The sequence below is a fragment of the Arachis hypogaea genome, chromosome 4, assembly GCF_003086295.3.
Source record: "Arachis hypogaea cultivar Tifrunner chromosome 4, arahy.Tifrunner.gnm2.J5K5, whole genome shotgun sequence".
Lineage (NCBI taxonomy): Eukaryota > Viridiplantae > Streptophyta > Magnoliopsida > Fabales > Fabaceae > Arachis > Arachis hypogaea.
The window spans coordinates 23686521-23758609 of record NC_092039.1 but is presented as its reverse complement, the minus strand read 5'-3'; the positions used below and the strand labels follow the sequence as shown (position 1 = coordinate 23758609).

The following is a 72089-nucleotide window of genomic DNA, read 5'->3' as shown; positions in this document are numbered from 1 at the left end:
CCTGAAATCACAGAAAAACACACAAACTCATAGTAAAGTCCAGAAATGTGAATTTAACATAAAAACTAATGAAAACATCCCTAAAAGTAGCTTGAACTTACTAAAAACTACCTAAAAACAATGCCAAAAAGCGTATAAATTATCCGCTCATCACAACACCAAACTTAAATTGTTGCTTGTCCCCAAGAAACTGAAAATTAAATAGGATAAAAAGAAGAGAATATACTATAAATTCCAAAATATCAATGAATACTAATTCTAATTAGATGAGCGGGACTTGTAGCTTTTTGCTTCTGAACAGTTTTGGCATCTCACTTTTTCCTTTGAAGTTTAGAATGATTGGCTTCTCTAGGAACTTAGAATTTCGGATAGTGTTATTGACTTTCCTAGTTAAGTATGTTGATTCTTGAACACAGCTACTTATGAGTCTTGGCCGTGGCCCTAAGCACTTTGTTTTCCAGTATTACCACCGGATACATAAATGCCACAGACACATAACTGGGTGAACCTTTTCAGATTGTGACTCAGCTTTACTAGAGTCCCCAGTTAGTGGTGTCCAGAGCTCTTAAGCACACTCCTTTTGCTTTGGATCACGACTTTAACCACTCAGTCTCAAGCTTTTCACTTGGACCTTCATGACACAAGCACATGGTTAGGGACAGCTTGATTTAGCCGCTTAGGCCTGGATTTTATTTCCTTGGGCCCTCCTATCCATTGATGCTCAAAGTCTTGGATCCTTTGTACCCTTGCCTTTTGGTTTTAAGGGCTATTGGCTTTTTCTGCTTGCTTTTTTCTTTTTCTTTCTATATTTTTTTTGCCACCTCTTTTTTTTTTTTTGCAAGCTTCTTCTTTTTCACTGCTTTTTCTTGCTTCAAGAATCAATTTTATGATTTTTCAATAACATTTCTCTTTGTTCATCATTCTTTCAAGAGCCAACAATTTTAACATTCATAAACAACAAGATCAAAAATATGCACTGTTTAAGCATTCATTCAGAAAACAAAAAGTATTGTCACCACATCAATATAATTAAACTAAATTCAAGGATAAATTCGAAATTCATGTACTTCTTGTTCTTTTGAATTAAAACATATTTCATTTAAGAGAGATGAAGGATTAATGGATTTTATTCATAGCTTTAAGACATGGTTACTACATACTAATGATCATGAAGTAGAGACACAAAACATAGGTAAACATACAACATAAAAAACGAAAAGCAGAAAGAAAGTAAGAACAAGGAATGAATCCACCTTAGTGGCATCTTCTTCTTGAAGGACCAACAATGTCCTTAAGCTCTTCTATGTCCCTTCCTTGCCTTTGTTGCTCCTCCCTCATTGCTATTTTGATCTTCTCTTAGTTCATGGAGAATGATGGAGTGCTCATGATGTTCCACCCTTAATTGTTCCACATTGTGGCTCAAATCTTCTAAGGAAGTGTTGAGTTATTCCCAATAGTTGTTGGAAGGAAAGTGCATCCCTTGGTCCAACCTTTGATTAAAGTTGACCCTTCTAGTGTAGGGGCGTGCATCTCCTTGCATCATGGGCAAGTGGAACGCCAACCTCACATTCTCCGGACTAAAATCTAAGTATTTCCCCCGAACCATTGTGAGATAGTTCTTTGGACTCGGGTTCATACTTTGATCATGGTTCCTAGTGATCCATGCATTGGCATAGAACTCTTGAACCATTAAGATTCCGACTTGTTGAATGGGGTTGGTTAGGACTTCCCAACCTCTTCTTCGGATCTCATGTTGGATCTCCGGATACTCATTTTTCTTGAGCTTGAAAGGGACCTCGGGGATCACCTTCTTCTTTGCCACAACATCATAGAAGTGGTCTTGATGGCTCTTGGAGATGAATCTTTCCATCTCCCATGACTCGGAGGTGGAAGCTTTTGTCTTCCCTTTTTCTTTTCTAGAAGATTCTCCGGCCTTAGGTGCCATTGATGGTAATGGAAAACAAAAAAGATTATGCTTTGACCACACCAAACTTAAAATATTGCTCGTCCTCGAGCAAGAGAAGAAAGAAGAGAAGGAGAGGAAGAAGAAAATATGGAGGAGGGGGGAGAAGGTGTATTCGGCCAAGATGGGAAAGAGAGGGTTATGTTGTGTGAAAATGAAGGAGAATGGAAGGGTATATATAGGGAAAGGGGAGAGGGTAGGTTCGGCCATTTAGGGTGGGAATGGGTGGGAAAGTGTTTTTGAATTTTTGAAGGTAGGTGGGGTTTATGGGGAAGAGTGTAATAGGATTAGGAGGTAAGGTGGGAATATGTTAGGTAGGGATCCTGTGGGATCCACAGATCCTGAGATGATCCTGTGGGGTCCACAGATCCTGAGGTGTCAAGGAATTACATCCCTGCACCAAATAGGCATGTAAAATGCCTTTACACCCCATTCTGGCATTTAAACGCCGAGGTGATGCATGTTCTGGGCGTTCAATGCCCATGTGAAGCATGTTCTGGGCGTTGAACGCCAGTTTCATGCTTGTTTCTGGCGTTCAGCGCCAGATTCATGCTCTGTTCTGGCGTTGAACGCCAGACAGATGCTCCTTACTGGCATTGAATGCCAGTCTATCCTCCCTCCAGGGTGTGATTTTTCTTCTGCTATTTTTGATTCTGTTTTTAATTTTTATGATTTTTTTCGTGACTCCTCATGATCATGTACCTAATAAAACACAAAATAAAAATAAAATAATATAAAATAAAAATTAGATAAATAAAATTGGGTTGCCTCCCAACAAGCGCTTCTTTAATGTCAATAGCTTGACAGTGGGCTCTCATGGAGCTACAAGGTGATCAGGTCAATGTTGTATAGTCCCAACACCAAACTTAGAGTTTGGAGATGGGATCTTAACACCAAACTTAGAGTTTGGTTGTGGCCTCCTAACACCAAACTTAGAGTTTGACTGTGGGGGCTCTTCTTGACTCTGAACTGAGAGAAGCTCTTCATGCTTACTCTCTTTTGTCACAGAGGGATGGCCATGTGCCTTAAACACAAGGTAGTCCCTATTCAATTGAAGGACTAATTCACCTCTGTTGACATCTATCACAGCTCCTGCTGTAGCTAGGAAAGGTCTTCCAAGGATGATGCATTCATCTTCTTCCTTCCTAGTGTCTTAAGATTATGAAATCAGCAGGGATGTAAAGGCCTTCAACCTTTACTAACATGTCCTCTACTATTCCATAAGCTTGTCTCAATGACTTGTCTGCCAATTGTAATGAGAACAAGGCAGGTTGTACCTCAATGATCCCCAGCTTCTCCATTACAGAGAGTGGCATAAGATTTATCCCTGACCCCAGATCACATAGAGCTTTTTCAAAGGTCATGGTGCCTATGGTACAAGGTATTAAGAACTTGCCAGGATCTTATCTCTTTTGAGGTAAAATTTGCTGAATCCAGGTATCTAGTTCATTAATGAGCAAGGGAGGTTCACTTTCCCAAGTCTCATTACCAAACAACTTGGCATTCAGCTTCATGATGGCTCCTAAATATTGAGCAACTTGCTCTCCAGTCACATCTTCATCCTCTTCTGAGGAAGAATAGTCTTCAGAGCTCATGAATGGCAGAAGGAGATTTAATGGAATCTCTATGGTCTCTATATGAGCCTCAGATTCCTTTGGATCCTTAATAGGAAACTCCTTCTTGCTTGAGGGACGTCCTAGGAGGTCTTCCTCACTGGGATTTTCGTCCTCCTCCTCCCTTGTGCATTCGTCCATATTGATTACATCAATGGCCTTGCACTCTCCTTTTGGATTCTCTTCTGTATTGCTTGGGAGAATACTGGGAGGAGTTTCAATGACTTTCTTACTCAGCTGGCCCACTTGTGCCTCCAGATTTCTGATGGAGGATCTAGTTTCACTCATGAAACTGAAAGTGGCTTTTGACAGATCAGAGACTATATTGGCTAAATTAGAAGTGCTTTGTTCAGAATTCTCTGTCTGTTGCTGAGAAGATGATGGAAAAGGCTTGCTATTGCTCAGCCTATTGCGTCCACCATTGTTGAAGCCTTGTTGAGGCTTTTGTTGATCCTTCCATGAGAAATTTGGATGATTTCTCCATGATAAGTTATAGGTGTTTCCATAAGGTTCACCCATGTAATTAACCTCTGCCATTGCAGGGTTTTCAGGATCATAGGCTTCTTCAGAAGCTACCCCTTTAGTACTGTTGGATGCATTTTACCATCCATTCAGACTTTGAGAGATCATGTTGACTTGCTGAGTCAACACTTTGTTCTGAGCCAATATGGCATTCAGAGCATCAATCTCAAGAACTCCCTTCCTCTGAGGCGTTCCATTATTCACGGAATTCCTCTCAGAAGTGTACATGAATTGGTTATTTGCAACCATGTCAATTAGTTCTTGAGCTTCTGCAGGCGTTTTCTTTAGGTGAATGGATCCACCTGCAGAATGGTCCAGTGACATTTTCGAAAATTCAGATAGACCATAATAGAATATATCTAATATGGTCCATTCTGAAAACATGTCAGATGGACACCTTTTGGTCAGCTGCTTGTATCTTTCCCAAGCTTCATAGAGGGATTCACCATCTTTTTATTTGAAAGTTTGAACATCCACTCTCAGCTTGCTCAGCTTTTGAGGAGGAAAGAATTTATCCAAGAAGGCTGTGACCAGCTTATCCCAGGAGTCCAGGCTATCCTTAGGTTATGAATCCAACCATATTCTGGCTCTGTCTCTTACAGCAAAAGGGAAAAGCATGAGTCTGTAGACTTCAGGATCAACTCCATTCATCTTAACAGTCTCACAGATCTGCAAGAACTCAGTTAAAAACTGATAAGGATCTTCAGATGGAAGTCCATAAAACTTGCAGTTTTGTTGCATTAAGGCAACTAGCTGAGGTTTCAGCTCAAAATTATTTGCTCCAATGGCAGGAATGGAGATGCTTCTTCCATCAAATTTGGACGTGGGTTTGGTAAAGTCACCAAGCATCCTTCTTTCTTTATCATTATTGGGTACGGATGCCATCTCCTTCTCTTGCTCGAAAATTTCTAAAAGGTTACTTCTGCATTGTTGTAATTTAGCTTCTCTTAGTTTCCTCTTCAGAGTCCTTTCAGGTTCAGGATCAGCTTCAACAAGAGTGTTCTTGTCCTTGTTCCTGCTCGTATGAAAGAGAAGAAAACAAGAAAAGAAGAGGAATCCTCTATGTCACAGTATAGAGATTCCTTTATGTTAGTAGAAGAAGAAAGGGGAGAAGAGTGAAGAAGAATGGGTTCGGATTATTAGATGAAGAGAGGTGAAGAGAAGTGTTAGTAAATAAATAATTAAATAGAAGAAGAAAAGAGAGAGAGAATTTCGAAAATAATTTTGAAAAAGGGGTTAATAATTTTCGAAAATTAAAGATAAGATATAATTAAAATTAAAATTTGAAACAAAAAGAATTTTTGAAAAAAAGAGATGAGACATTTTTGAAAATTAGAGAGGGAAAAGTAGTTAGTTGGTTTTGAAAAAGATAAGAAACAAACAAAAAGTCAAATAGTTAGTTGAAGAAGATATTAAAGTTAAATTTGAAAAGATAAGAAGATAAGAAGTTAGATAAGATATTTTGAAATCAAATTTTTGAAAAAAGATAAAATTTTGAAAAAGATATGATATAAAAGATAAGATAAAAAGATATTTTGAAAAAGATTTAATTTTTAAAATTAAAATTAATTACTTTACTAACAAGAAATTAAAAGATATGATTCTAGAATTTAAAGATTGAACCTTTCTTAACAAGAAAGTAACAAACTTCAAATTTTTGAATCAATCACATTAATTATTAGTGAATTTTCGAAAATATGATATAAAGATAAGAAAAAGATTTTAAAAATATTTTGAAAAAGATTTTTGAAATTTTTCGAAAAATAGAAAAAAATAAAAAAGATATAATTTTTGAAAAAGATTTTGAAAAGATAAGATTTTTAAAATTGAAAATTTTGACTTGACTTGTAAGAAACAACTAATTTTTAAAAATTTTTGACCAAGTCAACCCAAAATTTCGAAAATTTGGAGAGAAATAAGGAAAATATATTTTTTTGATTTTTGAAATTTTGATAATGAGAGAGAAAAACATAAAAATGACCCAAAACATGAAATTTTTTTATCAAAACACATGATGCATGCAAGAACACTATGAATGTCAAGATGAACACCAAGAACACTTTGAAGATCATGATGAACATCAAGAACATAATTTTAAAAAATTTTTGATGCAAAGAAAACATGCTAGACACCAAACTTAGATATCTTTAATGCATGGACTCTAACAAACAAAAAATGCATATGAAAAACAACAAACAACACAAAACAAGAAATCATCAAGATCAAACAAGAAGACTTGTCAAGAACAACTTGAAGATCATGAAGAACACTATGAATGCATGAATTTTCGAAAAATGCAAAAAAAAATTTTAAAGCATGCAATTGACACCAAACTTAAAAATTGACTCAAGACTCAAACAAGAAACATAAAATTTTTTTGATTTTTATGATTTTATGATTTTTTTGGATTTTTATTAATTTTTTTTCGAAAACAAGGTTGGAAAAAAAACGTAAAAGAAAAGAAAAATTTTGAAAAAGATTTTTGAAAAGAAAATTACCTAATCTGGGCAACAAGATGAACCGTCAGTTGTCCATACTCGAACAATCCCCGGCAACGGCGCCAAAAACTTGGTGGACGAAATTGTGATAAAAGAGTTCCAGGCACTGTTAGAGAAGCTCACAACTCCGTTCAACTTAACCAGCAAGTGTACTAGGTCATCCAAGTAATACCTTACGTAAGTAAGGGTCGATCCCACAGAGATTGTTGGTATGAAGCAAGCTATGGTCACCTTGTAAATCTCAGTTAGGCAAATTAAATGGTTTATGATGAGTTCGAAAATAAATAATAAACATAAAATAAAATAGGATAGAAATACTTATGTAAATCAATAGTGGGAATTTCAGATAGGCGCATGGAGATGCTGTGCTCCTCTTGAATCTCTACTTTCTTATTACATTCATCCAATCCTTCTTACTCCTTTCCATGGCAAGCTGTATGTAGGGCATCACCATCATCAATGGCTACTTTTCTTCCTCTCTGGAAAATGGTCCTATGCGCTGTCACTGCACGGCTAATCGTCTGGAGGCATCACCCTTGTTGATGGCTACATCCCATCCTCTCAGTGAAAATGGTCCAAATGCTCTGTCACAGCACAACTAATCATCTGTCGGTTCTCAATCAGGTTGGAGTAGAATCCATTGATTCTTTTGCGTCTGTCACTAACGCCCAGCCTTCAGGAGTTTGAAGCTCGTCACAGTCATTCAATACCGGAATCCTACTCGGAATACCACAGACAAGGTTAGACTTTCCGAATTCCCGGAATCCTACTCGGAATACCACAGACAAGGTTAGACTTTCCGGATTCCCATGAATGCCGCCATCTATCTAGCTTATACCACGAAGATTCTGTTGGGGAATCTAAGAGATATGCGCCCGGCCTAAAGTAGAACGGAAGTGGTTGTCAGTCACGCGCGTTCATAGGTGAGAATGATGATGAGTGTCACGGATCATCATATTCATCAAGTTGAAGTGCAACGTATATCTTAGAATAAGAATAAAGAGAATTGAATAGAAAGTAATAGTAATTGTATTGAAACTTGAGGTACAGCAGAGCTCCACACCCTTAATCTATGGTGTGTAGAAACTCCACCGTTGAAAATACATAAGTGAAAGGTTCAGGCATGGCCGAATGGCCAGCCCCCATGGTCTAAGACTAAACAGTAAAAGACTCTGAATACAATAGTAAAATGTTCTATTTATACTAAACTAGCTACTAGGGTTTACATGAGTAAGTAATTGATGCATAAATCCACTTTCAGGGCCCACTTGGTGTATGTTTGGCTGAGCTTGATCTATCCACGAGCTGAGGCGTTTATTGGAGTTGAACGCCCAGTTATAGCGTGTTTTGGGCGTTCAACTCCGGGTTGTGATGTGTTTCTGGCATTTAACTCCAGACAACAGCATGTACTTGGCGTTGAGCGCCACTTTACGTCGTCAATTCCCAAATAAAGTATGGATTATTATATATTTCTGGAAAGCTCTGAATGTCTACTTTCCAACGCCGTTGAGAGCGCACCATTTGGAGTTTTGTAGCTTCAGAAAATCCATTTCGAGTGTAGGGAGGTCAGATTCCAAAGTCCTTTTGTCAGCCTTTTTCAGAGTTTTGCTCAAGTCCCTCAATTTTAGCCAGAAATTACCAGAAATCACAGAAAAGCACACAAACTCATAGTAAAGTCCAGAAATGTGAATTTAACATAAAAACTAATGAAAACATCCCTAAAAGTAGCTTGAACTTACTAAAAACTACCTAAAAACAATGCCAAAAAGCGTATAAATTATCCGCTCATCACCTGTAATCAATGCAGACTCTCCAAGCGTTCTGTACTCTGGTTGCTATGAGCTCTCCATGCTCATTCTTCACTATAGTGACTCCAGACTTCTTGGGCACCACTTGTACTGGGCTAACCCATTCACTGTCTGAAATGGGATAAATAATACCTGCTTCCAATAGTCTGGTCACTTCCTTTTTGACAACTTCCAAAATAGTGGGATTCAGTCTTCTTTGGGGTTGGCGGACAGATCTTGCTCCTTTCTCTAAAAATATTCTGTGCTCACATACTTGAGGGTTGATGCCTACTATGTCTGCCAAACTCCACCCAATTGCTTTCTTGTGCTTTCTCAGCACATTAAGTAACTGCTCTTCCTGTTCAGAAGTGAGGTCCTGTGCAATGATAACTGAAAACTTCTGCTCATCTTCAAGATAAGCATATTTGAGATATGGAGGGAGAGGTTTCAACTCTATCTTTTGGTCATGGGCAGGCTCTGGATTGTCTGGAGCTTGTGAAAATGCCGAAGTATCCTTATTGTCAGTTAATAGAGTCCCCACACTTGGACTTTGTTCTGTGTACCTTTCTTCCAACTCTTCCTGGTGAATTTCAGCTACAGTTTCATCTATGATATCACACTGAAAGATAGAATGATCTTCTGGAGGGTTGTTTGTGACTCCATTCAAATTGAAGATTACTATTCGGCCATCTATTTCAAAAGAATACGTTCCTGAAAAAGCATCTAATTTGAATCTTGATGTCTTCAGGAATGGTCTGCCAAGTAGGATTGATGATGGCTTATCTGAGTCATTATTGGGCATCTCCAAGATATAGAAATCAGTGGGAAATGTGAGCCCTTTAATGTTCACCAGAACTTCTTCAGCAACTCCAGCTACTGTAATAATGCTTTTATCTGCCAACACAAAACGAGCTGCCGATCTTTTTAAGGGAGGGAGCCTTAAAACATCATATACAGATAAAGGCATTATGCTAACACATGATCCCAAATCACACATGCAGTCATAAATTACTACACCACCAATAGTACAACTAACTATACAAGGACCTGGGTCACTACATTTTTCAGGTAAATTTCCCATTAAAGCAGATATAGAACTTCCTAAAGGAATAGTTTCTAATTCATTAATTTTGTCTTTATGTATACATAAATCTTTTAGAAACTTTGCATATTTAGGTACCTGTTGAATGACATCAAAAAGGGGAACAGTTACCTCAACCTTTTTGAAGATTTCTACCATTTTGGGATCAGGTTCCAACTGCTTCCTGGGCTTCCTTGCAAGTTGTGGAAATGGAATGGGAGTAGTGTTTTCTGCAATGTCTGCGCCCTTTGGTGCTTCCTCCTGTGGTTGAGCTTCTTCTTTCTCAGCTATGTCCTGTGTGTCCTCTTCTTCTTCAACATCTTCTAATTCTACTACCTCTTCAGCTGAGGCGTGTTTTGGTGGGCTTGGCTCCTCCTGATTTCTCTCCTGCAGTGTGATTCCAGACCTTAGGGTGATGGCATTAATACCACTCTTTGGGTTGGGTAATGGTTGAGAGGGGAGTCCACCAGAGCTTGAGGACTGGTTATTGGAGTTGTTCATTGATCCAATCTTTGAGACAAGAGTTTGTAAAGTAGAGGTCAAAACATTCATAGTTGCATTAATATTATTCTCCATAGCCTGTTGTCTTCGATCAATGGCTTGTAGTAATTCATCATTAGGAGATGAAGAGGGGCAAGTGATCTGAGAAGTTTGCTGAGAGGCTTGAGGTTGTCTTAAATAAGGTACTTTGTAGGACTGAGTCTGATTCTGCTGCCTGAAATTGTTATTTTTATTCCACCTCTGATTTCTATTGTTATCTCTACCTCCTCTGTTAGAATTGTCCCTCCAACCCTGGTTAGAATTGTCTCTCCAACCTTGGTTAGAGTTATCCTGCCATCCTTGGTTATAGTTGCCACCTTGATTGTACCCCTGATTGGGGCGGTCATGAAAGTTATGAGTGGCTGCTACAGTGTTGTCTTCTGGTTGGAGCTGCGGACACTCATCGGTATAGTGACTGTAATCTGCACAGATTCTGCACACTCTTTGTGGAACTAACTGCTGGCTGTGCTGTGGTGGAGAGTGCTGAACTTGCTGAGGTTGTTGCTGATTCAGTTGCATCTGCTTCAGCAAGTTAGTCATTTCACATAGACTCTGGGCTATAGCAGTAGTCTCTGTATTAGTGGATACCTCCACAACAGCTCTTGACCGACTTTGTCTCTGCCTATGATTCCTAGTAGAGTCAGCTAAGTCTCTAATCAATTGCCATGCTTCGTCCGTAGTCTTGTACTTTTTCATAGAACCATTGCAAGCACCTTCCAGTGTGGTCCTATCTTGAGATCTCAAACCTTGTGTAAAGTAACCAAGCAAAACTATCTTGTCAATCATATGATGGGGACATGCGTCTCGAAGAGTATTGAAGCGTTCCAAGTATTCATAGAGGGTCTCAGACTCATCCTGAACGATCATTGACATGTCCTTCTTCAGCTTATCGGCAACTTCAGCTGGGAAAAATTTATCCAGAAATTCTCTCCTAAGTGTATCCCAGTTGGAAACAGTTTCTCGGGGCTGAGTGTAGTACCACTCTCTTGCCTTTCCCTCCAGAGAAAACGGGAAGACTTTCAATAGAATAGAGATTTCATCAGCGCTATCACGCTTAACAGTAGAGCAAGTGGTCTGGAAATCCCTAAGATGCTTGATAGGCTCTTGACCAGGTAAGCCATGAAATTTGGGCATCAAGTTGAGTAGTGAAGACTTTATTTCAAAATCTACAGCTACTGCTGGGTGGTGCGCCTGGAATGGTTGGAGCATAAAATCAGGGGCTCCTTCCTCCTGAATAGTGACTCTTCTGGACGCTGCCATGTCACCTGCACGTAAATGAACTGGATTAGTAGAAAGGGGGTTTGTTTCTTCCTTAGATGACGGTTCAGGTTTGTCCTCAAAGAGGAGTCGCCTACGCCTAGCTCGCCTTATATGTGAAAGAGTTCTTTCAATTTCAGGGTCAAATGCTGGCAAGCTTGGATCAGGAAGCGAACGCGTCATTTAACGAAAGAAATGTACAGTTCATAGTGATAGAATGAAAAGAAAAAAATTGCAATAAAAATAAATACCAATCAATAAATTAACACACTGTTGCAACTCCCCGGCAACGGCGCCAAAAATTGATGAGGCGGAAATTGGTGAATTAAAAATTATTAAAATATATGCGTTGCAAGTATAGTTCTTAACTCACCAGAAATCCACTTATCAATTTATAAAGGTGTCACAGAAATTTAAATTTTAAATACTGGGAGTATGAATCCCAGGTCATCTCCCAACGAGTTGCAGAAAAGTGTGCTATTTTATTAATCAGATATTTTAAAAAAGGTTTGAGTTGAGTAAACAGGGAATTAAATTGGAGAATTTGAATAATGTAAATAAAAGCCTTGACTGGGAGTTGATTAGTTGGAAGCTGGTGCACGAAATTGTGATCATCAATGGTGCCATCAACATGGTACGCTCAATTGCAGTCTCAACTCTTTATCACAACTTCGCACAACTAACCAGCAAGTGCACTGGGTCGTCCAAGTAATAAACATTACGCGAGTAAGGGTCGATCCCACGGAGATTGTTGGTATGAAGCAAGCTATGGTCATCTTGTAAATCTCAGTCAGGTGGATTCAAATGGTTATGGAGAATGAATGATTAAAAGATAAATAAGACATAAAATAAAGATAGAGATACTTATGTAATTCATTGGTGAGAATTTCATATAAGCGTATGGAGGTGCTTTGTCCCTTTCGTCTCTCTGCTTTCCTACTGTCTTCATCCAATCCTTCTTACTCCTTTCCATGGCAAACTGTATGTTGGGCAACACCGTTGTCAATGGCTACAATCCCGTCCTCTCAGTGAAAATTTTCAACGTGCTCTGTCACAGCACGGCTATTCATCTGTCGGTTCTCGATCATGTCCGAATAGAATCCATTGATTCTTTTGCGTCTGTCACTAACGCCCCACAATCGCGAGTTTGAAGCTCGTCACAGTCATTCAATCCCTGAATCCTACTCGGAATACCACAGACAAGGTTTAGACTTTCCGGATTCTCAAGAATGCCGCCATCAATTCTAGCTTATACCACGAAGATTCTGATTAAGGAATCCAAGAGATATCCACTCAAGCCTTGTTTGCATGTAGAACGGAAGTGGTTGTCAGGCACGCGTTCATAAGTGAGAATGATTATGAGCGTCACATAATCATCACATTCATCAAGTTCTTGGGTGCGAATGAATATCTTATAACAAGAATAAGCTGAATTGAATGGAAAATAGTAGTAATTGCATTGATACTCGAGGTACAGCAGAGCTCCACACCTTAATCTATGGTGTGTAGAAACTCCACCATTGAAAATACATAAGAACAAGGTCTAGGCATGGCCGTGAGGCCAGCCCCATGATCTAAGATAGCATAAGACTACTCAAAGATAGCTACCCCGATGAAAATACAATAGTAAAAGGTCCTATTTATAGAGAACTAGTAGTCTAGGGTTTACAGAAATGAGTAAATGACGTATAAATCCACTTCCGGGCCCAGTTGGTGTGTGCTTGGGCTGAGCATTGAAGCATTTTCGTGTAGAGACTTCTCTTGGAGTTAAACGCCAGCTTTTGTGCCAGTTTGGGCGTTTAACTCCCACTTCTGTGCCAGTTCCGGCGTTAAACGCCGGGAATTCTTAAGCTGATTTGGAACGCCAGTTTGGGCCATTAAATCTCGGGCAAAGTATGGACTATTATATATTGCTGGAAAGCCCAGGATGTCTACTTTCTAACGCAATTGAGAGCGCGCCAATTGGGTATCTGTAGCTCCAGAAAATTTACTTCGAGTGCAGGGAGGTCAGAATCCAACAACATCTGCAGTCCTTTTCAGCCTCTGAATCAGATTTTTGCTTAGGTCCCTCAATTTCAGCCAGAAAATACCTGAAATCACAGAAAAACACACAAACTCATAGTAAAGTCTAGAAAAGTGAATTTTAAGTAAAAATTAATAAAAATATAATAAAAACTAACTAAAACATACTAAAAACATACTAAAAACAATGCCAAAAAGAAGAGAATATATAATGAATTCCAAAAATATCTATGAAGATCAGTATTAATTAGATGAGCGGGGCTTTTAGCTTTTTGCCTCTGAACAGCTTTGGCATCTCACTTTATCCTTTGAAGTTCAGAATGATTGGCTTCTATAGGAACTCAGAATCTGGATATTGTTATTGATTCTCTTAGTTAAGTATGATGATTCTTGAACACAGCTACTTTATGAGTCTTGGCCGTGGCCCAAAGCACTCTGTCTTCCAGTATTACCACCGGATACATACATGCCACAGACACATAACTAGGTGAACCTTTTCAGATTGTGACTCAGCTTTGCTAGAGTCCCCAATTAGAGGTGTCCAGGGTTCTTAAGCACACTCTTTTTGCTTTGGATCACAACTTTAACTGCTCAGTCTCAAGTTTTCACTTGACACCTTCACGCCACAAGCACATGGTTAGGGACAGCCTGGTTTAGCCGCTTAGGCCAGGATTTTATTCCTGTGCGCCCTCCTATCCACTGATGCTCAAAGCCTTGGATCCTTTTTATTTTTACCCTTGCCTTTTGGTTTAAAGGGCTATTGGCTTTTTCTGCTTGCTCTTTCTTTTTCTTTCTCTCTTTTTTTTGCATATACTCTTTTTTTTTCTGCAAGCTTTTCACTTCTTTTTCTTGCTTCAAGAATCAATTTGATAATTTTTCAGATCCTCTGTAACATTTCTCCTTTTCCATCATTCTTTCAAGAGCCAACAATTTTAACATTCATGAACAACAAATTCAAAAGACATATGCACTGTTCAAGCATACATTCAGAAAACAAAAGTATTGCCACCACATCAAAATAATTAATCTATTATAAAATTCAAAATTCATGCATTTCTTTTTCTTTTTCAATTAAGAACATTTTTCATTTAAGAAAGGTGATGGATTCATAGGACATTCATAACTTTAAGGCATAGACACTTAGACACTAATGATCATAAGACACAAACATAGATAAACATAAGCATAAAAATTTGAAAAACAGAAAATAAAGAACAAGGAGATTAAAGAACGGGTCCACCTTAGTGATGGCGGCTTGTTCCTCCTCTTGAAGATCTTATAGAGTGCTTGAGCTCCTCAATGTCTCTTCCTTGCCTTTGTTGCTCCCCTCTCATGGTTCTTTGGTCTTCTCTAATTTCATGGAGGAGGATGGAATGTTCTTGGTGCTCCACCCTTAGTTGTCCCATGTTGGAACTTAATTCTCCTACGGAGGTGTTAATTTGCTCCCAATAGTTTTATGGAGGAAAGTGCATCCCTTGAGGCATCTCAGGGATTTCATGATGAGGAATTTCCTCATGCTCATGTCTATGAGTGGGATCTCCTGTTTGCATTGAGCTCCTTCCACACAGATATCCATGAGGACTTGGTCCAACCTTTGATTAAAGTTGACCTTTTTTTGAGTTTGGAAAGGGACCTCGGGGATCACCTTCTTCTTGGCCACAACTTCATAGAAGTGGTCTTGATGCACCCTTGAGATGAATCTCTCCATCTCCCATGACTCGGAGGTGGAGGCTTTTGCCTTTCCTTTCCTCTTTCTAGAGGTTTCTCCGGCCTTAGGTGCCATAAATTGTTATGGAAAAACAAAACACAACGCTTTTACCACACCAAACTTAGAAGGTTTGCTCGTCCTCGAGCAAAAGAAGAAAGAAGGACGGAGAAGAAGAAGAAAATGGACGAGATGGAGAAGTGGGAGTGACTCAGCCAAGGGGGAGAAGTAGTGTGTATGATGTGTGAAAATAAGGGGGTGAAGATGGGTTTATATAGGGGTGGAGAGGGGGGGTATGGTTCGGCCATTATGGGTGGATTTGGGAGGGAAAATGGTTTGAATTTGAATGGTAAGGTAGGTGGGGTTTAATGAAGGATGGTTGTGAGTGGTGAAGAGAATGGTGGGATTTGATAGGTGAGGGGTTTTTGAGGTGATTGGTGAATGGGTGAAGAAGAGAGAGAGTGGTGGGGTAGGTGGGGATCCTGTGGGGTCCACAGATCCTGAGGTGTCAAGGATAGCTCATCCCTGCACCAAATGGCGTGTAAAACGCCCTTTCTGCCAATCCTGGCGTTAAACGCCGGGCTGCTGCCCTTTTCTGGCGTTAAACGCCAGTCTGGTGCCCCTTTCTGGCATTAAACGCCAGTCTGGTGCCTCTTTCTGGCGTTAAACGCCCAGAATGGTGCCAGACTGGGCGTTAAACGCCCATTATGCTGTCTTCACTAGCATTTAAACGCCAGCAAGTTTTCCTCCAGGGTGTGCTATTTTTTTCTATTTTTCATTCTGTTTTTGCTTTTTCAATTGATTTTGTGACTTTACATGATCATCAACCTACAGAAAACATAAAATAACAAAGGAAAATAGATAAATATAACATTGGATTGTCTCCCAACAAGCACTTCTTTAATGTCAATAGCTTGACAGTGGGCTCTCATGGAGCCTCACAGATGTTCAAAGCAATGTTGGAACCTCCCAACACCAAACTTAGAGTTTGAATGTGGGGGTTCAACACCAAACTTAGAATTTGGTTGTGGCCTCCCAACACCAAACTTAGAGTTTGACTGTGGGGGCTCTGTTTGACTCTGTTTTGAGAGAAGCTCTTCATGCTTCCTCTCCATGGTTACAAAGGGATATCCTTGAGCTTTAAACACAAGGGAGTCTTCATTCACTTGAATAATCAGTTCTCCTCTGTCAACATCAATCACAACTTTTGCTATGGCTAGGAAGGGTCTGCCAAGGATGATGGATTCATCCATGCACTTTTCAGTCTCTAGGACTATGAAATCAGCAGGGATGTAGTGGTCTTCAATCTTTACCAAAACATCCTCTATAAATCCATAAGCTTGTTTTCTTGAATTGTCTACCATCTCTAGTGAGATTCTTGCAGCTTGTACCTCAAAGATCCCTAGCTTCTCCATTACAGAGAGAGGCATGATGTTTATGCTTGACCCTAGGTCACACAGAGCCTTCTTAAAGGTCATGGTGCCTATAGTACAAGGTATTGAGAACTTTCCAGGATCCTGTCTCTTTTGAGGTAATCTCTGCCTAGTCAAGTCATCCAGTTCTTTGATGAGCAAAGGGGGTTCATCTTCCCAAGTCTCATTACCAAGTAACTTGTCATTTAGCTTCATGATTGCTCCAAGGTACTTAGCAACTTGCTCTTCAATGATATCTTTGTCCTCTTCAGAGGAAGAATATTCGTCAGAGCTCATGAATGGCAGAAGTAAATCCAATGGAATCTCTATGGTCTCAGTGTGAGCCTCAGATTCCCATGGTTCCTCATTAGGGAACTCATTGGAGGCCAGTGGATGTCCATTGAGGTCTTCCTCAGTGGCGCTCACTGCCTCTTCCTCCTTTCCAAATTCGGCCATGTTGATGGCCTTACACTCTCCTTTTGGATTCTCTTCTGTATTGCTTGGAGGAGTACTAGGAGGGAGTTCAGTAACTTTCTTACTCAGCTGACCCACTTGTGCCTCTAAGTTTCTAATGGAGGACCTTGTTTCAGTCATGAAACTTTGAGTGGTTTTGATTAGATCAGAGACCATGGTTGCTAAGTCAGAGGTGTTCTGCTTAGAACTCTCTGTCTGTTGCTGAGAAGATGATGGAAAAGGCTTGCTATTGCTAAACCTGTTTCTTCCACCATTATTGTTGTTGAAACCTTGTTGAGGTCTCTGTTGATCCTTCCATGAGAGATTTGGATGATTTCTCCATGAAGGATTATAGGTGTTTCCATAGGGTTCTCCCATGTAATTCACCTCTTCCATTGATGGGTTCTCAGGATCATAAGCTTCTTCTTCAGATGAAGCGTCCTTAGTACTGCCTGGTGCAGCTTGCATTCCAGACAGACTTTGAGAAATCATATTGACTTGCTGAATCAATATTTTGTTCTAAGCCAATATGGCATTCAGAGTATCAATCTCAAGAACTCCTTTCTTCTGATTTGTCCCATTATTCACAGGATTCCTTTCAGAAGTGTACATGAATTGGTTATTTGCAACCATTTCAATGAGTTCTTGAACTTCTGCAGGCGTCTTCTTCAAATGAAAAGATCCTCCAGCAGAGCTGTCCAATGACATCTTGGACAGTTCAGACAGACCATCGTAGAAGATACCTATGATGCTTCATTCAGAAAGCATGTCAGAAGGACACTTTCTGATCAATTGTTTATATCTTTCTCAAGCTTCATAGAGGGATTCACCTTCCTTCTGTCTGAAGGTTTGGACTTCCACTCTAAGCTTACTCAATTTTTGAGGTGGAAAGAACTTTGCCAAGAAGGCATTGACTAGCTTTTCCCAAGAGTTCAGGCTTTCTTTAGGTTGTGAGTCCAACCATATCCTAGCTTTGTCTCTTACAGCAAAAGGGAATAGCATAAGTCTATAGACCTCAGGGTCAACCCCATTGGTCTTGACAGTGTCACAGATTTGCAAGAATTCAGCTAAAAACTGATGAGGATCTTCCAATGGAAGTCCATGGAACTTGCAATTCTGTTGCATTAGAGAAACTAATTGAGGCTTAAGCTCAAAGTTGTTTGCTCCAATGGCAGGGATAGAGATACTTCTCCCATAGAAGTCGGGAGTAGGTGCAGTAAAGTCACCCAACACCTTCCTTGCATTGTTGGCATTGTTGTTGTTTTCGGCTGCCATATCTTCTTCTTGTTTGAAGATTTCTGTTAGGTCCTCTACAGAGAGTAGTGCTTTAGCTTCTCTTAGCTTTCGCTTCAAGGTCCTTTTAGGTTCAGGGTCAGCCTCAACAAGAATGCTTTTGTCTTTGCTCCTGCTCATATGAAAGAGAAGAGAACAAGAAAGTATAGAATCCTCTATGTCACAGTATAGAGATTCCTTGAGATGTCAGAGAAAAAGAAGAATAGAAGGAGGAGGTAGAAGAATTCGAACTTATCAAGAGGGATAGAGTTCGAATTGTGCATTGAGGAGGAGTGTTAGTCCATAAATAGAAGGATGTGAGAAGAGGGGAAGAATTTTCGAAAATAAATTAAAAGATTTTGAAGAAATTTTGAAAAATTGAAGAATGATTTTCGAAAATTAAAGTTGGGAAAGAAATAAAGTGATTTTTGAAAAAGATTTTTGAAATTAGAAAGCAAAAAGATATGATTGAAAACTATTTTGAAAAAGATGTGATTAAGAAGATATGATTGAAAAGTTATGATTGAAAAACAATTTAAAAAGATTTGATTTTTAAAATTAATGACTTGGCTAACAAGAAATTTAAAAGATATGATTCAAACATTAAACCTTTCTCAACAGAAAAGGCAACACACTTGAAATGTTGAATCAAATCATTAATTGTTAGCAAGTATTTTTGAAAAATGGAAAGAAATTGATTTTGAAAATATATGATTGAAAAGATATGATTTGAAAAAGATTTGATTTTGAAAAATTATGAAAACTTGAAAAAAAAATTGAATTAAAAACAAAATCTTCCCTCTTGTGCCATCCTGGCTGTTAAACGCCTAGAATGGTATCCACTCTGGCGTTTAACGCCCAAAATGCTACCCTTTTGGGAGTTAAACGCCCAGCCAGTACCCTGGCTGGCGTTTAAACGCCAGTTTTCCTTCTTCACTGGGCGTTTTGAACGCCCAGCTTTTTCTGTGTAATTCCTCTGCTGCATGTTCTGAATCTTCAATTCTCTGTATTATTGACTTGAAAAGACATAAATTAAAATTTTTTTATTTTTTAATGATGAGGAATAATGAAACTAAGATCAAATAAACAATGCATGCAAGACACCAAACTTAGAAGTTTGTATACTACTGACACTAACAAATTGAGAATGCATATGAGAAACTACAAAACACACAAAACAAGAGAATTTAAAGATCAAAGCAAGGAAATCATCAAGAACAACTTGAAGATCAATGAAGAGCATAATGCATGTAATTTTCGAAAATTAGAAGACTAAAGACATGCAATTGACACCCAACTTAAAACTAGACACTAGACTCAAACAAGAAACATAAAATTATTTTTGGTTTTTATGATTTTGTAAATTTTTTTTTTTGGATTTTTCGAAAATTATATGGAAAAGAAAATAAGGATATCAAAATTCTTAATAAGAATTTCCAGGAATCATGCAATGTTAGTCTAAAGCTTTAGTCTAAAGAAATTAGACATGGCTAGCCAAGCTTCAGCAGGACATTACATTCAAGAGCTAAATTGATGAGAATCAATCAGCTTTGGTGATAATGAAAACATCACCTTGAAACTCTAGAATTCATTCTTAAAAATTATGAAGAACAAGATAAAATAAAATTACCTAATCTAAGCAACAAGATGAACCGTCAGTTGTCCAAACTCAAACAATCCCCGGCAATGGCGCCAAAAACTTGGTGTTGTTGCCGGATCAAAACTTGGCACTGTTATTGCAGGGAACAAATGCAAAATTGTAGTTAGGACATTTAATTCCCCGGCAACGGCGCCAAAAACTTGGTGCACGAAATTGTGATCATCAATGGTGCCATCAACATGGTACGCTCAATTGCAATCTCAACTCTTTATCACAACTTCGCACAACTAACCAGCAAGTGCACTGGGTCGTCCAAGTAATAAACCTTACGCGAGTAAGGGTCGATCCCACGGAGATTGTTGGTATGAAGCAAGCTATGGTCATCTTGTAAATCTCAGTCAAGCGAATTCAAATGGTTATGGAGAATGAATGATTAAAAGATAAATAAGACATAAAATAAAGATAGAGATACTTATGTAATTCATTGGTGAGAATTTCAGATAAGCGTATAGAGGTGCTTTGTCCCTTTCGTCTCTCTGCTTTCCTACTGTCTTCATCCAATCCTTCTTACTCCTTTCCATGGCAAGCTGTATGTTGGGCATCACCGTTGTCAATGGCTACAGTCCCGTCCTCTCAGTGAAAATGTTCAACGCGCTCTGTCACGGCATGGCTATTCATCTGTCGGTTCTCGATCATGTCGGAATAGAATCTATTGATTCTTTTGCGTCTGTCACTAACACCCCACAATCGCGAGTTTGAAGCTCGTCACAGTCATTCAATCCCTGAATCCTACTCGGAATATCACAGACAAGGTTTAGACTTTCCGGATTCTCAAGAATGCCGCCATCAATTCTAGCTTATACCACGAAGATTCTGATTAAGGAATCCAAGAGATATCCACTCAAGCCTTGTTTGCATGTAGAATGGAAGTGGTTGTCAGGCACACGTTCATAAGTGAGAATGATGATGAGCGTCACATAATCATCACATTCATCAAGTTCTTGGGTGCGAATGAATATCTTATAACAAGAATAAGCTGAATTGAATGGAAAATACTAGTAATTGCATTGATACTCGAGGTACAGCAGAGCTCCACACCTTAATCTATGATGTGTAGAAACTCCACCGTTGAAAATACATAAGAACAAGGTCTAGGCATGGCCGTGAGGCCAGCCCCATGATCTAAGATAGCATAAGACTACTCAAAGATAGCTACCCCGATGAAAATACAATAGTAAAAGGTCCTATTTATAGAGAACTAGTAGTCTAGGGTTTACAGAAATGAGTAAATGACGTATAAATCCACTTCCGGGCCCAGTTGGTGTGTGCTTGGGCTGAGCATTGAAGCATTTTCGTGTAGAGACTTCTCTTGGAGTTAAACGCCAGCTTTTGTGCCAGTTTGGGCGTTTAACTCCTACTTCTGTGCCAGTTCCGGCGTTAAACGCTGGGAATTCTTGAGCTGATTTGAAACGCCGGTTTAAGCCATCAAATCTCAGGCAAAGTATGGACTATTATATATTGCTGGAAAGCCCAGGATGTCTACTTTCCAACGCAATTAAGAGCGCGCTAATTGGGCTTCTGTAGATCCAGATTTTTTTTCAGGTCCCTCAATTTCAGCCAGAAAATACCTGAAATCACAGAAAAACACACAAACTCATAGTAAAGTCCAGAAAAGTGAATTTTAAGTAAAAATTAATAAAAATATAATAAAAACTAACTAAAACATACCAAAAACATACTAAAAACAATGCCAAAAAGCGTATAAATTATCCGCTCATCAGAAGCCCTATTAATATTGGGGAACTCTCTAGATTAATTGATAATTAAAGTTTATCCTGTTTAGTTATCTCTTACTAGATAAGGGAAAGTCAAACAAATTAGAATGCTATGTCCGTTCACAAGTTGCAATCCACTTAATAAAAAGGGATTGGTATTAGTGAATAGAGGACAAGCCAACAATAAACCCAATTATAATCTTTCCTTTAAGCTTTCCAACTCAAGGGTTCCTTTCAATCAACTCCCCATCAAGTTAGGGAACTACTCGCTCATTGTGAATGTAAAATTCATAACATATGAAAAGGAATTAAAGAAAAACATTGTAAATAAAAATCAAAATAATCAAATAAAAATGAAAGTAATCCTTGTATTAAATAAATCCTAATAATATTCCAATGGTAAAATTAACAAAGCAAAGGACATAGAAGAGCAAAGCCAAGTAAAGAAAACGAACTAGAATGACGAAGTCTTGATGAGGTAATAACTCTTCTCAGTATCCCAATGCAAAAGTGGTAGAAAAATAAAATCCTAAGAACTATCAATGTGTAGAGAGAAAAATCTAGAAGCGAAGTAAAAACTAAATCTAAAACTAAAACTGTGTAGAATGAATGTTGTCCCTGGTTTCTGCATGTTCTCTGGCTCTAGTCTGCTGTTCTGAGCCGAGAACTGGGTCAAAATAGGGCCCAAAATCGCCCCCAGCGGAATCTACAGATTATGCAGATCGCGCACGTCACGCGATCGCGTCGTCCATGCGGACGCGTCATTCGCGTTTTTCCCTGCCACGCGTTTGCGTCGTGCACGCCTCAGCGTCACTTGTGCTTTTTCATTCCGCGCGGTCGCGTGAGCCATGCGGCCGCGTCACTGCGATTTCTCCTCTTTCGCGTGAACGCGTGAGCCATGCGGCCGCGTCACTTCTCGTTGGTTATCTCCTCAATTTCTTATATTCCTTCCATTTTTGCTAGCTTCCTTTCCAATCTCCAACTCATCCATGCCCTATAAAGCCTGAAACACTTAAGACACAGATCACGGTATCGAATGGGATAAAGGAGAACTAAAATGCATAATTAAAAAGTCTCTTGGAAGCAGTTTTCAACCATGTAGTAATTTCAGGAAGGAAATATAAATGCATGCTAAATTAATGAATAAGTGGGTAAGGATCATGATAAAACCACATAATTAAACACAATATAAATCATAAAATAGTAGTTTATCAGGGTCCTTGTATGTATAGGGGTAATCTTAACTAGAGTTCTTGTTTCCATCTGAAGGGGGAAGAGCAGGGGTAAGAACTGGGGAGTTCTTAGTAGGGTCGGGGTGGTTAGTTAAGTCCGTTTTAATACTATACCCAGTCAGTAGCAACAACCAAATCACGCATCAAACACAATAAATAAAGAACATAAAGAGAAAACAAACACAACACATACACAATCACAGAAAATAGAATTCATAGAAGATATGCTCAAACAATCATGATGCATGTCTATCCCTAGTGCAGGTAATGAGCTCATCTGTCAGTTTTGACCCACTCTCGACACAACTCAGAAACCTTTGTCTGAGTTTGGTTTCTAGTGCCATAACCTCTATAAGCAACCTCTGTCTTACAGGTGCGACTCTCTTGAGCCGATGTATGCAAACATAACTTCTGTAAGCAACCTCGGTCTTACAGGTGAGGCTCTCTCTGGCCAATGTATCTATCGATAACCTCTGTAAGAAACCTCTGTCTTACAGGTGCGACCATCCCCTGGATTGGCAGATGTATCTCTGGAAGCAAATCTCAGTGGACTCACCACCATATATCTGCTCGTTTCCAGTAGGTACATAATCATCCCAGCTCGTTCTCAAGGCCAAACAATACTTCTACTTGTCGCCTTTTCGTTTTGTTCTCTCTTTCGTTTCTTTTATTCCTACTCTCTGCTCTCTTGTGGCAGAGGTTCTTTAGATTCTTTTAATCTTTTCTCTCTGCTCTTCTATGGCAGAGATTTCTTTAATATTTTTCTTTTCTTTTCTTCTCTTTCTTCTTTTTCTTTCTTATCGTTCATAATATAAATTATTCTCACATTATTTCCTTGCCTTTCCCTAAGTGTCTTATAGAAAGAGAATCAAAGATTTTTTAAATTATATTTGTCTTTTTAAAACTTTTAGGACAGTTTTCTGCCCATCCATTTATTATGTCTTAAATAAAATAATATCTTTTAAATAAAATACTAATATATTATAATGACACAAATAATGCTAGTTTTAAGAATACAAGAGTGTTATTGTTACTATTTTTTATATCAAAACCTGCTTATTAACGTTCTATTCTTTAAGCTTTTAAATATTTTACTTTTAACCCAGCATTATAAAAATTACTAATTTAATTTCGTATTTCTAAAAATAACCCCGATCTTTTATCAAACTACATCTTCATATTTAAAAAAAATAATATTTAAGTTGGTGACAAAAACTCTTTCAAAACCAAAATATTTTCTTGCGACCTTTCAAAACATATACTTGATTTTAAATCCATTTTTTGAGTCCTTCCGGTTACCGATTTTTTTCACAGCTTTTAATTTAATTCCTCGGCCATTAAACCTCACTCATTTTATTCAAACTAACACAAAGAAAGCCCCAAATCAATCTCATTATCACAGTTTGGGGAGCATAAACATAACCAAATCACAAGCTTAATCACATATAACAATATATCCATAAAATTCAATATAAAGTCAACCAAACTCCATCAATAATCAAATCACAACATTCATTCACTTATCCAACTCAAATTTAGTCAGTGAGAATTTACTGAAACCCTACGTCCATACGAAATTAAAATATTTGAAGTTCCGGGGAAGCTTTCTGACCGAGCTGTCGAAGAAGAAAACGTTCGGAATCGTCTGTGCCTCCTAAAACTTCAGTTGGCCAAACTCAAGGGGTAGGGGAGCTACGTCTGATAAACTGCTATTTTACGGTTTATTTTGTACTGAATTGAGTGGATTTTATCCCTTACTCTCACACTTATTCATAGAATTCGCATGTTTTACATTTTCCTTCCTAATTTTGTGCTATGATTGAAAACATGCTTCTTTGGCCTTAAATTTGCTAATTTTAATCCTCTCTTATTACCATTCGATGCCGTGATATGTGTGTTCAGTGTTTTCAGATTTTATAGGGTATGAATGGCTTAGAGGATGGATAAGAAGCCTACAAAAGTGGAAGGAATACAAGAAATTGAAGGAATTGCTAAACTGGCAATCCTAACCTCTTCGTACTAAATCAATCATAACTTGAGCTACAGAAGTTTGAATGATGTGGTTTCAGTTGCGTTGGAAAGCTAACATCTGGGGCTTCAAAATGATATGAAATTTGCTATAATTTCTTTGCAGTTATGTGACACGCACGCGTGGTATGACGCGTACGCGTGACGGGTGCGGCAAACAAGTGACGCGTACGCGTGACAGAGCGTCACGTGCTGCACATATCAGAAATCGCAATGTGAAAAAGTTAGTTGAGCACATATTCTTGCATTTAATACCTTAATCATATGCATTGAGAAAAATAAAAGATTGGTTGCCTTGGCATTTAACTCCACGGTCTTCCGATCTTCCTCGGTCCAGTTTGCTTCTGGTTTCAGAGAGATTACTCCTTGGGCATTTGTGGTAGTTGGAAATTTAGGACCTTCCAAGATGATCTTCCAAAGTCTGTAATCCATGGCTTGTACAAATATCTTCATCCTTTCCTTCCAATAGGTATAATTTTTTCCATTGAAGATGGGAGGTCTATTGCTTGATTGACCTTCAGCCAGATTGTAGGACAACACACTTGCGCCACTGTTTTCTGCCATGAGGATCTTTACTCCAAGCTGCAAAGCTTGATCTCTTTGAGACCAAGCTCTGATACCAATTGATGGTTTCAGTGGCTAAGAGAAGGGGGGTTGAATCTTAGTCCCCTTTTTCGATGCTAACACTTGCTGACTTTCAGAGAAGACTTTTCTGTTTTTGCTCGTCACTGGACACGAGCAACTTTGTTTTATCTCGTCCCTTGCCACGAGACTTTTTGTTTTGTCTCGTCACTTGGCACGAGATAATTCTAGTTTTTGCTCCTGTGTAGTAGAAAACAGAAATGGAGTAGAAAGAGAAGAAGATTGCACCCAGATATATCCTGGTTCGGCTGCTAAGTGCAGTGCAGCCTACATCCAGTCTCCATCACAAACATGATGGAATTTCACTATAATCAATCTGATTACAACTTGTAAAGTGATAACCCAACTTACAAGGGGATTCCCATAGAATCATGATACACAACATAGATGAACAAAGGAACTCTAAGACATCTATGGCTTTTTCTTTTAATTTTGCACTCTCTGCCTTTTTCCGCTCTATGGCTTTTTCATACAAACCTCACTGTTTGCTTTTTTCCATGAGACTCAAGACATGACAAAATTAAACAGAAAAATACTAAACAGAATACATTGAAGGAGAAGAGAAAACTGTTAGCTCAGGTAGCTCTGAGAACTCTGTGCCTTGCACTCTCAAATTTTCTCCTTGCTTCAAACAGTGGTTGTTCCCCCTTTTTAAAGAAGAGGAAAGCCTCCACACTTGAAGCCAAAACCGAACCAACTTCTTCCTCCTTCAACAAACACAGAACCGGTTCGGCCACACAGAGAGAGAAGAGATAACCATGCATTAACCAACATGCAATTACCTCTAGACCTTTCTTGATCATCACCCTTCATCAATCCGGGCTCTCCATCCTTGGCTTCCTCTCCAAGATGGATTTCTGGCCCTTGATGCCTCATGATGATGATGACTTCATCTGCTTCAATCTCTGCCTTCAACCATCACTTCGCCACTCTAGCTACTCCTTGTGGTGGTTGAGCAGAATCAAAGACAAGCCATGCTTCAAGAATCTCCTCTAGCTGGCTGAATCTTCTTCTTCCATTTTTGAGCATTAAAGGCTCAAGATAGCCTCACCAAATCTAACCGCATTTGGTAAGTATCTTAGCCACAGCTCACTTTTATTTTAGTATGTTTTCTTGCCATCATTAGCTTGATGGTCTTGATGCATGCAGCTTCTTCCTTTTCTTGGTTGAAGAACATTTCTTCCATTGTTTCCTGGACAAGGACCAAAGAAAGAAGAAGAAGAAAGAGATGAGAGAGAATGAAAAGAATCTGAAGAAAAAAGCAATGCAAAGTGGTTAACCAAATTAATTGGAAATAGCTTGCTTTTACTTCCCTAACATAGAGTGGCGTGTTTGACATAATAGCCATCAATCAATTCAGCTGAATTTTCTCTCTCATGTTCCCCATGCATTATTTAACATTGTAATAGATTTTGAAATCCATCACATGGTTAGAGGCTTGGTTCCGTTGGAAGCACTATGCTTTCATTTTTCCTTGGTTTCGGACCAAGAATGGAACCAATTATCACTTAATAGAATTTGGGCTTGTGACATTAAGATCAAAGCTGGCCCATTTGATTAACATTTGCTTTCCTGATAAAATTGATTTCGGATCAAGCATGGAAAGCATGTAACACACTTGGGCTTAGAGCAATAAAACTTATTCTCGGCCCAATATAACTAGCTTTAATCACAAACTCATTTGGACACTCAAAGCTGAACCAATAATGCAACAGTTGGGCTTTGTTACTTTTCTTTTGTTTCGGCCCAAAGTAAAATCTGCACAACAAAATTATTAATTAAGCAAATATGAAGTAAGATCTAATTAATAATTTTGTAATTTATTATTTTAATAATGTTTGTTCATCATCAAATTAAATTAGAGTTTTCCAAACTCATCAATGATCATACTGGAAACTGAGTGTCAGCAACTTGCTTACCCAAAACTTTAACTATTTATTATTAAGCCTATAATCGAATTAGCGCACTATCAAATTTTTTGAAAAACTTTTACTTTATAAAAAGATTTGCGAGGACAGCTAATTAAACATACACAAGCCATAGTAAGAAATCAAGTAAAGCATACACAAGGCCAATATTATATATAAACACAACATATATCATAGATCATACATACATATAAAGGTGCTACCATATATATCATGAATTAGCGTACAATCCTTCATATCTTACTACTATATACATAATTAACGCTCCGGGCCCTGGTTCATATAGGAATCCCCTAAGCTGGTGCCCGAAACTAGCCTAGTCAGTATTTACAGCTCCTAATCTCTCGGTAGATCTATCCAAAAGTGAGAGACTAAACCAAAATTTCTACACTATACTGTAGGTGCCACCCAAAATACGCTACCAACTCTTACTGTCTCTGATCCATCATTGCAGCCAAAAGACGAGATCTCTATCACCTTCATATCCTTCGCTGGGTCCTCGTATGTATAGGGGTAATCTTAACTAAAGTTCCTGTTTTCATCTGAAGGGGGAAGAGCAGGGGTAAGAACTGGGAAGTTCTTAGTAGGGTCGGGGTAGTTAGTTAAGTCTACTTTAATACTATACCCAATCAGTAGCAACAACCAAATCACGCATCAAACACAATAAATAAAGAACATAAAGAGAAAACAAACACAAGATATACACAATCACAGAAAACAGAATTCATAGAAGATATGCTCAAACAATCATGATGCATGTCTATCCCTAGCGCAGGTAATGAGCTCATCTATCGGTTTCGACATGCTCCCGACGCAACTCAGCAACCTTTGTCCAAGTTTAGTTTCCAGTGCCATAACCTCTGTAAGCAACCTCTGTCTTACAGGTGCGACTCTCTTGAGCCGATGTATGCAAACATAACTTCTGTAAGCAACTTCGGTCTTATAGGTGAGGCTCTCTCTGGCCGATGTATGTGTCGATAACCTCTATAAGCAACCTCTGTCTTACAGGTGCGACCATCCCCTGGATTGGCCGATGTATCTCTGGAAGCAAATCTCGGTGGACTCACCACGATATCGCTGCTCATTTCCAACAGGTACATAATCATCTCAGCTCGTTCTTAAGGCCAAACAATACTTCTACTTATCCCCTTTTTGTTTTGTTCTCTCTTTCGTTTCTTTTATTCCTACTCTCTGCTCTCCTGTGGCAGAGGTTCTTTAGATTCTTTTAATCTTTGCTCTCTGCTCTTCTGTGGCAGAGGTTTCTTTAATATTTTTCTTTCCTTTTCTTCTCTTTCTTCTTCTTCTTTCTCCAAGGCTATTGGGACCAATTGCACACTTCTCTAGGAGAATTGAGCTCTAGCATAGATCAACTAAGGATGGGACATCAAGAGCACTCCACCATCCTCCATAACATTAGAGAAGATCAAAGAGCCATGAGAGAAGAACAAATAACCATGAGGGAAGAACAACAGAGGCAGGGGAGTGACATAAAAGAAATAAAGCACTCCACTGGATCCTCCAGAAGGAGTAGCAGCCGCCATCACTAAGGTGGATTCGTTCTCTTTACTCCCATGTTGTTCATGTTATTTTTCTGTTTTCCATGTATGGTGTTTTATTGTCTGTTTCTAGTGCATGATCATTTGTCTTTATGTCTTAAAGTTATAAAATATTCCATGCATCTCTCACCTTGCTTAAAAGAAAAATTATTTTATTGAAAAAGAAAAGTTAGATGCATGAATTTCAAGTTATATATTAAGAATATTTTAATTATTTGATGTGGTGGCATTGCTTTTGTTTTCTGAATGTATGAATAAATAGTGCATGTTTGATGTTGGAGTTAAGAATATTGGCCCTTGAAATAATGATGATAAAAGTGAAATATTATTGGTGATCTGAAAAATCCAAAAATTGATTCTTGAAGCAAGAAAAAGTAATAAAAGAAAAAATAAATATGCGAAAACAAAAATATAGCAAGCAGAAAAAGAAATAAAAAGTAGCAAAAGCTAGTACCTCTTTAAACCAAAAGGCAAGAGCAAGGATCCAAGGCTTTGAGCATCAATAGTTAGGAGGGCCTTAAAGAAATATCTTAGCCAAGCCAGTTCAAATGAGCTGCTTCCCTAACTATATGCTTGTGGTGTGAAGATGTCAAGTGAAAAACTTGAGACTGAGCAGTTAAAGTTGTGGTCCAAAGCAAAGAGTGTGCTCAGGAACTCTGGAGACCACTGGTTGGGGATTCTAGCAAAGCTGAATCACAATTCGAAAGGGTTCACCCAGTTAAGTGTCTGTGGCATTTATGTATCCGGTGGTAATACTGAAAAATAAAGTGCTTAGGGTCACAGCCAAGACTCTATAGTATCATCTGGATTCTAAGTTCCTAAAGATGCCAATCATTTTGAGCTTCAATGGAAAGTGAGATGCCAAAACTATTCAGAAGCAAAAAGCTACTAATTCCGCTCATCTAATTGAAACTGAGCTTCATTGAGAACTCTGAAATTTATTGCATCCTTCTATTTCTTTTTATCCTACTTTGTTTTTGGTTGCTTGGGGACAAGCAACAGTTTAAACTTAGTGTTCTGATGAGCAGATATTTTTATACACTTTTTGGCATCATTTCATATAGTTTTCATTATGTTTTATTTAAGTTTTATTATGTTTTCATAGGTTTTAGTGCAAAATTCACATTTTTGGATTCTACTTTGAGTTTGTGTGTTTTATGGTGATTTCAGGTATTTTCTGGCTGAAATTGAGGAACTTGAGCAAAAGTCTGATTCAGAAGCAGAGAAATGACTGTAGATGCTGTCAAGATCTGACCTCCGTGCACTCGAAGGAGCTTTTCTGGAGTTACAGAAGTCCAAATGGCGCGCTCTCAACGGCTATGGAAAACTAACATCCAGAGTTTCCAGAAATATATAATAGTCTATACTTTGCTTTAGAAATGAAGGCCCAAAACTGGCGTTCAACGCCAGCCACCAGCCATATTCCTGGCGTCTAGTGCCCACAGGAGAGCAGCTGACGTCCAACGCCCAAAAGGGAGCCCAGGGGTGGCGTTCAATGCCCCTAAGGGGTACTAGCTCGTGGATTTCACCTTAGATCAGTCCAAACACTCACCAAGTGGGCCCCAGAAGTAGATTTTTGCACTACAAGACTAGTTTATCTTATTTTCTGTAATCCTTAGTTACTAGACTAGTATATATAGAAAAAAGATCACCCTTGTTAGAGATCTTTTCCCATTCAAACTTTTCATTATTGTTTTCTATACAGTATGAGTCACTAACCTCCTAAAGGTTAAGGTTAGGAGCTCTGTTGAGTTTCATGGATCAATAATATTACTATTCTAATTCAATATGTCTGATTCTATTCTCTTATGCAATCTCATTCTTCATCTTATGAATTGAGGGTAACCTGTGACAATCACCCTTGTTCTACATGGGTTCCGTGCAATTCCTGACCCAGATAGCATTGAACTAAAACTAGAGATTGTATTGCAGATTTCAATAGAGCATCTGAACAACTTTGAATATATGACATGAAATTCCGTTGACTATGGGTGCGTGAGGTTTTTGTGGCATTAAGGCTAGAGTCAGAAAAGCAGCACTTTCTGATCCGGAAGATCTGCCTTGTCTGTGGCACCTTGAGTAGGATCGTGAAGGGGAGTAGATTGCTTAGAGCTTCATCTTCTGCTATAGTGAGAAACCTAGAGGTGGCTTGATGAGAGGATATGAGTCATCTCAATATGGTGGACTGCTGTAGTAGAGGAGGTTAGCTTGATGAGAGGACATGAGTTAATCACTTACGGCTACCATTGAAGGAATCAGAAGGTTATTGAAGTAGACAATAAGAAAAGTTAATCTGGAAAGATAAAGCATCTCCGAAGCCTCAACTGTTCTCATACCAGTGAATTCTTATCTACCTAGTAACGTTCTATTTATCTGTTTTATATATTTTTCATGACAAACTATAATTTATATCTGCCTAACTAAGATCTGCAAGGTGTCCACTGCTTGCTCAAACCAACAATCTCTGTGGGATCGAGCCTTACTCACCCGATGTATTATTTGGACGACCCGGTATACTTGTCAGTCTATCTGTGCAAATTTTGTGGAGCTAGTTTCGTGCACTAAATTCCAAATTTCAAATTGGGTTTCAAGAAGTAGTGAAGCGAGAAATTCCAAGATGAAGAAAAGAAAAACAAATGATACATCAAATAACGTGGCACGATTCATAGTGCATCCGTTGGCACCAACCAGTTAGAAAGGAATACAAAACTCACAAATGATGGTAGCTAAAGTTAACGGTTAATGTTTCCAGAGACTTGTGAATCATTTATTGCACCAGAACAAATCCAGGATCAAGTCAAGGAGTATAGAATTCAGAAAGATGGCTATTAACAGTGATAAGGGTAATTGTCTCATAAGTTTTCAAGTAACAACCAGATACATAACCAAGCAAAGACAATATATGAATGGTAACATAAGGTTGGTAATCAAATCAATCATATTTCATGAAGGAAATAAAGAACAAGGAATTCCAAAGAAATCGATAGACAAGCACCAATAAGGATTATATGCCGAAACGGAACTAACTTCAAGAATTAATTTCAAACGCTCCCAAAACCCGTAAACCGCATCAGCTGTCAATTCTATTTTATCTATGATAACCTACTGACTTTTCTGTAAACATAAACCACCAACATTAAGTTGGCTAGACTTAATATCAGTAGATATGCAACGGTAAGCTAACACCATTAATCAATAGATAGTCATGTGCATAAAGCTCTAATTTTCGTCATTTGGACAAGACCTATAACATGACAAACCCTCAGAGTATGCAATGAAGCATAGTCAATCCATCCTCAAGGCTCTAATTAGGATGAACTGCTCTTATACTATAATGTAACACCCTTACTTTTAGCACCTCATGATCACACTAAAAGTCCAAGCATTACCTACCTCTACTCCTTTAATTTCATATTATAATTATTTAATATTAAACCTTTGCAAATATAAATCGAATCCTTAGTTACAAAATCAAAAAGTCTTCACATAATCCCATAATTATATCCATATAATAATAATTACATAGACTTATTCAAAAAGTTCTCACATACAAGTCCTATCCCTCTAAAACCAAAACTTTAATCATCGAGGGGAAAATCTAATAACTAAACCAAATTCGGAAAGCACAATCACATATAATAAGCTTGTAGATCAGTCGCGACTTCGCGCCAAAGCTTCTTGAACCTGTCACTGAAAAAGAAATCTGTAGGGGAGTGAGAACATCGTCCTCGCTAGTTCTCACTAGAGGGTTAAAGAATTGCTATAATAAGATACGTAAAATAGAACTATTTTCAAAGTACAGTGATCGTTGCTCGTCTTATGTACCTTTTCAAAAACAAAAGGTTTATCATTCAAAATCTAAAATCCTTGTCAAAAGAGAAATCAGTTAACTATCTAAAAACTTAGAAACCTTTTTCCTTTGTTATAAAAATCTTAAAAGTTTTTCCTAGACAGTATGAATGATCAACCTGTTCCAAGCATAGGTTCATTAAGTCTATGCTGAACCAGTCTGATTTTTCATACTTTACTAAACCACAAACACAATCCAATCACGGCCTTTGACCCATCACATAATCAATCATGGTCTTCGACCTATCATATAATCAATCACGGCCTCAGGTCTAAACAACTCAATCAATATACAATTTACCTCAATCCAGCTAATTTCAATCACAAACACAAGTAATGAGATTCAAACACAATCAAGAACAGTTACAATAAGTATAACAATTAGCAGTTAAATAGAATTATTCACATAGGCAAATCAATTACAATATGCACACCCAAACAATGTCACATAAATGTATATGATGAATGCATGTCCTACCTGGCAGTGAGATCTCACTTGTTGGTTATCTTGCCAAACTCGACACATCTCCCAGAGATGACCCTTCCGTTCACGTATGTCATATGCGCTTTGTGGATATAGTGCCCGAATTCACTCTTTTGATACACGAAGGGATGCAAGTAGGATCCCACATCAACTACTCACATCTTAACGTAGGCGGGATACCACATCAACTTGCCCCCACGCCGACGCCGCTACCCGGACAAGCGGGATCCCACATCAACCTGTCTTGCCAAGTGCATAGCGAATTACAAAGGTAGCCCTAACAGCACCATCGGGATCCCACATCAGCCGACTTATCATGTTAGTGTTTCCTCTTAAGTTTATCTATTTTAGGTCTTACAGGCAGTCATGCGTACGCACAACTGAACAGATTTCCAAAACTTCATTTTTTCATGAATTCTCCACTTTTACATGTTTTTTCTTCACTTCTTCAAGCCATCCTTGCCTTCTAAGCCTGAAATCACTCAACAAACATATTAAGGCATCAAATGGAATATAAGTAAATTAAATTTAGCAATTTAAGGGGCTAAAAAGTATATTTTTTTAATCATTAAGCATAATTAGGAGAAATTCACAAAACCATGCCATTTCAATGAATAAATGTGAGTAAGTTGATAAAATTCACTTAATTCAATCCAAAATAAATCAAAAAATTCTGGTTGATCAAGCAGCATCGACAGTTGAAAGAAGACTTAATTGAACACATATGGAAATTTCACAATACTTGTCACCAACTATAGAGCTCCACTATGTTTTTTTTTATATTGCATAATTTTACAAATTAATTTAATCTCGAATTATATATTATGTACTGTTGTTATATATGAAGTTATTAATTTTTTTAATCTTAATATTTATAATAGTGAATTATTTTTGAATTTATAAATTTTAATAATATTATTGTAAAAAAAAGTAACTACATTAATTTAATTGTTTAATTTAATTAATTAAGTGAAGTCATAATAGGAACTAAAGTTAATTCCTCTTAATGGAGAAGACAAAGATATTTTGAGTTTCTATTTATTGTTTATGACGCAAAAACTTATGTGAAACTACTTTTTATGACAAATGGACCATAAATAAAGACTAAGATGTCCTACTAGAGATGGTCTAAAGCCTCGCAAAGTTACAAAGACGAGGTGAGGATCACACCACCATACAACATTAAAACAACACAATTAGCAAGACCGAAACTATCCTTAGAGTGAAAAATAAACAAAAACCAGCAAACCATAACAAAACAGCAGATACTACATACCCAAGGATACAAAATTAATCAACAATTAGATTAATACTCGATTGGTCCGTGAAATTAAGCTTGCATTTCAATTTGATCTCCAAAATTTTGATTTATTTAATTTAGTCTTTTCAATTTAGTTTTTGGGAGTCATATTGGTCTTTGACCTTGTTATTAGCACAAAATCGTTAACACGGTGTTGAGATGAATTGACAGCTAGTACACTAAATTTTTTAATAACTATTTAATGTAACAATTGAAACTTTTTTATCTCAATTTTCTCTACTTAAATCTTTTAAAATTCTAATCCTAATTTCACTTAAGGATTTAAAGACTTTATATAGAGTAAATTGAGGTAAAAATTTTCAATTGTCAATCATATCTTTTGAAGTTATTAAGTCACCAAAAATATCTTTTGAAGTTATTTTTATTAGCACGACATAAAATTTTAGGTAGGATTGTACATAGTTTGGTTAATCCAAAAACCAAACTTGTTTTTGGGTTACCCAAAAATATAATTTGGTTAATTAACTAAATTGGTTTTATAAACTGATTATTAAACATTTAGAAAATTCAAAAACTAGTTTTTAACGGGTTATAAAAATAAAAATCAATATTAAAAAATAACCGATTTAAAAAAATCGGTTTTTACATAAAAAAATTGAATTAAAAAAAAGAATCGATTTTTATCCAATTAAAAACCGATTAAAAATCGATTTTTACAAAAAAAAAAGTTAACCAATTTGAGCACAAAAGACAAAAGTTACATAAAATTTTATTTTAGTTTTAGTTATCCGATTAAAAACTGATTTTTAAAATTTGATTTTGATTAACCACTTTTAATAATATAGATATAATTTTTAAAATTATTTTATTAAATTGATTAATAAAAATCTAATTTTAATTTTTAACTAATTAACCACAATTTAATTATTTTATCTACACTCCTATTTTTAGGTATCACTTTAATAGTTTACTTTCTTTCGGTACCACTTGTATTGATCACCACCACCACAATCACATTTCTCACTAGCTAGCAGCCATCCTTTAGTGACCGACTTCGACAACTCCTCACTAAAAATGCTTTAAAAAAAATAAAGTTAGCTTAAACATTTAAAATTAAAAAAAGAAAAAAATTATTTGTACACTAAAATTAGTCACTAAAATCAGCTACCAATATATTTATGTATAAATACATATGTGGTTTAATTTATTTTCAATGTATATTTATAGTCCAGTTTATATTTTATACTGATAGTTGACTTTGGTAGCTAATTTTAGTATACACATAGCATAATCCTTAAAAAAAATAAACCTAACAAACATTAAAAATCTTTTAAACTATTCAAATAAACATCTAAAGTCTGACAATAGAAGAACATTTAAAACTGTACTATTTAAAAATAAAAAAGTAAGAGATTAATTCATGTTATCTAATTAAATTAATATAAATTTATCCAACATTTTTAAACGCTTTTTTTTTCTTCAAAAATATTAAAAAGCAGAGTATAAAATGACCTTTTAAATATTTTAGTTTTCATATATTTAAATATCATGTGATCCGTGTCGACTAAGAACTAAAGTATCATTTCTGTATAGTTAAAAGAAAAAAGAGTAATTCTCATGTTGATAAGAATATTTTAACTAAAGTTAGGACTTAGGTAAGAGAGCGAGGAACTTAGTGGTTGACTCTATAATAATTTGAGTTGACGACTAATAAGAACAATAATGTACCTTCACTCTTTGTCGGATTTATTATCAATTCACTTGGTGGACGACTCTTGTATATGTTAGCGTAGCAACGCAGCAATCATTATTTATTTATTGAGGTAGAAATTCAAGTGTGGTGAGTTATTATTCCATTCTCAAATCAGACCCGCGGCTGCACAAGCAAAGAATCCAACTACTTTTTCCTTCTCGTTCTTCTTCTTCTTCGCTTATTCTTCCTCTCCCTCTTCAGCTTTGAAGAGTCCACCTGCTCTATACCTCAGCTCGTTCAAGAATTTAACTACTGTTGACATTTTGGGTAAGTTTTCTCAACGATTTACGTGTATACATTATTTCCGGCCACTTAATTAGACACTTTAATATTAGAGTATTGGTGCTATACCACTTTATTTCTCTGCAGATTGACAACTTCATAGGAGGAAACGTGCCGTTCAGACTACTTTACTTTCAGTTTCAGGTATGCATCTTATAACTCGGCTTTTTCTATTTTTATGGCAACTTGTCTGATGGTACAAATATTTTTAAATGAAAAAGATAAACAATATTGCAAAAGTTAACAACCATTGAATCCAATGGCTAGTGTGGGTTCCACCATATTGCAACCACGTTTTTCATTCTGCAACCACGATTAAAAATTCATATAGTGGGTCTTTCTTTTTATTTAAATGGGCCATTATTAAACTTCAAAAGAAAAATGAAAAACTGAAATAAACATTTAAAGGGGCATTAAGCCCAAAAGAACTGGCCTAAGGTCACTTGGACTCCTGGAGACTGATCTAGAAACGTGAAACCAGGTTGGATTTTCAAACTCTTCTTTTCCTTTGACCCAATAATAAATAGATAAATTTATTGAGTATTCATTAATTAAAAAAATTTAATGAATACTCATTAATTAAATCTTTTAATGAGTATTGTTAATTAAAAAATAATAGTAAAATTTTTTAATAAATACTCATTAATTAAAAAAATTTAATAATTTTTTTAATTTTTAGTAATTTATATATATTAAAAAATACTAGAAGATAAATAAAATTTATTATTTTTTGTCATTAATTATTTAATAATATTTAAAAGCATGGACTTAAAATGTGTTATTAGATTATTAGACTAAAAAATTTTATATATATAGTTTATATTTTTGTATCATTGTGAGTCTCACTTTAATAAACACACAATGTTTTAATGGTATTTATATAGTTTATATTCCATAATAAATCAAATTAGATAAATTCGATTTATTAGACATGCATGTAAATTTTGTAGATTTAGGATATTAGTATAATATTAGAAGCCATTTATTTTGCTCATGTGAATTACCTAAATATTATTTAGAATTTATTTCGTTGCTTATTCGTTTATGCTTCTCAAAATATTATCTATAATCGTGATGTTTGTCTAGGTTAATACTTAGCAGCTTTGCAACTTGAAGGGGAAAAAAAAGGAACTTTAGGTTCATGGCTGAAAATTTGATGACTATAGCTAGAGGACAATCTATCTTGGAGCCACCACTTTTTGATGGTAGAAATTACGCTGAATGGAAGGAACATATGGAGACATTTACAAAGTCTTTGGACTTCAAACTTTGGCTTATCATTAAGAATGGACCAAATGTTCCAAAAAAGGTTGTAAATGGAATTGAAGAGGAAAAATCGGAAGATGAATTTGATGATGAAGACATGAAGAGTGTACAACAAGCCTCAGCAGCAAGACACATCTTATTATGTGCTCTAATAAACTCAGATGTTTACAAAGATATCTTGCACTTCAAAACAGCCAAACAAATATGGGACGAGCTTGAAAACAGGTTAACATTGCAATTCTTTCTCCTTTTTCTATATGCTATGAGAGGAAAGGAAATGAGAAAATGAGAATTGTAGCAAGAAAATGACATATATATCCTTATTAAAATATATGCAATATATTGTTTTAATTTTTACAAGGTGGATATATATAATGGTAACTTTAGCAACATTATTATTCAAGCGGCTTCTTGTTTAATTTCCAGGCACATTAGAGAAGAAAACTTTCTGCGGTTTTTCATTTGTTTTTTTTTTTTCATCCCATTTTCTTGCATAACCAAACTGATGAAAAATCAAACTATTTTTTCATCCCATGTTCTCTTTCTCTATTTCTCTTTATCCCATTTTCTATTTCTTGCACAATCAAACTGACTATCAATGATTCATTGTTATGTGTGCTCAGCTCCATAATAGCCCAATTCTATGTTATTGTAAATAGTAGTGTTAGTTGGAATTTTATCAAAGCTTATTCAAAGGTATTAAACATCTCAACATTGTAGTTATAAGATATAAAATAATCTCCACCCGTTAAATTAACTATTTAAGTTGAATTAACGGGGAAAAAGACACACACACACAAAGAATATGTAGTAAATAATTTGTGATTTTTTTTTTTTTGTATTTTACAGGGAGAGAATTAACAATGTGAACCCATCGACTCCGCAAACAAATCACGTGAAGGCCAAGTCTGATCAATATAGTTGTCCCAGCCTTGTTTTCCTAGATGAAACAGGTTTAGAGTATTCTCTCTGCTGCTCAAACTTATAATGACAATAAAAAACATTATATATAATATTTATACTTAAAGTCAGTTACTTATATATATGTATATAAAATATATTATTTCATATATTTTTAATATATTTTTTATATTTTAATTTAATATATTTTGTATTTTAATGTATTATGTAGTATATTATTGATTAAAAATAGGTGTTTCATTCTTTCCTAGCCATTCATCAAACTATCGTCACATTTATCCTTCATTCTTGATACATAATTCAAGTGGATATAACTTACAAAATTAACCTCAATCTATTGGGATAGAATTTTTTTCTTAACCTATTAACTATATATTTATTATAATAAACCAACTTCATGCTATTTTACAAACTAATAATTCCATTAGAATAAATTTACTTTACGTGTAGTAAGTTCTGACAGTGTAAAAAATTGAGAATATTTTTTTTAAGTTACTTTTATTTAGAATTTAATTTTAATGCACTGTAAATATAAAATTTACACATGTATTTAGTTATATAACGTCATATTAAAAAAAATAATTACTTTTTATTTCATCCGAAAAATAGTTGTGATTGTACAACTGTATCAGTACATCAAAATTAAACTTTTTTTTTATCAGGATCAAATGTTTTTAAAAAATATTTTTTGTTGTTTGCTTTCTGTATATAATTAAAGAGACATATATTTATATTTTTTTCATTTTGGCTTGGTTTAGGAAATCCAAAGAATAATAATGATTTCTTCAACCTGTGCGTTCCTCTATACAAGCATGCACTAGAAGGTAACTGGGAAGAAGCGAAGAGAATCATAGAGAAGGATAGGAGGTTGAAGAATGCAGCCATAGCAAGTGGATTGCCTACAGTGTTACACATAGCAGCAGGTGCAGGTGAGGGTGCAAAGCATGTTCACTTTGTGGAACAACTACTGATGCCAGAATTTCTAAACGAAGAAGACCTACAGTTGCAAGATTACAATGGAAACACTGCGTTTTGCTTTGCTGCTGCAGCTGGGAACATGCAAGTTGTTGATTTGATGCTGAATAAGAATCCATCAGTGGCATGGGCTAGGGGTGCAAAAGGAGCCACCCCTATTCAATTTGCTGCATTGCAAGGCAGATGTGAAGTGGTTTGCCATCTCTATGACAGAACAAAACAAAGATTCACAGAGGATGATGAGAAGCAATTGTTCTTCACTTGTATCAACACTGGACTCTATGGTATGCATTTATTGTTGTTAATGCCTAATAAGATGAGAATGGGTTATGCTAGGTAACCAATGTTTTTGTTGAACAATATGAACAATGAGTTTTAAAATTGGCCTAATTCAAGTAAAACACTATATCTCTAAATAACTCACCTAAATCTTAATATTAGAATAATCATCTGCACACCTAGTTAATTAAACATCCGATATATTCATTATTCATATTGTTTAATATTTTCATTGTCTACATATACTTTTTTAATGAAAATATTTGATAATAAACAAAATGTAACTAAAATCAGAACTTGTTTTATTTAATATTTATTAATGACGGTAGTAATTAATAAATATTAAACAAGACAAATTCGGACTTTTTTTCTTAATATTACTATTAAATTTGTTTTTAGATAAATTTTAAAATAATAAATTTGAAATTAATTTTTCTTAATAATGTGATAATATATAATTTGATATCTATATAAAATTATTTTATATATTAGTGTATGAAAATTATATATATTCTTTGATCCATGTGTTTTTTGGCTTTTTAACAATTATTATGAATATGGAAGAGAATGTGTTGCTAAATTTAAGATAAATATTTATTAATAGAGGAACAATTGACTAGTAGATTTACATCACTTTCAATTTTAATTCAAATTTCTCATTTCGCAAATAATTAATCTCTCTTTTTTAAAATAAGTATTTTTTTATCTTTTAGATTTATTAAGAAACTAATGTGAAAAATTGTCCAAATATATTACTTTTTCCAATGAACTTAAAAAGCAAAAGATGCACTTATTTTGATAAAAAGTAGGCTTGTAGGTTTAATGTATTCAACCATAAAGTATGCTCGCTTGTAAGTACTATACCCACTCTCCAATTGGCCCTAGGATCACTCACTCATATAAATGACGCTATCATGTTTTCAATTTCTTAGATTCACTAACACTCATGATACTCATGGAACAAAACACTTCTCATAACCATAATTTTATTTCAAGGAACATATATATCAACTATGATACCAATCCCACCTATTTATAGATGTCTATAGGCGGTGGTTTAATAATACAAAAACACTTTCTAACATAATAAACTATCCTTGAGTCTTGGCGGCAGGAAGCTTGTGGAAATACTAGTTGCATGTTACCTTCTTCAATTTGAACTCTAATCTTTTGACTTTTCAAACTTTTCAGCATATATATTTGGACTCTTGTATCTAGTTGTTTCTTGATTCTCATATCCATGCAATTCTAGCTAATTCATGATAATTCCAATGGCGGTGCTTAGTGCAAGTTGATTTAAATATCTAACATTGCCTTCCTTAAATCAAATTTGCAGAATTAATCATTCCAAGCATCTTCTTCAACTTGTAAAATAATTCAGTCTTCAATGGCTTTGTAAATATATCTGCAACTTGTTCTTCAGTTGGACAGTACTCGATCACAACTTCTTTTTCATTCACCAACTCTCTGATTTTGTGAACCCGAATATCAATATGCTTCGATCTTCCATGAAATACTGGATTTTTGCAAAGTGCAATAGCTGACTTGTTATCACAAAATATTGTTGTTGGAGTACTTTGTTTCTCGTTCAATTCTTCAAGAATTCTTCTTAGCCAAACTGCTTGTGTTGCACAACTTGCTGCTGCTATATATTCTGCTTCTGCTGTAGATAGTGCTACTACTGGTTGTTTCTTTGACGACCATGAAATTGCACCAGAACCAAGATGAAATACAAACCCTGAAGTACTTTTTCTTGTTTCTATATCTCCGGCCCAATCACTATCAGTGTAGCCAACAAGGTTTACTTCATTAGTATTCTCATAATAAATTCCATCATTTAAAGTACCTTTGATATATCGAAGAATTCTCTTTGCCACTTGCAAATGGTTGGTACAAGGCTCCTCCATAAATCTACTAAGCAAACCAACTCCAAATACAATATCTGGTCTAGTCGCAGTTAAGTACCTTAGACTTCCAATCAAGCTTTTGTAATATGTAGGATTCACTGTTCCTCCTTTATCTTCTCTCAGCAACTTGAACTTCTCTTCGACTGGAGTAGAAACTGGCTTTGAATGCTCCATCTGAAATTTCTTCAAAATATCATTTGCATATTTCTTCTGAGAAATGAAAATTCCATCATCTCTTTGAACTACTTCAATGCCAAGAAAGTAAGACATCAAGCCCATATCTGTCATTTCAAAGTGCTTTATCATAGCCTCCCTGAATTCTGCAATTATTTTCAAATTGTTCCCAGTAAAGATCAAATCATCAACATAAAGACACACGATCAAGATATCTCCATTTTCAACGAACTTGATATAAAGAGTATGCTCAAACGGACATCTTCTGAAACCATTCTCAATGAAATAAGTATCAATCTTCTTGTACCATGCTCTTGGTGCTTGCTTTAATCCGTACAAAGCTTTCTTCAATTTATAAACTTTATCTTCTTTTCCAAGAACTTCATATCCTGCAGGTTGCTCGACATACACTTCTTCTTCTAAAGTGCCATTTAGAAATGCAGACTTAACATCCATTTGATGTATCTTCCACTTATTTTGAGCCGAGAGTGAAATAATCATACGAATAGTGTCTAACCTAGCAACAGGAGCAAATACTTCAAAATAATCGATACCTGGCTTTTGTTTGTATCCCTTAGCAACTAATCTTGCTTTGAAACGATCAACTTCACCATTGGGTTTGTACTTAGTCTTGTAAACCCACTTTACTCCAATCGGCTTCTTATCTGTTGGTAAATCTGTCAGCTCCCATGTGTCATTCTTTTCAATGGCATGAATCTCCTCATCCATTGCTTTCTTCCAATTGTTGTCTTTAAAGGCTTCTTCAAAGTTCAACGGCTCACAATCTGAAAATAGAGCAAAGTTTATGATTTCTTCATCGGACGGATCGTTGTCATTGCCAACTTCATAATCTGCTAATCTAGCAGGTAGTCTCCGTTCTCTTTGAGGTCTTCTAGATGATTCAGGTTGTTCGGTTGCATCTGGTTGTCTTTCTTCTTCATCATCACATGTATTTGAAATTACAATCGGATGTTTTTCTGTCTTTGTGTCCCAGTTCCACATGTCTTTCTCGTCGAACGTCACGTCTCTGCTGATGATTACTTTCTTTGTTTCTGGATTGTACAACTTGTATGCTTTTGAGTCTGTGCTATAGCCAATAAAGATACACTTCTCGCCTTTGTCATCTAACTTCTTCCTTAATTGATCTGGTACGTGGGCATAAGCAATACACCCAAAGACTCTGAAATGATGAATGGAAGGCCGCTTTCCACTCCAAGCTTCCTCTGGAGTTTTATCACGAACACTTTTTGTTGGACACCTGTTTAAAATATGAACTGCTGTTGCGACTGCTTCTGCCCAAAACTCTTTAGGCATTTGTTTTGACTTGAGCATGCATCTGACCATATCCATGATGGTTCTATTCTTTCTTTCAGCCACTCCATTTTGTTGAGGAGTGTATCTAGTTGTTAGTTGGTGTTGAATTCCGTGTTGCTTAAAGTATTCTGAACATGTAAGATATTCTGTTCTGAAAATTTTGATTTTACAGCCACTTTGTTTTTCGACAAACGCCTTGAATGTCTTAAAGACATCACATGCTTCTGATTTCTGCTTCAGAAAGTATACCCATGTATATCTACTAAAATCATCAATAAAAGTGATAAAGTACCTGCTACCACCATTACTTGGAACTTCTACAGAACAGAGATCTGAATGCACAATTTCAAGTAATCTTCTAGCTCTCCAAGACTTTCCTGTAGGGAATGGATCTCTGTGCTTCTTTCCCAGTTGACAAATCTCACAAATACAATTGGGAATATGAATCCGTGGTAGACCAGAAACAAGTCCTTTTCTTGACAGGTAGTTTAGGCCAGAAAAATGAAAGTGCCCAAACCGCATATGCCACAACCAGTTATCATCAAGTATCACAGAACTCATGCAAGAGGGTTTAACATGTTGAATTTTTAACGGAAACATTCTGTTTGAGGTCATCTTTGCTTTATCTATGAACCTTCCGTTGTTGTCAAATACAGTGCAATATCCATGATAAGTTATCATCTTATATCCCCTCTCAGATAATTGCCCCATACTCAGTAAATTGTAATCAAGTTCGGGAGCATAGAAAACATCAGAAATATAACTCAGAGAACCATCTTTCAATCTGATTGGTATGTGCCCTTTTCCTTCAATAGGGATCTTTGTACTATTACCAAACTTCAATAATAGTTTAACTGAATCATCTAATGAAGAAAATAACTCCTTTCTACCAGACATATGATTACTGCAAGCATTATCCAAGTACCATATATTTTCATCTTCAGCACATGAATTACTTGTAAAAAATAAAGTCTGAGTACCCGGATTATCATCAGTATTTTGATGCTGATTTTCTGCAATGTGTGCTTGATTGTTATTCACCATTTTGAATCTGCAATCTGCTGCTTTGTGTCCATACTTTCCACAATGAAAACAGTTGAAATTTGTTCTTTCTTGATGAAAATTTCCTCGACCTCTTCCTCGATTGACAGGCCTGAAATTCGTTCCACCTCTTCCTTGATTAGGTGGTGTAAAATTATTGTAACTTCCTTGGTTGTAATTGCCACGACCTCTACCTCTGAAACTTCCTTTACCTCTACTTTGAAAATTAAAACCACGACCTCGTCCTTCTTGTGTACGGTTTGATTCTGCAACGTTGTTGAAATTCACTCGGCTTTTCAGGGCTTCCTCGGTTGATTTTTCAGACTTCTCTAGTATTCTACTGATGTGGCTTTCCATGGTTCCTTGCAACTCTGCAATCGTCATGGTGTCCATATCGTGTGACTCTAGTATCGTAGTCACCACATGGTCATACTTCATCGGCATGGTGCGAAGAATTTTCTCCACTACTTTGCTATCGGGCATATCTTCTCCATAGACTCTCATCTTATTGACAAGATCTGTAATACGAGTAAAATATTGCTCAACAGTTTCTGAGCTCGACATCTCGTACCTTTCATATTCTCTTCTCAAAGATTGTAGCTTTGCTTTTTGAGCTTTATCTACGCCTTTGTATGACAGCTTCAACGTGTTCCATGCTTCCTTTGCACTTTTGGCATTTGCTATTTTGCCAAATACCGTATAATCTACTCCTTGATGAATTTGAGATAGCGCCAATTGATCTCTCCTCTGTTGGGCAGCATCTGCTCCTTCTTGCAAACCCGGTTCAATGAAATTCCACAGGTTCTGGGCCTTCAAATGAGTAGACATCAAAGTCTCCCAATAACTATAATCGAGTTTCCCATCTAATTTGGGACCGGACCACACAATATTGAAAGTGTTTGTCATGCCGACTCTATGAATCAACAACTATGTGAGAACTCTCCCACACCTCACAAACTCTCAGACACCAGGCGCTGGATTAACCAGCTCTGATACCAAATGTAAGTACTATACCCACTCTCCAATTGGCCCTAGGATCACTCACTCATATAAATGACGCTATCATGTTTTCAATTTCTTAGATTCACTAACACTCATGATACTCATGGAACAAAACACTTCTCATAACCATAATTTTATTTCAAGGAACATATATATCAACTATAATACCAATCCCACCTATTTATAGATGTCTATAGGCGGTGGTTTAATAATACAAAAACACTTTCTAACATAATAAACTATCCTTGAGTCTTGGCGGCAGGAAGCTTGTGGAAATACTAGTTGCATGTTACCTTCTTCAATTTGAACTCTAATCTTTTGACTTTTCAAACTTTTCAGCATATATATTTGGACTCTTGTATCTAGTTGTTTCTTGATTCTCATATCCATGCAATTCTAGCTAATTCATGATAATTCCAATGGCGGTGCTTAGTGCAAGTTGATTTAAATATCTAACATCGCTTAAATTCATTTTGCATTTCTTCGGCAATGATGTGCAAATAACTTTATTTAATCTAACTTGATTAGATATTTGTGAATTTCAATATTTAATTTGTATATAATATATTTTGCAGGCTTAGCCTTAAAAATGGCGCAAGAAAACTCAGAGCTAGCTTATGCAAGGGATGAAAACAATGAGACAGCTTTGCATCTCTTGGCTAAAAGCCATTTGGATTCTTGTTGTCAAAGTCCACACCATCAAAACCACACGATCATGATCAACCCTGGTAAATCATTACATACATATTCACAATTCATTAAGACAATGAAGCTACATTCATCAAGGAGTGAAATTCACAATTTACCATACATAACAGAATGAAAAGAAAAAGAGAAAAACAAAATTTAAGATTTGGGATCCACAATTGATGATGTGAACATCAAAGTTGACTGAATATATTTCGTTGTATAAGTTTCTATGCCACACTACCAATTCTTTTGTTTAGCAAGTTTCTTTGATTTCAAGTAATAATTTTAATTATATTATTACAGGCATGAAGCAGCAAGTAGTTTATCAGTTGGTCAAAAGCCTTTGGAGCACAATTTGTAACAATTTCACTATGGATGGGATAATTGATATCATAAGCAAGCCATCTCAACCAATATTTGCTGCTGCAGAAGTTGGTAATTTTGGGTTCTTGTCAGAGCTTATTAGTGGCTATCCAAGCTTGATATGGGCAAGGGATGAGCAAGAACAACAAACTATAATTCACAAAGCTGTCAAGTATCGCCAGGCAAGCATCTACAATGTGATACATGAGATTGGTTCTCAAAAGGATATTATAGTGACTATGGTAGACACCGGTGGTAATACTCTCTTGCATTTGGCTGCACAAATAGCACCACCAAGCAGACTTGAACTGGTTTCTGGAGCAGCTTTTCAAATGTGCCTTGAGTTGGTATGGTTCAAGGTATGAGTTAAAACCCTATCTGTTGATACAAGATTGGACTATCTACCTGTACCTCCCGTATAATTCTATAACTAATATATAAGAAAAATATATGATTTCTTATTCTACATGTAATTTGAACAAGTCATTAACTATTGTTTATATTTTAAGACTTTGTTAAGCAAATATTGGATTAATAGTTAAATTAGTCTCTAAAAGATAAGACAATTTTTAAATTTATTTTTGAAAGATTTTTTCAATTAAATTGATCCTTCAAAACTTACTAATTAATCATATCTGTCCTTCAGTTATTCCGCTCACAATTTTCATCAATAATTGATTATGTGAAATGTTAACCGATAGCATACATGACACATAACATGTTTAATTAGAGGTTGACTAAATATGTTTACAAAAATCTATCAATTTAGTCACTAGGTTATATTAGGAATATGATTTTTGTAGTTAGAAAAAATGACTAAATTAATAAATTTTCATAAACATATTTGATCAATATCCACTTAGACATATCAAATATTATATATGTTATCAATTAACGTTTTACAACACCAATCTTTGAAGAAAATTGTTAATGGAGGGACTCGAGGACAAATATAATTAATTCGCAATCTTTAAAATATCAATTTGATTGAAAAAAATATTTTAAGGATGAATTTAAAGAATGTCTTATCTTTCAAAAATTAATTTCACTATTAATCCAACAAAAATTATATTAGTATACTTAAAAAATTAAAATTTCATGCATCATACAGGAAGTGAAGAAGATAATGCCACCAACGCATATAAAATCCACAAATTCAGAAGGCTTAACTGCTGGAGAATTATTCGCAAGGGAGCACACACAGTTGCGAAAAGATGCAGAGTCTTGGATGAAAAGCACAGCTGAGAATTGTATGCTGATTGCAACCGTCATTGCAACGGGGGTGTTTGCTGCTGCAATAAGCATACCAGGTGGTGTTGACGATGCAAAAGGGAAACCAAACTACTTGAAAAAGCCATCTTTTTTGGTGTTTGCAATCTCAGATGCAGCTGCATTTATCTCATCAGCAGCTGCAATATTAATATTCTTGTCCATTCTTGTTTCGCGTTATGCTGAGTCTGATTTCTATAAGTCATTGCCCTTGAAACTCATATTTGGATTGGTAGCGTTGTTCTTCTCAATAACAAGCATGATGGTAGCAGTTGCAAGTGCCTTCTTCATTACTTATTATTATGACTCAAATTGGGTTCCTAGTTTTATTTCTGTGTTTGTGTGTCTACCAATACTTCTTTTCATAATTTTGCAGTTTAAATTATGGTTTGAGATAATGTATTCAACTTTTTACTGTAAGAATATTTTTAAGCCGGACAAAAAAATGCTTTATGTATTAAAAAGTTAGGGATGTAAACATTGAACTGTATTATATTTAGTTAAATTTGTTGTATTCTATTTTTTTTTAAGTCATCAAGTTAGCAAAAATTTAAAAGTTAGAGTAATTGTGAATAGTATTCTATAAATGAATATATTATTTGATAGATTAGAGAATTAACATTTTTTCACATACAACAAATGTATTCTTAAAAAATTTAAACATTCTATATATAAAATAAAAGTATAAAGAACTAGGTATTAGTCAATTTTAGAATTTATATTTATAATTTTGAATTAAAACTTTATTATTTATGATTTAAAATTTAAGATAAATAAAATAATTAAAAACATTAACTAATGTTGGCTAAAAAAATTGATTATTTAACATTACTCATTTAAATTACTAAAAATTAAAAGTCCAAAATTCAGAATTAAAAAAGTTATCAACCAATAATTTACCAACAAATTACATGTTTAAATAGAAGGAAAGGATAAAATAATAAAAGAGAAAATATATGATGAAATTATTTTTTTAACTAATCAATATTAGAAAATTTGAGAGTTTAAATTTATAACTATTTAAATTTATGGTTAATGAATTATGATTTAGTGTTTAAAATTTAAAATAAATAAAATCATTTTTAAAAAAATTGACTAACGAACAAATATTAATTCTGCAACATTACATGGTTCTGCAAATCGGAACGGACCAGCCGGTCGAACCGATTCATCGAAAACTGATAATAAAAATGGTCCAATCCGCTACCTATAACCGTTGAAGAAAAAATCGTTTGAAAATCGTTAAACCGGCCGAAAATCGGTCGGTTAGACCAGACCAGTAACCGGCCGGTTCGAATAAAGCGACGCCGTTTTGTTTATTTGTTAAAAAAAAAAAGCCAGAAGCCCAGAACCCTTCGTGAACCAACTCCCCTTCATTCATGCGCTCCTTGGAGACCTCTGAAGTAAAGCAAACCTTAGCCCTTCATTGTCGCCACCGTCCCAAGGTCCTCAGCGCCGTCGCCATTCCCAAGTCCTCAACGCTGCCGCTTCTTCCTCTTCCCCATGTCTGGAGCCCAGGTAGCTCGGCACGTCGTGTTCATCATCGCTGGCTTCTCTGTTCGTGGCTTGGAGCATCTCACTGTCGGGTCGCCGCTTGTCGTCGTCTCGCCTATCGCCTCGTCTCGCCGTTTGCCATCCGTGTCTCCGTCGAAGGTTAGTGGCCCTGCTTTCAATTCTTCGCTTCCGCTTCTTCCTTTTAATTTTTGAATGTTCGGTCTTCTTCTTCGTCTGAAGTTCTGAAATTGTTGTTCAATTTTTGTTCCATTTTTCTTGTAATGTTTTGTAATTGCCTGTTGCTGGTGGATCTGTCTTGTATTTGCTAGTTGGTGATGGCTATAAATTTTTTTTCGAATTTACTGATGGCTCAATGGCTCTATTAGTCTGTTTTAATGTTTTACTATTTTGTAATTGCGCTGGATAGTGATGGTTCTGTTAGTCTGTTTTAGTGTTTGACTATTTTGTTGATGATTTTTTGATTTCTCATTGTGTTGTGGCTGTTTTCAAAATGTATTTAGGCAAGATAACAAAATGTCGTAATTACCTAACCTAAAAGATATTTGATTGTTTGCTTAGACAAAATCTATTCATTATTGGCTAAAATTCTCTGCATATTATTTGTTCTTTTAACTAGAACTCATTTTACTTATGTGTTGTTAACTTGTTATCCTTTTGGGATTCTCTTCAACAGAATACAAGAACTTGTAGCTTTGTCTGGAACCCACACTCTTGGAAGTAAAGGTTTTGGAAGTCCAACGACTTCTTTTGACAATGCATATTATAAGATTCGTTTGGAGAAGCCTTAGGCAAATTCAGGTAAGCTCATAACTAAGTTAGAAGATTGTTCTCTGACTCAATTCTTTGTTTAATAAAAACGAAGGAGTTGAAGGCATAACATGCCTTCAAGATTCAATAACTAGCTTATTTTGATGATTTGTGCCTGTCAACGGATCTTAATGTTAGAAAAAAATTTTAATTTCTCTGGCATCATGTTTTTTGCAACAAGCTATACATGACATGAACATCTATGATTGATTTGATTGTGTGCTCAATTTTTCGGATAGATCAAATATGTTCAATCTTTTTTTTTTTGTTACCTTTTGGTTTTATGAACAACTTTTCTTGTCATTCTCAAATGCTGGTTTTGTTCTCTCAGGTGGCATGTCAAGTATGATTGGCCTTCCTTCAGATCTCAAATGTCGGTTTTGTTCTCAAATGCTTCAATATTAGGATTAAATTATTATATAAATGGGTAAAACAATTTAGGATTAGAAGCATAATGTTCAATTTTAATATTTAGATATTTTTTTATCATTTAACTTTTGAGTTTGTATTTTGATAAAGATCATATGGTTTTAGTTGATGACATTTCATGTAGTGTTTTAAATTTGAAAGATATTTAAAGATTTATACTAGACTAATAATTATATTTAGGATATTTATTTATAATTTATTTATTATTTTATTTTAAAACGATTTTTTCGGTCGAACCACGATTAGACCGGTCAAACCAGTAAAACCGTGAACCAGTGCTTAGAACAGTTTAATGACCGTCCGATTCTCATTACTATAATTAGTATAATTTGTGTGATTTTACCAACGAGTTATAGTTCAAATGGCATAGTCTCTCCATACTCATTTAAGAGGTTGCGGATTCAAGTCTCCTATATTTGGTTAAAAAAAAAGAAACTGATGATTTTCACTTTATCAATTTCTTTACCGAAACGAGGCAATAAACAACACATTTTGAGCTTGCCGAACCCCTCTACAGATCCGCTATGACATTGGTGGTTGTTCTGAAGACATTGAGATTCTAGTGATTGACGCGATGAAGACATGGTGGTTGTTCTGGACTAAGGAAGAAGAGAGAGGAAACCGTAGTGAAGGGAGAGGAAACCGTAGTGAAGAAGAAGAATCGCCGGGCATGCATGCATTAATTGAGGCAACAACTGCAGAGATGGATCAAAGAACCTATTGTGAGAGGTGAGAATACAGAGGCATTCAAAATACTGAGAAATTTTCCATGCAATTTCATATTACATTTCATGTTTTTAAATTTTATTTTCCGCAAATATATAGATTTTTTCAAGAACTAGATGTATAGTACGAAATTGATAGCGACTATTAGTTTATCCATGGTTATAAACATATTTCAAGGTTGATCCAGAATTTCTCAAAGCAACGAGGGTATCATAATAGTGTTGGAAAAACTCAACAAAAGTTCAAATAAGAACCTACTTTTCCCATGCGTCGCGCCGTCCTTGTACTCCCTCCAAGCGACGCTGTCGCTGCGTGCCTTCTTCTCCCCTCTGTGACGTCGCACCGTTGCCGAGACAGAGGCCTTGTTCTGCCAGTAATCCAGCGCTGCACCTCTGCCCTTGCTTCCATGCCGATGTGCGTATCTTCGCCACTTTCATCGCGTGCTTTTTTGCTCCGTTCACACAAATGTATGACCCAAATAAATATCCACTTTTTAGTAAAAAGAACCATCTACATATATAGTAAAATGAATATTTTGCGGAGCATGTACATGCAGAATCAAGCAAATCAAGTAAAATACCATTCGTATACCTAAAAAAAACATCCACTTTAGAATTGAAAGAACCATTCGCATACATAGTAAAATGAACATCATGCGGAGCATGTGTATGCAGAACCAAGCAAATCAAGTAAAATACCAATGGTATATAAAAATAAACATCCACTTTAGAATGAAAAGAGTCATCCACATACATAGTACAATGAACATCTTACTTAGTTGGTAAGAGTCGTGAATAACAGCGGCGGCGGGAGCATGTGATCGCGAAACACCAGTGAGGCACAGGTATCGTGGGACGACGGCACTCTCGGACGGACAAGCACCTTGCGTGAAAGCTCTCATCGACAGCGACGGCAAACTGTGGATGCAGACCGACGGAGCATTGTGGAGGCGGTGGCGGCCCTGGGGTTGTGAATATAACACCCCGAATTTTTGAAAAATTAAATAATTAGTTAGTCATAATTTATTATTGAATTTAAAAAAATTATTTTTCTAAAAGTAATTAAATAAATCTTATAATACTTTAAGTTTAAAATCTATTAAAACTTTTAAATAATTTTTATTAATATGAGATATTTTAAAAAAAAACAGAAAAAAGATAAACTATTATTATTATTATTATTATTATTATTATTATTATTATTATCCCTTGGCCGAAGGTTAAGGAAATTAAAGATTAAGAAAGCAAACATAAAGAAAGCAAACTTGGCTTGCATGTAAACTTTTATATATATATATATATATATATATATATATATATATATATATATATATATATCATTGTATTCATTAATCATCTTTACTTCATTTGCTTCGTTGTATCACCGAATCAATATGAGGGAATAAGAGAAAGAAAATTGACCGAGAGAGAAAGAAAGAGAACCGAAGCTCCTTTGATCTTTCGGCCTTGAATTTTTGTGATTTCGTAACTCCAATAAAAAATCTAATCCGATAAAAGTGTTCGTATTCTCCTCTTCTACATATTGGCGTTATTTTTGATCGGTGAAAGTCAACGGTGACGTAGCTCTCCTGCCCCTTGAGTTCGGTCAACTGGAGTTCTAGGAGGCACAGATAATTTCTGACGCTTTTCTCTTCAGCAGCTCGATCAGAAAATTTTTCGGAACTTTCGTTGATTTTGATTTTATACGGAGGTAGGGGATTTTGTTTCGAAATTAAAAGTTTTTTAAACTATGAATGCCATGGAAATCTAGTGGGTATTTGTAAATAATTTATGATTGTTTGAAATGACTGAATGATGAGTTTGAGTTGTGTTTGTGACTGAATTTGATGAATATGTATTTGATTTCTCGATTGAAAAGAGGTTGAAAATGATTCAGTTGGGACCCGAAAAAGGGTGGCTAACCCCGAATTTTAGGGGAAGTGCTGCCGAAATTTTATAAAAATCTGAGGTTTTATTTGAAAAGTTATTTTAAAAGATTTGGTTTCGGAAAATTAAATTATTTGAGATTTATTTAGTTGAGAAAAGGTGTATTATATTTTTTAAACTAGATTTATTAAGAAAAACATAATGTTTTAAATCTAATTTTGTAAGGAGAGATTTTATTCTAAGTGTTATTTTGAGCTTGATTTTTTAAGAAAAGGAATCTCTGCCACAGGAAAGTAGAGAACAAAGACTAAAGGAATATATTAATTAATGAAGCGTCTGCCAGAGGAGAGTAGATGTGAGATTGTTTGGGCCTTAGTGCCAAATGTAAAGTGGGGACGCCCACACACTGAGAACTGTTTTTCAGATGTACGCTTATTGATTTGGAAAGTCACACTGATGCGGTCTAGCCGTACGACTTATAAGCACACTGATGCATCTGGAAAGCCATATCTGGGACTTGTGCCTGGGTAATGTCGGGAGCAGGTAGGCAACCGACACATGAGCTCATGGCCTGCGTTAGGGATAGACATGCATTATTTTGTTTGCACATTTGTATTTGATTGCGCTTGCTTGTTTTATTACTTTGTGATTGTATTGTTTGTCTTGTTGTGACTTGCTTGTACATTGAATTGAATCTCTTGCTTGCACTATTTGTTTGTGAGTGTATTAAAGTGATTACGAGTTGACATTTGACTGAGGATTAACTATGTGGCTGAGAGACAGAAAATGTGACTAGTTTTATATTTAAAATTTGTTTTGAGTTTAGAAATTTAAAGAAAAGTAATTATTTATCTAAAGTAGAAATAAAAGTATTTCCAAAGGGTTAACAAAATAGTTTTACTAAGTAAGTTAATTATTTGCATTAAATTCATTACTTTTACGGCATTCCCATTCCCTACTGAGAACGTGTGGTTTGTTCTCACCCCAAAATCTTCCACCCTTTCAGTGACACAGGTTCGAAGATTCAGTTAGAAGATGCAGACGACTAGTAGATTTACTTGTGATTCCTGTTATTTTTATAGAGTTCCCTCGCCCTTGTTGCTTTAAGTTTTATTTTATCCAGAGGGATAGGTATTGTATTTGAGTTTTATATTGAATTCATTTGTATAGCATTTATTATTATTAATAATTGTGTGATTTTAATTACTACAAATAATTTTCTGGTATTTTCTTATAAACTGAAACGCGATATCGACCTAAAGGCTCAATATTAAATAGTAAAAAAGGAGAACAGGTTAGTAACTCCTTACTTTTGGTACGATCATGACGTGCTAAAGGTTAGGGTGTTACAGTGAACAGCAGCGTAAGCGGGGGCATGGGATCGTGAAACAGCAATGACTACGGTTGCACGGGTATCACAGAACAACGACACTCTCAGACGGACAAGCACCTCGTGTCATAGCTGCCTCTGACAGCAATGACGAAATGTGAATGTGGACTGACAGAACACTGTAGAAGCTATGTGGTAAAGATCGAAAATACTGTTACGATAGAATGGTAAGAACCGTACGCAATATCAATATATTTAGGAGTGTTAATCCTAAATTTTTAAATTTTAAAATATGATAATATTTAATTAATTAAAATTTTGAATTTTAAAATTAATTTCACATTTTTTTTAATCCGTTAATCGCTATGTTTAGTATATACATTGTTCTTATATATGTATATAACTCTGTGACGGTTAAGATTCTTCCAAATATATTCTGTCAAAAGTCTCCTTCCTGTCTACAAATTATGCATTACACATTTACACCTAAGAGTCTAAGTCTTCTAACGGTTTCTCAAGCCTCAATGGTATCTAACTAGTTTCTCTTTTAAAATATATTTTTAGAATATTTATAACTAATTAATTCAATTTTGAGGGGTTTATGAGTACGTAATTTAATTAAAGTCACTCATTTAGATTCCACTTTCACTAATATACTCAATTAAATGTCATTGCAAAGTGATTTTTATCGAACAACATACTAATCTGCATTACTAGACACTATTCTTTGAAAAATAATTAAATTTATAAAATTTAGCTAATATGTGCTTTATAAATACATAATAAGATTACTATTACTAAAAGTTATTAAATTTTTTTATTTAATAAATATATTAAAAATTTAAATTTTGTGTATTCTCAATTAATCTTTTTTTCAACTTATAATTTTAATATAAGTCTTGTTTAAATTTGGGACTACAAAATATGAACCAATACTTTTCTACAAACTACATTCGAAATCGGATACAAGTTCTTAAAACCCGTAACTAACCTGACGCTGCCTTCTCTTTATTAAACATGAGGGATAATTTTTTACTCTATAAAAAAATAATCACTTTAAAAGTTATCTTTAAAAAACGACTAAATTGTATTATATGATTATATTTTATAAATACTACATCATACCGGTATTTTTTTTCAATCCGATTTCATGTAAATACGTTAAAATTCTTACTAATTTAAATATTAGAATCTTTTACAGGTATTCTCACCACTTTTTAAGTGAATGTAGACATAAGAATTCTCTTTCATTCTCGCGAACAAATCAAAAGTACAACTTAAAAGATACTTACTTAAATCTTAGATTTAAGTCCAAAACTATTTCAATTTCAGATAATAATTTGGATTGGATCTTTAAAACACAAATTGATTAAACCCAAATTTTTAAGTTGATTATTTATCTAATTATCTTTTTAACTTCTAAATAAAAAAGTGTTAAATCTTTGCCATTTAAAAAAAAATGTGATTTTATAATTTAATTATTATTGAAAAAGTAAGGAAAGAGAGAGGACTAAAAAATTGACCCAACGGTCCGCGTAAGTCGCCACTGCTTATTGCCTACGCAACTGGGGCCTTCCAAGGGCAATTTCTCGGCAAGTCTCTTGAAGAAAATATTTGTAGAAGATCAAATATAAAGTATGCAATTGTTGTTCTATTCATGATGATTAATACGTTAGAGCAAAGCACCACACATCAATACCATATAGAAGATAATGCATTCCAATAATAATTTCAATCCCAAATATATATCACTTTAATTTCTTGATTTCATCATGGTTCAATTCCGAGAAACTTCCCCCATTTGGAAAAGTATTCAATACAGTTGACTGTTTATATATGTGATGTGATCATTCCATCCATCAAAGTTTGTTTACTACTGTTTACATGCATGCTTATTAGTTATTAACTTGAACGAACTCGTAATAATTTAGAAAAATGTTTAAGTATACTGATATATTAATCTTTCAATTATTTTTAATTATTAATTTTAATTATAAAATATATATATATATAATATATAATTAAGATCAACAATTAAAATTTATTGAAATACCAATATAGTTAAAAACTTTCCAATAATTTAACAACTCAAGTAGCTAATGATACTATGATAGTAGGGTAACTTTTATTCCTAATTTTTCCGATCTAATTGATGATGGTATCACCCAAAAAGTTTTTCTACACGTTGATATCAAATTGCAAGTTCGTGCCAGCATTCTGTGTTGCAAAGAAAATCAATTTTCTTGGTCGTTGGATCCTTGTACCGTACCGTCCCTACCCTGTCCCCCACTCCATTCCTCGGCGGCTATACTCCTCATCATAACTATTAATACTACATAAATAATAAAACTTATCATTTTTAGTTAATATTTAGTTGATATTCTATTTTTATTTTTAAATATTAAATTTTAAATATTAAATTATAATTTTAATATTAATACTATTAAAATAAGATGTTGACTAAAAATATTAATTAATATTAATAAAAAATATTAGTTTTTTTAACAAATTTTTTAACTTGATACATAGTTATTATAAATTATTTTATCTTAAAAGCTTAATAAAATTATATAAATAATACATCTACAGTTATATTTTTAGTATCCTATCTTATATAAAATTATTTTTTTAGGTTTGTATAAATTTTATATAGGTATTCTTTTTTTTTCCTTTTTAACTTGTCATATATTAATTTTTTTTGAGAGCATATAAAAATCGATCTAGATTTTTTTTTGTCATAAAAGTTATGATGCTATAAAATCACTTATTCTAAAAAATTTTAAACAGAATAATAAGTATGAATAATTATATTTCAAACAATAAAAAATATATATGTTCAAAATTAGAAGTGTGTTTTTATTTTCAGTGTTTTCTATTTTTTAAATTTTGTGAAAAGAATATAAAAAAGAGATAAAAACAAAAAATAGAATTTTATTATTTTCACTGTTTTCATTTTTTTTATAAAATTTAAAAAATAAAAAATATTAAAAATAAAATAAAAATAAAAACACAAACCAAATACACCCTAAAATATTCGAATAAAGTTGGACATTTGGATTTTCACCATAAAATTGTTCATTTCTTCGTTAATTTAAGAATAATACGTAAATCCATCTCTAAAATACTTTTAGTTAGACACTTTAACTCTAACAAATTTAATTATTAAATCAACTACTATCTTTTATTTAGTTAACAAATTAATTATCATCATTATTTGCTAAAGACATCAGTGTCTTTAAAAATTAGTAACATTATCATCAAATTAGTCTTTCTAATAATAAACAAATAATTTAATGTAAGGATTAATTTGTCTAATAAAATAAATTAAAATATCAGAACTAATCTTGTATATAATTAAATTGATTGGAAATTAAAATATTCAACAAAAAAATTTCTTAAAACTGATTTGAAGTATTACTTTTAATTGAATTAATAGAATACTTATGTGTGTAAATAACTTTAATTATAACAGTTTAATGGATAAAATTAGTTTCAAAAGTTAAAATAATTTTAATATATAAAATTACATTAAATATTTTAATTTTAATAAATTTAAAAATATGTTTTTGGATATTTAGAAACAAACACCCTTAACTTCTAAAAAACACAAATACAAACTTATAATAATAATATTATTTAATTATATTAAATATACACTAAAATTAATTACTATATTATAATAATTTTAGTCTACGACAACTCTTATTCGAGACAATATTTAAAAAATATTACCTAAAATAGGAAAATACAACATTTTTAACATTTTTTAGTGGGTTATGTTTGAATTCCACAAAGACAATGATATTTTTATAACTTTTGAAAATGGTTGTTTTTAATCTTCAAGAGTATCTTTATAAAGTATTGCCTTATCAAACAATTCAGACTTCTTTTTATATTGAAACTACAACATTATTTATAAGAATTGCTTAAAAAATTTAACAAAGAATATTTATAAAAAAATTTGTCTAAGATTATTCAGAATTTGAAAATTTTAGAGGGAAATCTTTTATTATATTCCATCGTATAATAACTTAGAAAAAGAAAAAACAAAAACTCCAACTGATCTATGAAAAACCCAATCTTCCCATTCGATCCCAAACCCTAACCTCTTCAAATCACCCAATTTTATTTAAGTTTATTTACCAAACAGAAAATAAAAATATTGAATTTTTCTTTCAAAAATTCAAACACTTCACCAAAATATTTTTTCAGCCGGACCTAAATCATTAACTTCGGAACTTTTATTCTTAAGAAAATAGGTTAATCTTATAGCCTACAAAGAAGCATGAAGTTCTGGATCTAATAGCTTATTATAGCTGAACCACACCACATCATCATGCCGGCAATTACACATACCAATAATTATTGGGCAACTAATAAGTGATTTATATTCTCTCTTTTCAATCAAACAGAGAAGAATGTTGTTGTGATTGATTAACTTCAATCACAAATAAAGAATAAAGTTTATAACTAATAGAGAAAGACAAAATTGGAAAATTAACTGTTATAGGAAAGAGCGATACAAGGTGAAATTTCCAATTAAAAAATTTAATTGACATTTCACTGTTCACTCTTGCTCAATTACAAATTTACAATTATTAAAAGTCTATTTATAGTGATTTTTAGTATAAACTAAACATGGACTAAAGTCGTAAGTAGTGTTTATTCTATATCATAAGAGAGCTTTTTTCTGCTTTCCAGAAAAGAGAAGAGTTAAAGACAGCTTCTTTTGCACGGTCTATGGAACTGAGAATCCATAATTAGATTTGTCAAGAAATTAAATTATTTACAAAGGGCCATTGTGTCATTGTGTGTACCGACTTTGTGGGATCAACTTTATGAATGAATCTGTCTCATATTTTTTATTTTTAAGGATAAATTATATTTTTTGTTTTTAAAATTTGATAAAAAAATTTTAAAAATATTCTTAAGTTTTATTTTGTTTTAATTCTGTCTTAAAAATTTTCGATTTGTATTAAATATATTTCTGACGGCTAATTTTTTAAAAAATTTAAGATCAATTTAACAACAATTTCATAAAAACAACTTTCAATACAAGCAAATCAAGTATAATTTTCATACATTATTGTTAGATTTTGGTCTTAAATTTTTAAAAACTTAGCCGTCGAAAATATATATAATTGATGCAAATCGAAAGCTTTGGGAACAAAATTGAAACAGAATAAAACTTAAAAGTATTTTTAAAATTTGTGCCAAACTTTAGAGACAAAAAATATACTTTATCCCATTTTTAATTTGAGTAAAATATAATAGAGTGGTTATTTTCACTTACACCACCTTATACTCTCTTTTTTTGAACCCATAAAATATTTATTCTACATAGGATATTTTTTTGTTTTCTACAATATTTTCCAATTCGATTTGCTAAATACTAATTTTTCGTAAATTAGAACTTCATTTAAGGATTTGCTATTAGCCAATGAATTATTGCATGCACAAGACAAATTTTAAATTTCTACACTTACATAAACGGATTAGTGAGCTAACCATTAAACTATTCCAACTTAATTCATTCTAAATAGTACATACCCTGTCTTTTGTGGTTAGCCTGCCAATCAGCACAAGTTATACAAATAATTTAACTTTGGTTAGAACAAAACCTTTCCATGTTTTTGAAGTATGGCCGTAACTTTTTTTTTTTTTTTGGGATACTTAAAGCCTCACAAAATTACAAAGAGGAGGTGAGTATCACACCACCATACAATATCAAAACAACACAATCAGCAAGACCAAAATTGTCCTCAGAGTTAAAAATAAAACAACAAACCACAACAAATACAGCAGATAAATATCCAAGGACACATACAAAATTAATCAACAATGAGTAAAATACTCAGATTGGTTTGTAGTTATATTCATGGCTTAATTTGATATTTATGATTCATATTAGTTCATAATATAATTTAATATTCATGATTCATATTAGTCTTTAATATAATTTCGATTTCGTCACAAAATTATCAACGAAATAATAAAATGGACTGACATTTGTTACACTAGACTTTTTAACAATTATTTGATAGAATAACGAAAAAGTTCTTTAAACTTAATTTTATCTTTACAAAGTTTTTAAAATTCTTATCCTAATTTCACTTTTAAAGATTTTAAATGCTTCTTAGAAAATTTTTTAGTTACTGTTCATATTTTTTGAAATTATTTTATTAAGAACATAAATTTTTAGACACTATTTTAATAATTTACTCTTTTTTCAACACTACTTCTAATTTTCTGTTCATCACTACCACCACCATAATCTCATATCTCATTGGCCGACATCTTAAGCAACAGTCTCGAGGACTACCCCTGGCTAAAACCTAACAATAGAAGAAATGCTAAAACTGTACTATTTAAAAATCCAAAAGTATGTAAGAGGTTAATTCATGTTATCTAACTAAATATAAATTTATCCTACGTTTTTAAACGTGTTTTTCTTCTTCAAAAATATTAAAAAGAAGGGTATATATAAAATACCTTTTAAATATTTTAGTATTCATATTATTTAAATATCATGAGATCCGTGTCGACTATAAGAACTAAAGTATCTCCATCATTTCTATAGTTAAAGAAGAAAGACTAATTCTCATGTTGATAAGAATCTTTTAACTAAAGTTAGTACTTATAAGTGGTAGGAGAGCGAGGAACTTAGTGGTTGACTCTATAATAATTTGAGTTGACGACTAATAACAACAATAATGTATCTTCACGCTGTCGGATTTATTATCAATTCACTTGGTGGACGACTCTTGTATATGTTAGCTTAGTATAGAGCAGCTAGGGGTTTGCAGTAGTACGGTTTAATTCGTTATTTAAAAAAAAATCATTCGATTCGAATCGTTTATTAAAATTACGGTTTGGTTTCGTTTAATTTTTTTATTAAGATTATTTGAACTAAATCAAACTGATTAAAATTGGTTTGATTTGACTCAATTTATTCGATTTTATTGGGTTTGTTCGATTTTTTTAATTAATTCAAACAAAAATCTACTATATTATTTCATAAAATTATAGCATTAAATCATACTAACACAATAAATTAATAATTAATAAAAATCTTGACATAATGAGATTCAACACCAAAAAAATTACAATAATAATTAAAATCATTAAAAATTCAATTAGTTAATACAACAAAAAAAAAATAAAAATAAATTTTCAATAAAAAACAACTACATTTTAGTATTCTCTACAGCAAAACAACTAAACATCTTTAAATAAACTAACCTAAAATTAAAAAGCAAAAACATAATAATAATAATATAGCACAAATAAAAAAATATGAGCACATAGCTCATCATAACAAAAGGACTAGGGGAGTTAAGGTTATGGGATTGGTTTAATTTAGGGTTTTTAAAAAAAATCGGTTCGATTTGATTAAATTTTTTTTATTAAAATAAAAACCAAATTGAACTGCAAAAATAATTACAAAATATCATTTTTTTGGTTTTTTCAATTTTCTATTTATTCGGTTATCAACTTTTTTGGTTCGATTAGTTAGTTTTATTCGAATTGGATTAATTTTGAGCACCCCTAAACGCAACGATCATTATTTATTTATTTAGATTGTGGTGAGTTATTATTCCATTCTCAACTCAAACCCGCGGCTGCACAAGTAAAGAATCCAACTACTTTTTCCTTCTCCTTCTTCTTCTTCGCTTATTCTTCCTCTCCCTCTTCAGCTTTGAAGAGTCCACCTGCTCTATACCTCAGCTCCTTCAAGAATTTAACTACTGTTCACATTTTGGGTACGTTTTCTCAACGATTTACATCTACACATTATTTCCGGCTACTTAATTAGACACTTTAATATTAGAGTATTGGTGTTGTTCGACGTCTTTGTTTCTGTGCAGATTGACAACTTCATAGGAGGAATCCTGCCATTCAAACTAAACTTTACTTTCAGTTTCGTTTTTTCTATTTTTATGGCAAAAGATAACCACCATGGAATTGGAATCCATCTGCTAGTGTGGGTTCCACCATACTAGCAACCACGTTTTCCTTTTTTTTTTTTTGGTCAGGGGTAGCAACCACGTTTAAAAATTCGTATAGTAGTATTTTTTTTTATTGAAACGGGGCATTAACTGAAATGCCTAAGGTAATTTGGATCTTCAAACTCTTCTTTTATAGTAGTCAAATTTAGTTAGTACAGTAGTTAATTAGTTCACTAGTTTGTGTTAGGATTTGAATTTCAGATTCACAATGAATTAATCATTAACCTGTCGTTTTAAAAATTTCAATAGGAAAAAAAGAAAAAAAACTCTTCTTTGCCAGCAATATGTTCCTTTATTACCTTCTCTATACAGTGGGATTTGATAATACTAAACTCGCGATCAACTTATGAATTAGAACTATTAATCATTTCTTTTTCAGCTTATTGCAAGTACATCCTTTTGATTTTGGGATTTTGGGGTTGTCACTTAATTACTGCTTTTTTTTTTCCTTCTTTGTTATGTTTGGTGTTATTTGACGCTAAATTAATTGTTTCAAAATGATGTTTACGAAATTATTGACGATAAATATAGAAATTTTATAACTATAAACACATAAAATTTTTGAATAAATTATTTGATAATTTAGTTGCATTTGATTACTAAAATCACTTGAACATATAGTATTATCCTTATGGCTCTTTGTTAGCTCGCCAAATCAATTCCTTTTATACTAAAAAACTCTCAATTTCAGCTTTTGACAAAAATTCACCCTCATTCATAGCGAGTAAGTTAGATTCGAAAGAGAAGAACAAAAAGTTGAAGAGAAACAAAGAAGAAATAAATTCAAATAGTAGTCATTGCTATGATAATGATGATGAATATTCTATTCTCATTTATTAAAGAACGCATGCATGCATATATATAACTTTTGGATAATCTAAATGTGAAATTTTGAATGTCCTAAAGTAGAGATTATATAGATGTTTTTTCTGGAGTCCAGATCCAACATTAAAAAAGATAACAAATGAACATATATGAAAAAAGAAAAATAGTCAACACATAGTAGTTATCACAAAATATTAGATATATGTTCTCAAAAAAATTTTAAAATTAAATTTTAATACAATTTTTTATGTGTATAATTAAAGAAATATTTAATTATTTTATTGACATTATAGTTTATTATTCTATTCAATTTTTATAATTTAAAAGTTTATTATTGAGTCAAGTATGCAAGATAAAAAAATTTTAATTTAGTCTTTATTAACCAATTTTTGTTAAAAAAATATGAAATATTCTTGGAACATTCAGTACGTAGGATAAATTGTGAAATAATATAAAAATGAATATTCTAAGATTGTTGTCCTTTCTTTTTTTAAAGGAGAACTACTAACAAGGAAATAATAAAAATTTTATAATATAAAAATTCAATTATAAATTTTTAAATTATAAAGGCTTGATTAAAAATTTGTGAAAATTATTTGAACCAATAAAGCAATTAAACATTTAAAAAAATGAGACCTTCCCAGTTTAAACATTTGGCAAATTTATATCAAACGATTTTTTTTATAAATAGTAATTTTTTTTAAAAATTTGAAAAAGGGGGTTTAGAGATAGAATATTTCTTTAGTAATAGATCCATTTAATTACTAGCACTAAAAGAATTAAAAAAAAATCATTATTCTCTAAAATTTCAAGATACTAAGGTCTGCAGAATATTTTTGTTTGCTTGTATTTTTTTAGTTTCTATTTAAGGCAGACATTTTAATATAAATATTATAAAGAATACATCTATTATCTATTATATATCTATTATATATTACTAATTTTATAATTAAAATATGTTATATGTCATTTTTTTATTATAATTAAAATTAATTCTTTTTTTCAAAATTAAAAAATTTTCTCCTCCTCCTCTTTCATTCTCTGTTTCTCTCATTCCTTTACTCATTCTATCTCTTTTATATATCATTATCAATAATTAATTATAAATTTGACAATTAAGATATTTTTAATTGTAATTAAAATTAAAATATAGCTATATTATATTATTATTTAACAACAAAAATATATCACATGACACTCTCATTAAAATTAAGATGAAATATTTTCTTCAAAATTAATAAACTCTTTTCTTCCATCCTCTTATTTACCTTTCTCCCCTTTTCTATTTCTCTCTATATCTTTTCTACACTATATAACTTATATTTTATATTTTATATTAATAAGTTGATAAACTAAAATATGTTACGAGATATTTTTTCATTATAATTATATTAAATTTTTTCCTCTAAAATTAACAAATTTCCTCTCTTTTTTTTTCTTTATCTTTTTCTTTCTTTTTTCTCTCTCATTCTCTATCTCTTTCTACATTTCTGTTTTACAAAAAAATTAATAAAATTATAAAAAATATATTAAATTTATAATTAAAAATAATCCCATAATAATAATAATAATAATATTATTATTATTATTATTATTATTATTATATTTTTTAATTTTTTTATTTAATTTTGAATTTTCACAATTTATCTCTCTAATTTATATTTTTATTTCTTATTTTTTAAATATTTACTACACATAATTGAACTGATAGAGACTTTTTCGTATGATTTTTTGTAAAAATAATTTGATTGTATAAATATTTAATTTTCTTTCATAATCTATAATATTAAAACAATACTAACATAATTTTAAAATATTTATATTTCCCTAATATTATTATGCGGGTAAAAATACTAGTATAATTATATATGGTTGTTTATTCGTTTATGTTTCTCAAAATATTATCTTTAATTTTTTCTAGGTTAATATTTAAAGACAGCTTTGCAACTTGAAGGGGAAAGAAAAAGAAAAGAAAAAAATCTTTGGGTTCATGGCTGAAAATTTGATGACTATAGCTAGAGGACAATCTATCCGGGAGCCACCACTTTTTGATGATAGAAATTACACTGAATGGAAGGAACATATGGAGACATTTACAAAGTCTTTGGACTTCAAACTTTGGCTTATCATTAAGAATGGACCAAATGTTCCAAAAAAGGTTGTAAATGGAATTGAAGAGGAAAAATCGGAAGATGATTTTGATGATGAAGACATGAAGAGTGTACAACAAGCCTCAAAAGCAAGACACATCTTATTATGTGCTCTAATAAACTCAGATGTTTACAAAGAAATCTTGCACTTCAAAACAGCCAAACAAATATGGGATGAGCTTGAAAACAGGTTAACATTGCAATATTTTCTTCTTTTTCTATTTGCTATAAGAGGAAATTAAAGAAAATAAGAAAAACTTATAGCAAGAAAATGACATATATATCCTTACTAAAATATATGCAATATTGTTTTAATTTTTACATGGTGGATATAATGGTAACTTTAGTAACTTTATTCAAGTAGCTTAGTAGCTTCCTGTTCCCTGGCACATTAGAGAAGAAAATTTTTTGTGGGTTCCATTTTCTTCCATAACCAAATTGATGAAAAATTAAACTCTATTTTCATCCCATTTCTCTTTATCCCGTTTTCTCTTGATCCAAACTGACTATCAATGATTCAATGTTATGTGTGCTCAGCTCCATAATAGCCCAATTCTTATTCTATGTTATTGTAAATGGTAGTGTTAGTTGGAATATTATCAAAGCTTATCCCAGGGTATTAAACATCTCAAAATTAGGGCTGTCAAAACGGGCTAGCCCGGCCCATTTAGGCCCAGCCCATTAAGCCCAGCCCATTAAGTCCATGGGTTAAACGGGTTGGCCCATTTAAGTCCGCTTTATTCGCGGGCCAAAATTTTTTAGCCCGGACCATTTATAGTCAGCCCGATGGGTTAAACGGGCCAGCCCGTTTATCATTTTATTTTATTTTTTGAAAAATATTTTGACAAAAAATACCACTTTTAGGTCAAAACCCATTTAAAAAATTTTTTTTTTTAGTTGATGGGTCGGATTTTCGGGTCGGATCGGAAAAAATATTAGCTAAAAGTGTTACTTTTTTTAAAAAAAAATGAAAAAAAAATTAAACGGGCCACCCGTTTAGCCCGCGGACTAGCCCGTTTAACCCGTCATTTTTTTCGGGTTAATCGGGCTCAGCCCGTTTAGCCCGAAATTTAAACGGACTTAATTTTAGGGGCAAAGCCCGCCCATTTAAATAGGTAAACGGGCTGGCCCAATGGGTTTAGCCCATTTTGACGGCCCTACTCAAAATTGTGGTTGTAAGATATAAAATAATATCCACCTCTTAAATTAACTATTTAAATTGAATTAATAGGAAAAAAATACACACACGTAATATATAGTAAATAATTTGTATTTTTTTTTTGTCTTTTACAGGGATAGAATTAAAAATGTGAACTCATCGACTCCGCAAACAAATGACGTGGAGCCCAGGTCTGATCAACATAATGGTCCCAACTTTGCATTTGTAGATAAAACAGGTTTAGAGTATTCTCTCCCCCTTCTCAAACTTATAATAATGATATATATATATATACACTAATTTCAACATATTTTATATAACAACTATGCTAGAATTATATCAAAATCAGTTATCAAAATCACTCATCACTAATCTAAAATATATATTAAAATATAAAATACAAGTTAAAAATAAATTAAACAATATATATATTTATATATAAATACATGATAACTAATTTTAGTGACTAATTTTAATATATAAAAAATATTTTTGTTTATACAAATATTTTTATCGTTTGTATTTTTTAAAGTTATTTTTGTCCGCACCTAATTTTTTTAGAAATATTTTTATTGTTTACTTTGTATAGAGAATTAAAGAGATCAGATATATATTTGTTTCCATTTTGGGTTTATTCAGGAAATCCAAAGAATAATGATTTCTTCAAGCTGTGTGTTCCCCTATACAAGCATGCACTAGAAGGTAACTGGGAAGAAGCAAAGAAGATCCTAAAGAAAGATGAGAGGTTGAAGAATGCCTACATAGCAAGTGGATGGCCTACAGTGTTACACATAGCAGCAGGAGCAGGTGTGGGTGAAAAGCATGTTCACTTTGTGCAACGACTGATGAAGGAATTTCTAGATGAAGGAGACTTATTGTTGGAAGATTACAATGGAAACACTGCGTTTTTCTTTGCTGCTGCATTTGGGAGCATGCAAGTTGTTGACTTGATGCTGGAGATGAATCGATCAGTGGCAAACGCTAGAGGTGTAAAAGGATTCACCCCTGTTCACTTTGCTGCATTGCAAGGCAGATGTGAAATGGCTTGGCATTTGTATGACATAACAAAACCAATATTCACAGAGGATGATTGGAACCAATTGTTCTTCAATTGTATCAACACTGGCCTCTATGGTACGCATTTGTTTTGTTAACATCTAATTTGGATCTTCTAAATTTTTAATTTTTAATTTAAAGAATAAAGTGTGATCTCTTACCTTAAATAGTTTTTCTTATATTTTTTCTTAGTCTTACTTATAAAATAAATGGTGAGAGATCTTACTTTATTTTCTAAAATAAAATTTAAAATGTAAAGGATCTAAATTCAACGAAAATACACATGCTTAAAATTTAAAATTTTCTTTTATTCCTTAGTCTCTCTCTTTCATAATATTTGTTTTGGAGTCATCCAATTAGGTATATACTAAAAATTAGTTACTAAATCAGTTATTAATATAGAATATATATTAAAATATAAAATATATATTAAAAATAAATTAAATATTATATATATTTATACATAAATACATAATAATTAATTTAATAGTTGATTTTTATTATTCATTTTGATTTTGGAAATGTAGGAGACATTTTAGGATAAAAACAACGTTTGGTAGTGTTGATTCAAATATAAAATAAAAATAAAAGAAACTATTCACCTAATATTTTTTAAGGTTTAAAATTATATATATCTCATTTGTAATATTTAGGTTTGTTGTAATTTATTCTTTCGTTCCAAATTTTATCATTAATAATAATACAATGTTAAGGAAAAGAAAATAACTATAATATTGATTGTGTTAATTAAAATTTGTCTTGTGTGTGTGTGTTTTTCGGTTTTGGAATAATTATTATGTAACAGAGTGAGTATTATGTACCAAATTTAAGACAAGTATATTAATAATTGACTAGTGGGTTAACATCACGTTCAATTTTAAGTCAAATTCTTCAATAGCAAGCAATTATATTTAATCTCATTTTCTTCAACATTTATGTGTAATATTTTGCAGGCTTAGCCTTAGAAATGGCAGAAGCTAAACCAGAGCTAGCTTATGCAAGGGATTATCACGACGAGACAGCTTTGCATCTCTTGGCTAAAAATCATTCGGATTCTTGTTGCCAAAGTCCACACCATCAAAGCCACACCATCATGATCAACCCTGGTAAATCATTACATATTCACAATTCATTAAGACAAGCTACCTAGATTCATCAATGATAGTGACATGATTCACAATAATTCACCATGCAAGAGAGAAAATAGAAAGAGAAAGACAATGAAGGAGAATAAATTTAAGATTTTGAGATCCATAATTGACGTGGGCTTCAAAAAGTGGCTCTACCCCGCGGGGGCCAAAATTTTAGGAATTAGAATACTACTACTAACAAAAAATAAAATCTAAATAACTTAAAGTCTTGTTTAAGTTGATAGAAAGAGATATGAATGGTTATATCTTTAATATATTTTGTCAAATGTGAAGTAAGACCTTTTTTTGACGGTTATTTGAATTTTGCACTTTATGATACTATTTTTTTAAAAAAATTTAAACAAATAAAAAGAAACACATGAATAATCATGATTATATCACTAACCATCCTAAATTAAAAATTTTATAACTGAACGAGCATATTCATTATATAAGTTGCTATGTAACATTGGCTATTCTATTGTTCTATTGCAAATTCCTTTCATTTCAAGTAACAAAACTTTAATAATATATTACAGGCATGAAGCAGGAAGTAGTTTACCAATTGGTCAACAGCCTTTGGAGCACAATTTGTAAAACTTCCACAAAGGATGACATAATTGATATCATAAGCAAGCCATGTCAACCAATATTTGCTGCTGCAGAAGTTGGTAATTTTGGGTTCTTGTCAGAGCTTATTAGTGGCTATCCAAGCTTGATATGGGCAAAGGATGAGAAAGAACAAACTATAATTCACAAAGCTGTGAAGTATCGCCAGGCAAGCATCTACAATGTGATACATGAGATTGGTTGTCAAAAGGATATTATAGTGACTATGGTAGACACCAGTGGTAATACTCTCTTGCATTTGGCTGCACAAATAGCACCACCAAGCAGTCTTGAACTAGTTTCTGGAGCAGCTTTTCAGATGTGCCTTGAGTTAGTATGGTTCAAGGTATGAGTTAAACCCTATCTGTTGATACCAGATTGGACTATCTATCTGTACCTGCCCGTATAATTCTATAACTAATATGTAAGAAAAATATATGATTTCTTATTCTACATGTAGTTTGAACAAGTAGTTAACCGTTGTTTATGTTTAGGGCTTCATTAAGCAAAGATAATATTGGTATACTTAATTAAAAGTTCATGCAACATACAGGAAGTAAAGAAGATAATGCCACCATCCTTTATAAAATCAACAAACTCAGAAGGCTTAACTGCTGGAGAGTTATTCACAAGGGAGCACACACAGTTGCGAAAAGATGCAGAGGCTTGGATGAAAAGCACAGCAGAGAATTGTATGCTGATTGCAACCGTCATTGCAACGGGGGTGTTTGCTGCTGCAATAAGCATACCAGGCGGTGTTGACGATGCAAAAGGGAAACCAAACTACTTGAAAAAGCCATCTTTTTTGGTGTTTGCAATCTCAGATGCAGCTGCATTTATCTCATCGGCAGCTGCAATATTAATATTCTTGTCCATTCTTGTTTCGCGTTATGCTGAGTCTGATTTCTACAAGTCACTGCCCTTGAAGCTCATATTTGGATTGGTAGCGTTGTTCTTCTCAATAACAAGCATGATGGTAGCAGTTGCAAGTGCCTTCTTCATTACTTACTATTATGACTCAGATTGGGTTCCTGGTTTTATTTCTGCGTTTGTGTGTCTACCAATACTTCTTTTCATATTTTTGCAGTTTAAATTATGGTATGTGATAATGTATTCAACGTTTTATTGTAAGAATCTTTTTAAGCCAGACAAGAAAATGCTTTATGTATTGAAAGATTAGAGATGTAAATTGAGGTGTATTCTATTTCGTCAAATTTATTGTATTCTAATTTATTTTTTTTTTAAAGTCATGTTAGCAAGAATTTAAAAGTTCGAGTAATTGTGAATATTATTCTATAAATGAATGTTATTTGGTGAATTAGAGAGTTAACAATTTTTATTTTTTCACACACAACAAATGTTATTCTTAAAAAATTCAAAAAATTCTATATCTCGTAATAAATTATAAAGAACCAACTTTTAGTTAACTAACTTTAGTGTTTATAATTTAGAATTTAATATTAAAGATTTATAATTTAGGATATATAATTTAAAATAAATAAAATAATTTTAAAAAATTAACTGATATTGACTAAAAAAAATTGATTACTTTACATTACTCATCTAAATTACTAAAAATTAAAAGTCCAAAATTCAGAATTAAAAAATTTATCAGCCAATGATTTACCAACAAATTTTATGTTTAAAATACTTTAAATAGAAGGAATTGAAAAAGATCTTTTAAAATACAAAAAAGGTAAAATAATAAAAGAAAAATAATGTGAAATTAATTTTTAGTTAGTCGATTTAAAATTTAATTTATAATTATTTATATTTATGATTAATGGTTTATGTTTTAGTATTTATAATTTAAAATAAATAAAATAATTTTAATAAAATTGATCGAAAAAAATTAATTCTATAATTACTATAATAAAATAAAAATTTGAGAAAAAGACAAATCGATCCCTGAATTTTTGGTTTGCGAACGTTTAAGTTCTTAAAGATTTAAAAATACATTTAAGTCACTAACCTCTTCAAAATCTGGACATTTCGATCCCTGAGTTTAATTTGTCAAATTTTTAAAACTCTCTCACGTGTGCATCCGTATCAACCAAATTAGATTTTTTTTGTTGAGTCTGACAAACCTAAGCGAACATGAGGGATCGATAAGTCCAGATTTTAAAAAGGTCAAGGATTTAAATGAACATGAGGGATCGATAAGTCCAAATTTTAAAAAGTCAAAGACTTTAATGTATTTTCAAATTCTTGAGGACCTAAATGCCTGCGGAAGTACCTATACCTGAGAGTTCTCTCCATTAGAAGATGCCAGCCTGACTCTATACTTGGTAACAATCCCTTCTGTGCACACTTCCTTTCAGGTTGGCACAAAAGCAACAGAAATTGAAATTAATCACCATTTTAAATCTGCGTTAATTTCATTGCTTTAATTTAAGAAGATTTATTTTGTACTTTATCAACTTCTTTACCAAATGGAAGTAAATAACACATTTTAAACTTGCCGAACCACCTTTATAGATCCAGCGCCCTTGACAAAGGTGGTTGTTCTAAAATACTAAGGAACAAGGGAGAAAAAACCGTTGGGAAGAAGAAGAAGAATCGCCGGACATGCATGCATTAACTGAGGCAGTAGCTGCAGAGACAGATCAAAGGATCTAGTGAGAAGTGAAAATACAGAGGTATTCAAATTACTGAGGAATTTTCCATGCAAATATATAGATATTCCAAGAACTAGATGTATAGTACAAAATTGATAGACTCTTAGTTTATCAAAATGTGGAT

The 72089-nt window shown here is 33.6% G+C and overlaps 2 protein-coding genes and 1 long non-coding RNA gene across 5 annotated transcripts; 2 read left to right on the top strand and 1 right to left on the bottom strand.

Annotated features, from left to right (window-relative positions):
* Positions 1 to 32293: 32293 nt before the first annotated feature.
* On the bottom strand, positions 32294 to 35557 carry LOC140184416 (uncharacterized). The gene is made up of 2 exons (XR_011881025.1): positions 33214 to 35557; positions 32294 to 32589 (listed from the first exon to the last, which is right to left on the bottom strand). It is a non-coding gene; the product is annotated as an uncharacterized lncRNA (long non-coding RNA).
* A 440-nt stretch (positions 35558 to 35997) lies between these two features.
* Positions 35998 to 48233, top strand: LOC112796537 (uncharacterized). Of its 2 annotated transcripts, XM_025839025.3 has the most exons (8): positions 35998 to 36500; positions 36603 to 36659; positions 37602 to 38006; positions 38631 to 38734; positions 39461 to 39961; positions 45970 to 46122; positions 46388 to 46806; positions 47559 to 48233. In XM_025839025.3, exons 3-8 carry the CDS (start codon positions 37657 to 37659, stop codon positions 48183 to 48185), a joined length of 2154 nt encoding a protein of 717 aa, XP_025694810.1. In that variant the 5' UTR covers positions 35998 to 36500; positions 36603 to 36659; positions 37602 to 37656; the 3' UTR covers positions 48186 to 48233. The 2 variants fall into 2 exon arrangements, with proteins under 2 accessions (XP_025694810.1, XP_025694811.1); XM_025839026.3 differs by lacking the exons at positions 35998 to 36500; positions 36603 to 36659 and adding an exon at positions 36870 to 36996.
* A 13663-nt stretch (positions 48234 to 61896) lies between these two features.
* LOC112796536 (uncharacterized) lies at positions 61897 to 70561 on the top strand. 2 transcript variants are annotated; one of them, XM_072235348.1, is made up of 8 exons: positions 62006 to 62172; positions 62278 to 62522; positions 65165 to 65583; positions 66687 to 66790; positions 67192 to 67686; positions 68562 to 68714; positions 69278 to 69693; positions 69901 to 70561. In XM_072235348.1, the coding sequence occupies exons 3-8, from the start codon at positions 65234 to 65236 to the stop codon at positions 70525 to 70527; spliced, it is 2145 nt and encodes a 714-aa protein (XP_072091449.1). In that variant the 5' UTR covers positions 62006 to 62172; positions 62278 to 62522; positions 65165 to 65233; the 3' UTR covers positions 70528 to 70561. The 2 variants fall into 2 exon arrangements, with proteins under 2 accessions (XP_025694809.1, XP_072091449.1); XM_025839024.3 differs by lacking the exon at positions 62278 to 62522 and having other exon boundaries at positions 61897 to 62172.
* The last annotated feature ends 1528 nt before the right edge of the window (positions 70562 to 72089 follow it).

Excerpts from the sequence above, each read along its gene's own strand:
- LOC112796537 (XM_025839025.3), top strand. The coding sequence starts at position 37,657 with ATGGCTGAAAATTTGATGACTATAGCTAGAGGACAATCTATCTTGGAG. Across the intron at positions 38,735-39,460 it reads TGTTTTCCTAGATGAAACAG|GAAATCCAAAGAATAATAAT; the intron begins GTTTAGAGTATT and ends GGCTTGGTTTAG. Across the intron at positions 39,962-45,969 it reads TATCAACACTGGACTCTATG|GCTTAGCCTTAAAAATGGCG; the intron begins GTATGCATTTAT and ends TATATTTTGCAG.
- LOC112796536 (XM_025839024.3), top strand. The coding sequence starts at position 65,234 with ATGGCTGAAAATTTGATGACTATAGCTAGAGGACAATCTATCCGGGAG. Across the intron at positions 65,584-66,686 it reads TGGGATGAGCTTGAAAACAG|GGATAGAATTAAAAATGTGA; the intron begins GTTAACATTGCA and ends TGTCTTTTACAG. Across the intron at positions 69,694-69,900 it reads TTGAGTTAGTATGGTTCAAG|GAAGTAAAGAAGATAATGCC; the intron begins GTATGAGTTAAA and ends TGCAACATACAG.